General features: G+C 44.6%; 2 non-coding genes across 2 annotated transcripts; one reads left to right on the plus strand and one right to left on the minus strand.

Moving 5' to 3' along the window:
• Nucleotides 1-13,290: 13,290 nt before the first annotated feature.
• On the plus strand, nt 13,291-13,428 carry LOC114806752. The gene has a single exon (XR_003754814.1). It is a non-coding gene; the product is annotated as a small nucleolar RNA SNORA7 (small nucleolar RNA).
• Nucleotides 13,429-42,235: 28,807 nt separating this feature from the next.
• LOC114806709 lies at nt 42,236-42,373 on the minus strand. The gene has a single exon (XR_003754771.1). It is a non-coding gene; the product is annotated as a small nucleolar RNA SNORA7 (small nucleolar RNA).
• Nucleotides 42,374-72,089: the final 29,716 nt, after the last annotated feature.

Consider the following 72,089-nt stretch of genomic DNA (forward strand, 5'->3'; position numbering starts at 1 on the left):
TGATCTCCTTCTTGCCAAATTCAATGGCCTACCTGACGCCAATCTGGTTTCCATCCCCTTCACTACATAAAAATTGCACTCTCTAAGGTTTTCACTGACATCCTTCTTGCCAAATGCAATGATCTCTATTCCATCTTAATCCTCCTTGACGTTTCAGCTGCCATCAACACTGTGGACCACTCCCTTCTTCTGGAAACATTACCTAACCTTGGCTTCATTGACACAGTCTTCTCCTGATTCTCCTCATCTCTCTGGTCACTCCTCAGTGTCCTCCTCTGCCTCCCACGCTCTAACTGTGGGAGTTCCTCAAGACTCAATTCTCAGTTCCCTTCTTCTCTCCATCCATCTACACCCACTCCCTTGAAGAAGTCAATTGCTTCCATGGCTTCAACTACCATCTCTACAACGCTGATTCCCAAATCCCCCCTTCCAGAACCAACCTCTCTCCTTCTCTGCAGTCTCACATTTCCTCCTGCCTTCGGGATATCTCTACTTGGATGTCCTGCCGACACCTCAAACTTAAGCATGTCCAAAACAGAACTCCTCATCTTACTATCCAAACCTTCTCCTCCCAGAGACTTTCCCATAGCTATAGGCAACACCTTTGTCTGTTGTCTCTAAAGCCCGTCACCTTGGCATTATCCTCCAGGCATCTCTCCCATTCAACTCATATGTTCAGTCTGCCACCAAATCCTGGTGGTTCTACCTTCACTAGATCCTTTACGCAGAATGGACAGAGCACAGGCCTGGGACCCAGAAGGACCTGGGTTATAATCCCAGCTCTGACACTTGTCTGCTGTGTGACCTTGAGCAAGTCACTTTGCTTCTCTGGGCCTCAGTTACCTCATTTGTAAAATGTGGATTAAGAGTGTAAGCCCCATGTGGGACAGTTGATGTCTCTTTCCTCCATCTAGACTGAGGTCCTTATGGGCAGGGAACACTTTCAATAGTATTTATTGAGCGCTTACTATGTGCAGAGCACTGTACTAAGCACTTGGAATGTACAAATCGGCAACAGATAGAGACAGTCCCTGCCCTTTGATGGGCTTACAGTCTAATCGGGGGAGACAGGCAGACAAGAACAATGGCAATAAATAGAGTGAAGGGGAAGAACATCTCATAAAAACAATTGTAAATAAATAGAATCAGGGTGATGTACATCTCATTAAACAAAATAAATAGGGTGATGAAGATATATACAGTTGAGTGGACAAGTACAGTGCTGAGGGGGTGGGATGGGAGAGGGGGAGGAGGAGAGGGAAAGGGGGGAGAAGAGGGTTTAGCTGTGGAGAGGTGAAGGGGGGGTAGAGGGAGCAGAGGGAAAAAAGGGGGGAGCTCAGTCTGGGAAGGCCTCTTGGAGGAGGTGAACTTTAAGTAGGGATTTGAAGAGGGGAAGAGAATTAGATTGTCGGAGGTGAAGAGGGAGGGCATTCCAGGACCGCGGGAGGACATGGCCCAGGGGTCGATGGCAGGATAGGCTAGACCGAGGGATGGTGAGGAGGTGGGCGGCAGAGGAGTGGAGGGTGCGGGGTGGGCAGTAGAAAGAGAGAAGGGAGGAAAGGTAGGAAGGGGCAAGGTGATGGAGAGCCTTGAAGCCTAGAGTGAGGAGTTTTTGTTTTGAGCGGAGGTTGATAGGCAACTTCTGGAGGTGTTTAAGAAGGGGAGTGACATGCCCAGAACGTTTCTGCAGGAAGATGAGCTGGACAGCGGAGTGAAGAATAGACTGGAGTGGGGCGAGAGAGGAGGAAGGGAGATCAGAGAGAAGGCTGACACAATAGTCTAGCCGGGATATTACGAGAGCCTGTAGCAGTAAGATAGCCGTTTGGGTGGAGAGGAAAGGGCGGATCTTGGCGATCTTGTAAAGGTGAGACTGGCAGGTCTTGGTAATGGATCGGATGTGTGGGATGAACGAGAGAGACGAGTCAAAGATGACACCGAGGTTGCGGGCCTGAGAGACGGGAAGGATGGTCGTACCATCCACGGTGATAGGGAAGTCTGGGAGAGGAGCGGGCTTGGGAGGGAAGATGAGGGACTGTTCTATGACTATGGAATGCTGTCAAAAGTCCCTAGCTTTAAGGGAAACAATGAAAATATCAATCACAATGACTTTCCACTCAAGAAGCTCCATCTCGCTACATCTGCTTATGTATTTTTAATGCTCTCTCTCTCTCTCAATTTAGGTGAAGTCTAACACTTTCAACAATCAAGGGGTGCTTCTCCTCCTCCATGGTAAGCTTGCTACCTGCCTTTGTGGAAATTTCACTGTCCAGAGGATGGGCAGGGGAAGAGATAAAATAGGAAATTCAAATCTGTCCAATTATCTACCTGATCACAACTGCTAAGGCTGAAAGAGGTTGGTGGATTTCCTCGGTTAACATGAATAATCTAGCATTGCCTATAATGGCTTTCAGACAAAAAGAAAACATTAGACTAGCTCTTTGAGGCAAAAAACAGCTGTTAGTGGTTTACTCTCTAAAGATTTGAAGCTATTGGATTGCTTTTTTGATCTTTCTGTTCTTCTCTTCTTTCACCCTGTATTTTTGTTTCCCTGCTCTTCTCTGCCCTCCACAACCCCAAGACCACCTCTCTTTTCACTCTCTTTTTGTTGACTATATCCTAAGTCTATAAGTAGAAGCAGCATATCCATATCTATTTGAAGAAGCAGCCTAGACCAGTAGCAAGAGCACAGAACTGGAGGTCAGGAGACCTGGGTTCTAATCCTGACTCTGCCGTTTGCCTACTGTGGGACTTAGGGCAAGTCACTTCCCTTCTCTCTACCTCAGTTTCCTTATCTGTAAAATGGTGATGAAATACCTGGTCTCCCTCCCCTTTTTTATACTGTGAGTCCCACATGGGACTGTGTCTGACCTATCTGATATTAGAGGAGCAGCGTGGCTCAGTGGAAAGAGCCCGGGCTTTGGAGTCAGAGGTCATGAGTTCGAATCCCAGCTCTGCCACTTGTCAGCTGTGTGACTGTGGGCAAGTCACTTAACTTCTCTGTGCCTCAGTTACCTCATCTGTAAAATGGGGATTAAGAGTGTGAGCCCCACGTGGGACATCCTGATTCCCCTGTGTCTATCCCAGCGCTTAGAACAGTGCTCGGCACATAGTAAGCACTTAACAAATACCAACATTATTAGTATTATTATTATTACCCTAGCAATTAGTAGTACAATGCTTGGTACATAGTAAGTGCCTAACAAGTACCATAATTATCAGTATTATTATCCAGAAGCATTTAATGGCATCTACCTGGGAAAGGCTCAAGAAGGATTTGGAGATCAGAGAGTGAGTTGGTGAAGAGAGCAAGTAGGGAATTGTTGGTTATCAGGGGAGGTGCCGGAACTAGTCAGTCAGTCAGCCCAAAAGAATCAGGATGGAGGACCAGGAAGAAGATGTGAAACACTTGAGAACTTCCTTAAAACAGATGACTGAAATCATTGTTTGGGTTCTTCCTCTTTACCTTCTACCTCTTTTGATAGGAAAAGTTCATTGTCTCTACTTCAGAAGCAAAGTTCTTACTCGTAAGATTTAAGTCCTAATTTATAGGACTGAGAACTATGAGAACTCTGTCATCAGACTGCATCTATTTCATTAGGTTGTGATCATTTTCCAGACAGATGGAGAAATAGTTATAGCTGCAGTATTAGGTGACTGTAATTCCTGACAGCCTAGTGTTCTGAATAAACTCCAAGAGGTACCCCGTCCATGGCTGCTTGGAATTTGACTGAGGGGATGATTCCATCCATTCATTTCAAATTATATATTGGGGGCAACTGATTCAAGAATATACCAATTTCAAATCTGTAGCTGCATTTTGCCCCCAAATCCATCACAGACTTTCCATTTGTCACATTTGTGACTATGTTCTTTTCCTAAAGACTGCACAAACACAACAGATTTTATCTTGTATTTTTTTTCTAGTTCTCAGTTCATGCTACTAAAATTCATTCTGTTCTCATTTCATTCATGTGGTCATATGCAAATTTTTCACCTTGGTGGATAGAGGTCGATCTGGGTCCCTAGCAGGGTCTGCAAATAGTTTGGGGAAATATGCTGGATTATGGTAGGCCTGGGAACTCCCGGTCTGGCAGTCTAAAAAATGATTTAGCAGTAATACAGTCCAGTTTCCAAGGAGAAATATATTGCTTTCTTATCATGAAACATGCTTCTGAAGGGCTGTCATGTGCAAACTACCCAGTGAGAGAATCCTTTTCCTTTTCCTCCATCTCTCATATTTGGAAAGGAACTTAACTTTATAATAATAATAATGATAATTAGGGTATTTGTTAAGCACTTACTATGTGCCAAACACTGTTCTAAGCACTGGGGTAGATACAAGATAATCAGGTTGTCCCATGTGGGGCTCACAGTCTTAATCCCTATTTTACAGAGGAGGTAACTGAGGCACAGAGAAGTTAAGTGACTTGCCCAAGGTCACACAGCCAGACAAGTGGCAGAGCTGGGATTAGAACCCACATCCTCTGACTCCCAAGCCCGGGCTCTTTCCACTAAGCCATGCTCCTCCACTTCATGCAGTGCCACTGGAGAATCCACTTGTTGCTTACTATGGAAGGAGCTAGAGGGTGTCAGGCAGCTGACATTGATGGTACATGTTTTTCTAAAACAAAACAAAGGACTTGTTTTGGAAAGAGAGGAAAGTTCCACCTGCAGAAATGGTCCGGACCTTTCAGCGGAGAGGCAAGGGGTGTGGTAGGAAGGGAGAGTCAAATGTGGGGTTTGTTTGTTTTAACCTTGCTAATTCTCATCTGTTTGGAACTGAGTGTGTGTGTGTGTGTGTGTGTGTGGGAGGAGGGGGATGAGGAAATCAATGTTTTTCAAATAGAGAGAAAACAATATTGAAAGCAAAGATTATTTATGGCCTGCTTCACCGAGGGCATGTGAACAGTGAAGAGGCAATTGGAATTTAGCATTTTGATGGGGAGGATTCCTTGCTGCCTGGTGGACTTGGATGAGCATGGAGATAGTTTACTCTGGGAACTCTGACTGCATTGCTCTCAATCAGCTTGCCCCCTGCTAAATGATCTACTTTTAGCTGGGGATCTCGAGGATGAAAATTTCACAAATGGTGATTTAAAGATGAAAGAACCACTATAAACCCACAATTTCCTTGCTTTTTTGGGACTGTTAATATTACATTATTTTACACTAATTCTGACTCAGCCTGCTGCTACCTCCGGCAGCTGATGAAAGCTTCTGAGCTGCTGAAATTAGAAAGTGGTTACCAGAAGCCTTGCTTTCTGATTGTGTCAAAAGCGTTGATGACTCAACGTGGCCAGCAGAGAGGTCCTGTCGTGTTCCTTCTATTCCTCGGAACCCGGCAGATGAACTGGGGGGAGTCGGCTACCCCCGGCACCCAGGCCCAAGGTGTGACCCAACATAGAATTCATCATTCTCTGGGGAATCCCATACGTTGCCTCACTGAGCTCCACCCCACCTCGCCTCTTGCTGTTCCTGACCAGAGAGCCCACTGTAGAATTAGGATGTCGGTGCTTGTTGAAAAAAAATTATTTGACAAGATCCTAACTGCCAACACCTTTCAGTGGAATTTTGACCTTCTTGGAGCACATGGCATGAAATCTGAAGTTAATATGTAAGGGAAACGTGGAGGTTGGAAGAGGGCTAATGTTCCATTCTAGCTGAATTTTCCCTTCTCAAGACTCTGTTTTCTTCCACAGCTCTTGATGAGCAAGGCAGTCAGCTCCAAAAAAGGAGAAATCAGATCTATATGTGTGTTTTTTTTAAGAGTATTCAAATAACTCTACAGTTCTGCAACTGTCAAATTCCAGAGAAGAGGAGTGAAATATGACTGCCTATTTCTAACGAAAACCCTTAAACCTTTAGGATCAGGTGCTGAGCGCCCCAGATAAACCCAGAAAGGGGATTTTTTTTTTTTTTAGCACAGGTGACATTAGCTGAAAAGCATTCTTTTTTTTTCTTTCCCTATGTGAAGTTCAGAAGCCAAGCTAACATAGCCAAAATGAAGTCGAGTTGAACAACATTTGGTGACTTGGACCCCAAAATGGATGCCTGGGGTTTGAGTGATACAAATCTGTTGTCGACACTTCCCAGATTTCTGGGGTAAATTCCTTTGCTTGGCTTTGGTTAAACAGCTCTGGCTGAGGGCAACTCTCTTTGCTGCTTTTGGCTCTCCTTCAGCTTCAGCCCACTCTCTTCTCCCACCCCCATCCCACCAAAGGGCTGACTTAGAGCCTGCAGGCTTGCCTAGTCAGCCATTTTACAATTCCTCTTTCTCTCCCCTTGCAGTCTGAGGGAGGTCCTACTGCCCCAGATGAGCCCAGTGAGTTGCCAAAGAAGACAACAAATATAAAGAGTCCTTCTTGATCTACCATCTGTCTATCTGACAGACAATTACTCTCCCTTTCTTCAAAGACTTCTTCAAAGGCACATCTCCTCCAAGAGAATTTCTCTGACTAAACCTTCCTTTCCTCTTCTCCTACTCCCTTTATTCAAGCCCCCTCCCAGCCCCAGAGCACTTATGTATAGGTCCTGTAATTTATTTATATATAAAGTCTGTCTCCCCCCACCCCAACACACACAGACTGTAAGCTCCTTCTGGGAAGGGAATGTGTCTGTTTATTGTTGTATTGTATTCTCCCAAGTGCTTAGTACAGCACACAGTAGGTGCTCAATAAATACGATCAACTGACTGACTGTGCTCTTTTCCTCTTTCATGCTCTTCTTCTCCTTTGTTTCTGCTTCTGACACCACCCTCTTGTCCACTACATCTCACCAGAACCACTGACCTGGAATCTGGGGAGGCAGAGGATAAACTGCTTCAGGACATACAAACTGCACTCCCACCACCAAGGGGGAATGTACATCAGCATCATTAGCAGCTGGTGGAAACTTACAACCTAGTTGTAGCTAGTCCAGACAAGATGAACAAAGATGGCAAGGCATGGTCAAACTAACTTATACCATTCCACAGTGTCATAACAAATTGCATTTTTAAACAAAGAAATGGCCTAGAGCATGGACTCTCTTCCTCTTTCTACACCCCTCCCACCTGTCAGTGGTAGCACTCTGTTCCTGGCCAGCTCCTGAAAACATGATTCCACTCCCCTCGGAGGCTGTTACTAGATCCATTGAATTTTTGCATTATTGTTGTTAGCGGTTCATTCAATAGTATTTATTGAGTGCTTACTATGTGCAGAGCACTGTACTAAGCGCTTGGAATGTACAAATCGGCAACAGATAGAGACAGTCCCTGCCCTTCGACGGGCTTACAGTCTAATCGACGGACTTACAGTCTAGTCACCCTATATCTTTGCTTTCCTCTATTTATATGGAAGCCCCCTGGGGGACAGGGATCTGGCTGATATGATTATCCTAAACTCTCCCCAGCACTTAAGCCAGTGCTTAGCATAGGACAACCCCTTAGTAAATGCCAATGCTAGATTCTCCCAGATTTTAAAGAGCATGTCCAATCAGGTACATGGGGCTGTGGAGGGGGGAGGGGGATGGCAAAGGACATACTGGTGATTTGGCGTTAGTCCTCCCACCATCCCATTAACTGGAGAGGGAAACTGCAGTCAGAGAGGTGAAGCGATTGGCACATAGTTACCCATTAATACTGAACCTAAAACCTGGTTCTCTTGGCTCCTAGACCATATTACCTCCCTTGGCAGCATAATTTCCCCTTGCAAACTTGAAGGGCCGAATTCACCCAACTTTCAAAATATAGAAGATTTGAGCTGAATCAACAAATGGTATTTACTGAACGCTTACTGTGCTCAGAGCACTGGATTAAGCTCTTGGGAGAGTACAATATAACAAAACTGGTAGACACACTCCCTGCTCACAAGAAGCTTAGAGTCTAGAGGAGGGGACAGACATTAATTCATTCAATAGTATTTATTGAGTGCTTACTATGTGCAGAGCACTGTACTAAGCACTTAGAATATACAATTCAGCAACAGATAGAGACAAATCCCTGCCCAGTGACAGGCTCACAGTCTAAACGGGGAAGACAGACAGCAGAGCAAAACAGAACAAAACAAAAACAAGACAACATTATCAAGATAAATAGAATCAAGCGGATGTACACCTCATTAACAGAATAAATGGGGTAATAAATAATATATACAAATGAGCACAGTGGTGAGGGGAGGGGAAGGGGGAAGGGGGAGGAGCAGAGGGTGTGTGTGGGGTTAACACTGTAACATTAATACAAATTATGGGTACGTACATAAGTGTTGTGGGGCTCACGGTGGGTGAATATCTAGTGCTTAAAGGTACGGAGCCAAGAGCATAAGTGACACAGAAGGGAGGGGCCATAGGGGAAATGACGACTTGGTCAGGGAAAGCCTCTTGGAGGAGATGTGGTTTTAATTCATTCATTCAGTAATTCAATCATATTTATTGAGGCCTTACTGAGTGCACAGCACTGTACTAAGCTCGTGGGAAAGTACAATACAACAATAAACAGTGACACTCCCTGCCCACATTGAGTTACAGTCTAGCTGGGGGAGACAGACATCAAAACAAATAAATAAAGTTACCGATATGTACATATGTGCTATGGGGCTGGGATGGGGGAAGAGCAAAGGGAGCAAGTCAGGGCAACGAAGAAGGGAGTGGGAGATGAGGAAAAGTGGGGCTTAGTCTGGGAAAGCTTCTTGGAGGAGATGCGTCTTCAATAAGGCTTTGAAGGAGGGGAGAGTAAGTCTCTGTCAGATTTGAGGAGGGAGAGAGTTCCAGGCTGAATGCATGACTTTGGCAAAAGGTTGGCAGTAAGACAGGCACGATTGAGGCACAGTGAGAAGGTAAGCACTAGAGGAGTGAAGTGTGCAGACTGAGTTGTAGAAGGAGAGAAGTGAGTTGAGGTAGGAGGAGGCAAGGTAAAGGAGTGCTTAAAAGCCAATGGTGAGGAGTTTTTGTTTGAAATGGAGGTGGATGGGCAAACACTGGAGTTTTTTTGAGGACGAGAATGACATGTCCTGAACGTTTTTGGAGAAAAATGATCCGAGCAGCTGAGTGAAGTGTGGACTGCAGTGGAGAGAGACAGGAGGCTGGAAGGTCAGCAAGGAGGCTAATGCAGTAATCCAGGTGGGACAGGATGAGTGATAGCAGTTAACGTGGTAGCAGTTTGGATGGAGAGGAAAGGGTAGATTTTAGCAATGTTGTGAAGGGTGGACTGACAGGATTTATTGACAGATTGAATATGTGGGTTGAATGATGCAGAAGAGTCAAGGATGACGCCAAGGTTACAGGCTTGTGAGAAGGGAAGAATGGTGATGCTATCTACATCGATGGGAAAGTCAGGGGGAGGACAGGGTTTGGGTGGGAAGATAAGGAGTGCTGTTTTGGACATGTGAAGTTTGAGGTGACAGAAGGACATCCAAGTAGAGATGTCTCCAAGGCAGGAGGAAATGTGAGACAAGAGAGGGAAAGAGATCAGGGCTGGAGATATAGATTTGGGCATCATCCGCATAGAGGTGGTACTTGAAGCCATGAGAGTGAGTGAGTTCTCCAAGGGAGTGGGTGTAGATGGAGAATAGAAGAGGACCCAGAACTGAGCCTTGAGGGATTCCCACAGTTAGGGGGTAGGAGGCAGAGGAGAAGCTGGAGAAGGAGACTGAGAGATGAGGAGAACTAGGTTTTAAAGGTGGGGGGGCATGATTGTCTGTCAGATATGAAGGGGTGAGGGAAATCCAGGCCAGAGAGAGGATGTGGGCAAAGGGTCAGCGGTGCACTAGATGAGATTGAGATTGAGGTACAGAGATTGAGGTTGGCATTGGAGGAACGAAACCTGTGGGCTAGACTGTAGTAGAAAATCAGTGAGGAAAGGTAGGATGGAGCTAGCTGATTGAGTTCTTTGAAGCCGAGGTTAAGGAGTTTCTGTTTAATGTGGAGGTGGGTGGGCAACCACTAGAGGTTCATCCTACTAGTAGTTTCAGGAAATTAGCACTGCATAGTTAGCTAGTTCTCACTCCCCTGAAAGTAGAGAAGACTGGCAAGGGGTCTGGAATTGCAGGGGCTATTCCATGGGGATTCCACTGCTTCTCATTGAGGCTACTGGGGCTCAGAGATGCTCAGAGAGGGAAGATAACTGAGGGACAATGACACTCTCCCCAAGCACTTAGGCAAATTCCTTTTGCATGATTCAATTAGTGACCAAAATTGCCTGGTGCAAAACAAACACTCACTTCAAAAAGAAAATCTGTGCCCACTTATCTCTTAATGGCCAAACATTTTCAGTTTAACCAAAGAGAGATCAGCAAACAGTTCTTTTTGTTGTAATCTTTCTGGATTGTTGAAATTAGCTGGGTGATTGTTATGCCCTGCATGACTCCCTGGCTGGCCCAGGAATCTGCCTGGTGGATAGCTGCTCTCTGGGGGAGGGGACATGTGAAACAATGGATTGTAAATTCCTTGAGGACAGGGATCATATCTACTGACTTTATTATGGGAAGCAGCGAAGCTCAGTGGAAAGAGCACGGGCTTGGGAGTCAGAGGTCATGGGTTCGAGTCCCAACTCTGCCACTTGTCAGCTGTGACTGTGGGCAAGTCACTTAACTTCTCTGTGGCTCAGTTACCTCATCTGTAAAATGGGGATTAAGACTGTGAGCCTCATGTAGGACTACCTGATTACCCTGTACCTCCCCCAGCACTTAGAAAAGTGCTCTGCACATAGTAAACGCTTAACAAATACCAACATTATTATTATTATACTCTCCCAAATGCTTAGTAGGATCTATCAATCAATCAATGGAATTGATGGAGCACTTCCTGTGTGCAGAGAACTGTACTAGGCACTTGGGAGATTACAGTACAATGGAGTTGGAAGACACAATCCCTGCCCTCAAGTAGTTTACAATCCAGTTCAGTGCTCTGCACACAGTAAGCGCTTTCTAGACTGTGAGCCGGCTGTTGGGTAGGGAGTCTCTATTTTTTGCCGAATTGTACTTTCCAAGCGCTTAGTACAGTGCTCTGCACACACTAAGTGCTCAATAAATATGATTGAATGAATGAATACCATTGTTTGATGAGTTAACCTGTACTCCCAAGCACGGGCTTGGGAGTCAGAAGGTCATGGGTTCTAATCCTGACTTGGCCACATGTCGGCTGTGTGAACTTGGGCAAGTCCTTTTACTTCTCTGGGCCTCAGTTACCTCATCTGTAAAATGGGGATTAAGAGTGTGAGCCCCAGGTGGGACAGGGACCTGATTAACTTGAATCTACCCCAGCATTTTGAACAGTGCTTGGCACATGGTAAGCACTTAACAAGTACCATTATTATTATTATCATTACTTCCTTTGCCGTTGAGAAAGGCATCATGGTAATCATTGCCTTCCTTCCCACCCCTGAGGGCCCCTGCTCCCAGCATGCTCTGTGTGCATTGCACTGGGGATAAAAGTTGCTCCAGGGGGCCCTCGGACTCCATCCCTACTGAGAAAAGCACTGTAGTAACCACCACCTTCCCTCCCGCCACTGAGAGTCCCCACTCCTTGCCCACTCCATGAGGCCTGGGCCGAGGATAAAACCTGCTCCTGTGCACTCTTGGCCATTTCCATCCTCACCAAGATTTTGAGCCTATTTTGTGTTTGTGTTGTGTTTTTATGTTTCATCATTCCTGGTGCGTCTGACTCCAATCCGTTCACTCCACTTAAACTCTTAGTATGTGAGCCCCCTAAGGGACGGGGACCATGTCTAATTCCCACCTGGATATTTTCTCCCAGTGCCTAATAAATATTACTATTACTATTACTTCCTTTCTCTGGTCCCCAAACCCTAATCTTCTCCTCTCCCTCTTCTTCTGTCCCCATCCCACCATTATAGAGGCACATTTATCCCAGTGAGAAGGGTGCTACTGCAAATAGCCTCTTACATTCCTTCCATCCTAGGTAGATACTGGCATGCTTGCTGTGGGGAAACAAGGAAACTGATAGCTGCTGGGACTCACAGCATCACCTCTCTCCCAGGCTCAAAAGCACCCTCCTCCCTGCCTGCCCCATACCCCTCAAGGCTGCTCTGGTTGCCTTGCAATATCTATCTGCATATTTGTCCTAATAATTATGGTATTTATTAAGTAATTATTATGTATCAAAGCACTATGCTAGATTCAAAATAATCAGATGAGGCACAGAGGATTCACTAAGAGGTGGGGAGAGCAGATCTGTGATCCCCACTTTACAGATGAGTAATCAAAGGCTCAGAGCTTAAGTGACTTGCTTAAAGTCACATAGCAGGTCAGTCATAGAGGTGGGATTCAAACCTGGGTCTCCTGATTCCCAGTCCCATGCTTTTTCCACTAGGCAACACTGCCTTAGTTTTTGGAGGGGACATTATTGATAGCAGAATTCACACACATGCATTGGGGAGATGCCACAGAGTTTCAAAGATGCTACCATCCTCATCAGATTTTTTTTAAAAAAAGGTGATTGGTTGCTAAAGAATATCATCGACTGAATGCTCCCAGAGTCACACTGTGGCTTCAGACCACAGCACAGCACAGCAGTAATGATCTTTGCTGCATGTCAGATACAGGAAGAGCGCAGGACCTCTACACAGTTTTTATAGACCTCACCGAAGCATTTGACGCCATCCACAGATCTGTGATCTGGAAATGACTAAGTGAATTTGGCTGCCCTGAAAAGTTCAAGATCCTGAGGCATGGCTGGCCAGATCAAAGCCCAGGGTGCCTGGTCTGAGCCATTCCGCACTGCCAAAGGACTAAAGTAGGGAGGAGTATGGGCCCTATCCTTTCCATTTGTTCTGTGCAACCGTGTTGGAAGATGGAACAAGAGACTTGGGCACAAATGTTAGAAAACGTTATCGCTCTTCTGGGAAATTCTTCCATCTCAACAGACTTAGAGCAGACTCAGAAGGACCTGGGCTCCAATCCTTGTCAGTTGTGTGACCTTGGGTAGGTCACTTCACTTCTCTAGCCTCAATTATCTCATTTGTAAGCCCCGTGGTGGGACAGAGACTGTGTCCAACCTGATTAGCTTATATCCCCCTTACTAATTAGTACAGTGCCTGGCACCTAATAAGTGCTTAAGAAATATAATGATAATAAAAAAGAGCATCATCCAAAGTCCTGGATCTAGCTTTCTTTATATATCTCTAGAGAGACGATATAGACATATACCCCTTGGTCTTCCATTCTCCTTCTACATCCTGCCTGGTGGAACTCTGTTGCTGTAGACAACACTTCACTGCTGGTAAATTTCCTACATTTCAAGACCGGATAATTGGTAATCTTGTGCCTATCATTTGATGATGAGTATGGGGCACAGGTCCCCCTCTCAGGATCGCACCTGGAGAGTTTCCAGTACTCTACCAGTCTTGGCTACATGAGGGAGAGTCAAACAGAGACATACCCATTCCAATCCTAGCTTGGCCAGTGGCTAGTGAGTGGAAGGCAATCTGCTACAAGTCAAAACTCACCTGTGCAGGGCAGCAGAGGCATGGGAGAAAAAGGAAGGAGGAGACACAAGTTTACCGTGCGGAAGAAGGCAGTGGAAAACCACTTCCATCTTTTTACCAAGAAAACTCTATGGATATACTACCAGAATGATTGCAGATGGAAGTGGGGCATTCTGGGAGAGATGTGTCCACGGAGTCGCTATGGTTTGGAAATGACTCAACAGCATAAGACCAGACAAGATGGGACATAGGTAGCACTGGTCAAACAGCTCTAGAAGCTGGATGTGTTTTCTGTAGTAGATCCAAGTCACTCAGTCTTACAGGAGATTGGACACCACAGCAGCCTTCAAATTGGTATGGAGTTTGACACCTCAATGGCATTGCAGTTTGAAGAAAGCCCAGCTGTTTTTTGCTTTTTAAAAAAATTATTGGAGTACTTTTTTAAGATAATACAGTCTTTGGAATATGGCATAAACTCCTGCAGGTTGAGCTTATCCTAGGGAAAAAGAAATAATTTCTCAGCTATGATTCTCTAATAATTAATCTGAAGTGGATACCTGAGCCATTAGCAAATCCATGTTAGTGTACACTATTCTCCCTACAGTGTTTCCCTATATGCCACACTGAAATCTGAACAATGCACTTTCCATTCAGTGCTTTCATGTCTCCAGTACTCATATGTGATATATCAGGGCTTCATTGGGTATGTTACCAAATTAACTAGTTTCTTCAGTCAACTGGGTGCCATCTTGCCAGGTGGCAAAATGGGGATTCACCCTGTCTCACTATTTGCTGAGTCAGTAGTGATTTGGAAATGTCTTCATTTAGAATCCTTTCTGGAGAACATCAGAGTACATAGCTCAGTTGCATAGAGATTTCTAAAAGGAGGGCAGGGTGAGCGACTTAAATGTGGAGCATTGGGTTTGCGGAAGAGGATAATAGACCTGAACTTCCCCCATTTTACCCACTGTTTCCCCTTCAGAAACACAAGTCCCCACCCCCTCAAGATCCAAATGGGAGCAGAAGTCACCTCTTTTACATGATGACATTATTGGGAAAGCTCAGGCCTATTATCCCCTTTCACAAACCCCATGTAGCATGTATAACTCTCTTGCCCTGCCCTTCTTAATTGTAATTTTCCCAGCCGCTGGTGCATAGCTCTGCAGAGTGGGTGCTTAGTAAATACTTTTAATGCTAACAAAGATGAATAGACAGTCTGAGTGGAATGTGGTTGGCGTGCCTTTTCTCTGAACAGCTGTTTGCCTTTGGCTTCGGGTATATATCAAGTGGTACAGACACTGTAAAGAATGAGCTGTGTAATTGGAGCAATGAGCTTATCTTGGTAAAATACAATGTTCTCCTAGGTCAGGGGTCAATAAATACAACCTGGGGAATCACATTTAACCCTCCAATTGATTCAATCAGACTCACCACTGTGTCCAGCAAAAATAAGCATGTAAATAAAGTCATCATTATACATTTATATACTCATAACACATTTATTAGCATGTTTGTATGTGTTGCAAATTTGTGCAACATGGGAAAGACATGAAGCATTTGTACTATAAGCAGCATAACAATTTTACTGATCATTAGAGGCATTTGTAAGGATTCATCAGATAATGAAGGACATATCTGTAGCATTCTGAACTCCTCAGGAAAAAAAAAGCAGAAACAAAAACAAACTCAGTGGGAGTTCAGCAACATTTTCAGCAGAATGTCAATCACCAAACAAAACAGGATTGAGGTTGGGTCAAATGAACTGCATTAGGTTTGGTTCTCTGGGTTAGGTTGTGAATCTAATTTTGTTCAGTCTTACTGACACGGACCCCAATTCTTCCAGGGTCTTAAATTTACTCATGGGTACTAAGTAAGGCAGTTGGGGAGGAGTATTAACTCTTATAGATCATTAGAGAACCAATTAGTGTATTACTATAGTGTGAGCATATGCATAATCAATTAATCAAAAGTTTTTATTGAGCATTTACCCTGCAGAACACAGTAATGGGCTCGGGCTTGGGAGAATACAATAGAATAATGGAATTAGTGGACAAAATTCCTGCCTTCAAGGAGTTTACACTGTAGTTGGGGAGTAAGACACTAAAATAAATTACAAATAGGTAGAAACAATAGAGTTTAAGGTAAATATAAATGCTACCGGGAGGAGGCATCCCACCTCACCTTGCCTCCCTATCCTCTCTTCCCACTCTTGATGATCAGGTTACAACTCTCAACTCCACCCTCTCTACTCATCTCAACTCACTCGCCCCCCTTTCCCTCCGCCCCGCTCACTCCACTAACCCGCAGCCCTGGATCTCTGCCTCTGTCCACCTCCTTCGCTCTTATGCTCAAGCTGCTGAGTGCTGCTGGCGAAGGTCCAAGCACCAAGCCAACCTTATTCACTTGAAATTTATCCTTTTCTGCCTTAACTCTGCCCTCTTTTCTGCCAGGCAAAATTACTTTTCTTCCCTCATTGACGTCCATGCCCGTCACCCCCACCAATTGTTCCGGACTTTTAACTCTCTCCTCAGGCCCCCTGTTCCTCCCCCTCCCCAATCCCTCACCCCCAGTGATCTGGCCACCTACTTCATCATGAAAATTAACACAATCAGGTCTGAGCTCCCCAAAGTCACCCCTCCCCCTTCTTCTTCCCCCCGACTCCCAACCATCTCCCCTATTTTCCCATCCTTCCCTGCAGTATCCTCAGAGGAGATCTCCTCCCTCTTCGCAAGTGCCACCCCCTCCACCTGTGCTTCAGACCCTATTTCCATTCACCTTATAAAAACTATTGCCCCCTCCCTCCTCCCTTCCTTAACTTCTATCTTTAACCGCTCACTCTCCAATGGCTTCTTCCCCTCTGGCTTCGAACATGCCCTTGTCTCCCCCATCCTAAAAAAACCCTCTCTCAACCCCACTTCCCCTTCCAGTTATCATCCTATCTCCCTCCTACCCTTCCTTTCCAAACTCCTAGAATGAGTCGTCTACACTCACTGCCTTGAATTCTTCAACTCCAACTCTCTCTTGGACCCCTCCAATCTGGCTTCTGTTCCCTCCACTCTACCGAGACTGCTCTCTCAAAGGTCACCCATGACCTCCTTCTTGCCAAATCCAATGGTTCCTGCTCTATCCTAATCCTCCTCGACCTCTCAGATGCCTTTGACACTGTCGACCATCCCCTTCTCATCTTATCTCACCTTGGCTTCACGGACTCCGTCCTCCCCTGGTTCTCCTCTTATCTTTCTGGCCGCTCATTCTCGGTTTCCTTCGCGGGCTCCTCCTCCCCCTCCCATCCACTAACTGTAGGGGTTCCTCAAGGGTCAGTTCTTGGCCCTTTTCTGTTCTCCTTCTATACTCACTCCCGTGGTGAACTCATTAGCTCCCATGGCTTCAACTATCATCTCTATGCAGATGACACCCAAATCTACATCTCCTCCCCTGTTCTCTCCTCCTCCCTTCAGACTCGTATCTCCTCCTGCCTCCAGGACATCTCCACCTGGATGTCTGCCCACCACCTAAAACTCAACATGTCCAAAACTGAGCTCCTTATCTTTCCTCCCAAACCCTGTCCTCTCCCTGACTTCCCTGTCACTGTGGACGGCATGACCATCCTTCCTGTCTCACAAGCCCGCAACCTTGATGTCATCCTTGACTCAGCTCTCTCATTCACCCCCCACATCCAATCCGTCACCAATGCCTGCCAATCTCACCTTTACAGTATCGCCAAGATCCACCCTTTCCTCTCCATCCAAATGGCTATCTTACTGGTACAAGCTCTCATAATATCCTGGCTGGATTATTGTGTCAGCCTTCTCTCTGATCTCCCTTCCTCCTGTCTCTCCTCGCTCCAGTCTATTCTTCATTCCGCTGCCTGGATCATCTTCCTGCAGAAACTTTCTGGGCATGTGACTCCCCTTCTTAAAATCCTCCAGTGGTTGCCTATCAATCTCCGCACAAAACTAAAGCTTCTCACTCTGGGCTTCAAGGATCTCCATCACCTTGCCCCCTCCTACCTCACCTCCCTTCTCTCTTTCTACTGCCCACCCTGCATGCTCTGCTCCTCTGCCACTCACCTCCTCACCGTCCCCCGTTCTCTCCTATCTCTCCGTTGATCCCTGGCCTATGTCCTCCCGCTGTCCTGGAATGCCCTCCCTCCTCACCTCTGCCAAACTAACTCTCTTCCCCTCTTCAAAGCCCTACTGAGAGCTCACCTCCTCCAAGAGGCCTTCCCAGGCTGAGCTTCCCCTTTTCCCTCTGCTCCCTCTTTTCCCTCTCTGCCCCCCCTTCACCTCCCCTCAGCTAAGCCCCCTTTTCCCCCTTTCCCTCTGCTCCTCCCCCTCTCCCTTCCCCTCCCCTCAGCACTGTGCTCATTTGTATATATTTTTATTACCCTATTTATTTTGTTAATGAGGTGTACACCCCCTTGATTCTATTTATTGCTATTAAGTTATCTTGTTTTTGTCCATCTGTCTCCCCCGATTAGACTGTAAGCCCATCAATGGGCAGGGATTGTCTCTTTCTGTTGCCGAATTGTACATTCCAAGCACTTAGTACAGTGCTCTGCGCATAGTAAGCGCTCAATAAATACTATTGAATGAATCCAATCTGTTACCAACACCTGCCGGTCTCACCTTTACAATATCACCAAGATCCACCCTTTCCTCTCCAACCAAACGGCTACCTTACTGCTACAGGCTCTCATAATATCCCGACCGGATTATTGTGTCAGCCTTCTCTCTGATCTCCCTTCCTCCTGTCTCTCCCCACTCCAGTCTATTCTTCATTTCACTGCCTGGATCATCTTCCTACAGAAATGCTCTGGGCATGTCACTCGCCTCCTTAAAAACCTCCAGTGGTTGCCCATCAAACTCCGCACAAAACAAAAACTCCTCACTCTTGGCTTCAAAGCTCTCCTTCACCTTGCCCCCTCCTACCTCACCTCCCTTCTCTCCTTCTACTGCCCCCCGTACACTCCACTCCTCTGCTGCTCACCTCCTCACTGTCCCCCGTTCACGCCTATCCCGCCGTCGACCTCTGGCCCATGTCCTACCACTGTCCTGGAATGCCCTCCCTCCTCACGTCTGCCAAACTAACTCTCTTCCCCTCTTTGAAGTCCTACTGAGAGCTCAACTCCTTCAAGAAGCCTTCCTAGACTGAGTTACCTCTTTTTCCCTCTCTTCCCCCTCCACCCTCTGCTCCTCTCCCTTCCCCCTTCACCTCCCCTCAGCTGAGCCCCCTTTCCCTCTGCTCCCCCTCCCCACCCCATCTCCTGCTCCCCCCCCTTCCCCTCCCCTCAGCACTGTGCTCATTTGTATAAATTATTTATTACCCTATTTATTTTGTTAATGAGGTGTACATCCCCTTGATTCTATTTATCATGATAATGTTGTCTTGTTTTTGTTTCATTCTGTTTTGCTCTGCCATCTGTCTCTCCCTATTAGACTGTGAGCCCATCTTTGGGCAGGGATTGTCTCTATCTGTTGCCGAATTGTACATTCCAAGAGCTTAGTACAATGCTCTGCATATAGTAAGCGCTCAATAAATAGTATCGAATGAATGAATGGATGAGGGGGATAGAGGAGTGAGTTCCCAAGTGCTTAGGTGTTGTGGAAGTGTTGAAATGACAAGGGTGGGGTGGCGGGGATAGGGTGGGGAGCTGAGTGATTGATCAGGGAAGGCCACCTGGAGGAAATGTGAGTTTTAGAAGGGCAGAGCTGTGGTTTGTCAGATATGAAGAGGAAGGGAGAAGGCAAGGCATGAGCAAGAAGCTGGTAGCAAGAGAGATGAGAAAGAGGCAGAGTGAGTAACTTGGCTTGAGAGGTGCAGAGTGCATAAACTAGGGTGTTGTGGGAGAGGAACAGACATAAATAGGGAGAGAGAGCTGATCAAATGCCTTGAAGTCAATGGCCAAGAATTTCTGTTTGATGTGGAGACAGATGGGCAACCACTGGAGATTTTTGAGGAGTGGGAAGATGTGTGCAAAATGATGGTTTTGAAAAATGATCCAGAAAGCAGAGCGAAGTATGGGCTGGAGAGGGGAGTGGCAAGAGGTAGGGATGTCAGCAAGAAGACTGAGGCAGTAGTCAAGTTGGGATATGTCAAGTTCTTGCACCAGCATGATGGACTTAAAGCATTAATAGTCCTCCCAAAGTCTATTTATTGCACTAACAAGGAATAACCTTGGGCGTTGGAAGATTTGGGCTCCCTTAGAGTTTAATTTCCCTTCTCAGGATCACACCTGGAGAGTTTCCAGTGCTTTACCAGTCTCGACTATGGGAGGGAGAGCCAAGCAGAGGCATACTCAATCCATTCCTAGCTTGGGCAGTGGCTAGTGAGCGCAAGGCAATCTGCTACAGGTCAAAACTCAACCGTGCTGGACAGCAGTGACATGGGAGAGAGTCGAGGGCAGAGACTCAAGTTTACTGTGCGAAAGGAGGCACAGTAAGAAAGGAGAAAGTAAACCACTTTGGTATTTTTACTAAGAGAACTCTATGGATACACTACCAGAACGACTGCAGATGGAGGTGGGGCATTCTGGGAGAGATGTGTCCATGGTGTCGCTATGGGTCGGAGACGACGCTACGGCATAAGTCAAGAGTTTAATTACTTCAAGATAATCCCAGCTAGGTGAACAACAATTTTAACTGGTTATTCCCATAGCCAAAGCATACTTAACTTTGTACTCTACTATGAGGAGTGGATGAGAACTTCACGGGAATCCAGTCAGCATGTAAATAACCATTCTGTCACTTGCCATGGGAAAGAAGCATTTTGTGCCAAGTGGCTAGGAATGAATACCGATTTCATTTGGTTTTTACAGCATCTGTACCTTCTGGGGAAAGGGTAGACTGGTAAAACTGTTTTATGGGCTGATAAAGTTCTGCAAGATTAATCTGTCATTTTATTGTCATGTAAAGCCACGGCCACATTCTCTTCAGTGTGATAGAATTATGGCTGGCACATTCTTCATGGTTAGGAGATGAAGTCCATGTCCTGGTCTCCTGGGTGGAGCCTCACAGTGACTATTCTTCAGCTGAGGCGTGGGAAGGAAGGGATGGAAAATACCTGCTCTGCACACACAGGGAGGAGAGAGAGAGAATCCAAAGCTTTTTTATTTGCTATCAATGATCCACAGGATGCCGTTGTGGTTCATTCATTCAGTGGTATTTACTGAGGGTTTACTATCTGGAAAGCACTGTACTAAGCACTGGGGAAGAATACAATAAAAAACAAACAAGACTCAGTTCCTGGCTCTCTGTGGCTTCCAAGTCTAAAAAGGAGACCGGGCGGTTGACATCAGAATTGAATACATAGAGATGCAAGTAAATAAAGATACAAAGCCACTGCCAGTGCCTTCCCAGCATTCTAAAATTTCTGGAGACAATGCTGCCACTTCAGTCATGCAAGGCAGGTTGGGAACAGAGCTGTAGGATGAGGTAGGAGTGGGAACAGCACGGGTCCCAGGCAATGTAGCATAGGAATTTGGTGGCATGGGAGAACTGAAGTCATGCAATGCTGTTACTAGAAAGCTCTGGACTCTCAGATTTCTTGCAGGCTGGACTGTCCAGGCAATATATGGGGAACTCTCGGTGGACTGGTCCTAAAGTAGGCCAGTGTGAGCTGGTGTGGGCTGGTGTGGGTTGGGCTGGGCCCAGAGACTCAGGGAAGTTTCTTTCCTTCCACCAGCGCTGCTCTAACTGGCTCTGAGCCACAGGGCCATTCTGCCTCCAGACTCTGAGAATCTTGTCTCAGAGCTAGAGTGAGGTGGCAAAAGCAAGAGAACTTTCACGCTTCATTCCACCCCCCCCCCCCAGGCACCTTCCCAGGATTTCCTGGTAAGTATTCCAGAGCCAGTCCAGCCCCGAGCTCCTAAATACACTCGCTGACAATCTGCAAAAGATTTGACCCCCAGGGTATTATAGGGGCTCAGATGCAGGTCAAAGAGGTCAGAGACTTCCACTTACATGCATAAAACTATTATCCCAGTTTCCAAAGGGCCAGACAGTCTCATTTGGGAGGGGCTGGTTTCCCCCAACACCTGAGGTCTAAGAAGCCCAATGCACCTCCATGAATCAGCCACTTTATTTTCCTTCTCATGGCAGAATCAGGTCTATCAAAGATTTATTGGTAAACAACCACACCATCCCTCCCCAGGCCTGTAATAATAATAATGTTGGTATTTGTTAAGCGCTTACTATGTGCAGAGCACTGTTCTAAGCACTGGGGTAGACACAGGGGAATCAGGTTGTCCCACGTGGGGCTCACAGTCTTAATCCCCATTTTACAGATGAGGTAACTGAGGTGCAGAGAAGTTAAATGACTTGCCCACAGTCACACAGCTGACAAGTGGCCGAGCTGGGATTCGAACCCATGACCTCTGACTCCAAAGCCCGTGCTCTTTCCACTGAGCCACGACCAACTTCTCCACAGGCGCTTGTCCCTTCTTCCTCTTCTCCCTGTTCCCACCTAGCTCAAAAAAGGATCTTTAAAAAAGGAACTGAATCTAAGATCTTGGGAGATTCCACCTGTTTACAACCCCATATCCTATGGTTTTTCTTCCCAGGAGTAGGCCCTAGTATAAGTGAAGCTTCTATTTGGCTTTTTGGGTGGGGCTGTTCCCTGCAGAGGGGGGAAGCAATCAATGTGCCTATAGTTCAGAGAACTTTAAACCAGCATTGCTCTATGATAAGATTGGAAAGTTCCTCTTAACAGGGTGTATTGGTTTTGTTGGTGGTCTGATTTCTCCTTTAGATGGCTTTGGCAAGCAGGAAGTTAAAACACATGAATACATGTTGGAAAAAAAAACAAAAAAAAGCATGATTCTCATGGAAAAACACTGTGGTTGTTCCTTCTTCAGTTTAAACTATTTAAAGGGTTCTTTCTGCAAGAAAAAAAGGTCAATTTTTCAGTGTAGGATATTTGAGCTTTCAATGTTGATAGTTTCAACACTGAAAGATCTAGGTGAGGAGAGAGACTCACAGGCCTATGGGATCTGCTATCATTCATTCAATCATATTTATTGAGCGCTTACTATGTGCAGAGCACTGTAGTAGGCACTTAAAAAGTACAATTTGGCAACAGAACAATCCCTACCCAACAATGGACTCACAGTCTAGAAGGGGGAGACAGACAACCAAACAAAACAAGTAGACAGGCATCATCAAAATAGATAAATAGAATCATAGATATATACACATCATTAATAAAATAGAATAATAGATATGTACAAATGTACACAAGTGCTGTGGGGAAGGGAAGGGGGTAGAACAGAGGGAGGGAGTAGGGGCAATGGGGAGGGGAGGAGGAGCAGTGGGAAAGGGAGGGCTCAGCCTGGGAAGGCCTCCTCCAGGACTTCCTGGTAACCTCCTCCAGGATGCGAGCCCTCAGTAAGGCTTTGAAGAAGGGAAGAGAGTTAGTTTGGTGGATGTGAGGAGGGAGGGCATTCCAGATCAGTGGTAGGACGTGGGCCAGGGGTTGATGGTGGGACAGGTGAGAACGAGGCACCGTGAGGAGGTTAGCGGCAGAGTAGCGGAGTGTGCGGGGTGGGCTGTAGACGGAGAGAAGGGAGGTGAGGTAGGAGGGGGAAAGGTGTTGGAGAGGTCTGAAGCCAGAATCAATGATTTAGTGTTGTGCAGTATTGCTATAAAACAACTTCTGCTGCTGCCATCCATCCTAGGAAGAGAGGTTCATGGAGAGGTTTACTCTTCTCAGCTTGAGGATTTCAAATTTGGTGGCCCAATCGTCTCTGTTCCAACCAGAAAGGGAGTCAAACAGCAGCAGCTTGAGTCCTTCTCAACTTTTAGAACATTGGGCAGGCCTCCACCATGGCTGCAACTGTCACTTCTGTAATTGCTGGATCGAGTTGTACGGAGCTGAGACCCTATTCCCCAGCCCAGCCTTACTCTTAGATCCAGTAACCCTTGGGAGCCAGGGTCTCTGTCTCTATCTCATCCTTGTATTATTTTCCCAGAACTTTGTACAGTGTTTTACATACAGTAGACACTCAATGCTACTAGACCTAGGTGTAAGATGACAGAGAGGGAGACCAATTTCTTTGCCAGACTTTTATACCTCTTGCTGTGTCCGGTCTGTAGCCAGAGATTTGGTTCAGTGATGGTTTGTACTTATATCTTTTCCTTCTTTTGTCTGTCCCAACCACTCTCTCCTTCCACTCTTCCACTCTCATTTCTATGGGTGTAATGCCTCTGATATCCCAGCCTCACCTCTGAATCAGCATAAGAGCACTGGAGGGTGGTGAGAGAGGGGAGGTTTCTGGGTGGCTCTGCAGTCATTGCAGTGATAGAGAGAGGGCATCAGGAATGTGGTGGATAAGGGAATTGTTAAAAGGGTGTCTTTATGTAGAATAAAGAAAGCAAAAGTGAATAGCACAGGAAACAGATGACTCCATGTTCAGTTAAACTGTATTCATTACTAATAAGATGGAAGTTTCAGTCTCCAAGCAACACAGTGAATATAGAAAGAACAAAAAGAAGCATGTTGGAGTTTTAATTATAACCCTGGTGTCAACACCTTCTTTGCAAGGAAAGGCCTTATCCACTCCCACAGGAGATCCTTTGAACATTCACTGGAGCCCCCCAGAACAATAATAATGATAATAATGATTGTGGCCTTCATTAAGCACTTAATCTGTGCCAAGCACTCTAATAAGCATTGAGTTAGAAACAAGATAATCAGGTTAGGCACAGTACTGTTTCCCACATGAGGCTGACAGACTAAGTAAGAGGGAGAACAGGTATTGAATCCATATTTTTCAGATGAGGAAGATGAGGCCCAGGGTCAACACAACAGGCAAGTGAAGCAGCATGGCCTAGTGGATAGAGCATGGGCCTGGGTATCAGAAAGATTTAGGTCCTAATCTCAGCTCTGACATTTATTTGCTGTGTGACCTTGAGGCAAGTCACTTAACTTCTCTGTGCCTCAGTTACCACATCTGTAAAATGGGGATTGAGACTGTGAGCACAATGTGGGCCAGGGACTGTGTCCAACCTGATTAGCTTGTATCTACCCCAGTGCTTAGTACAGTGCCTGGCACATAGAAGGTGCTTAACAAATCCCATTAAAAAAACAAAAAAAACTATCAGATCTGTAATTAGAACCCATGGCCTCTAACGTCCAGGCTCATGCTCTTTCCACTATGCCATGTGAGCATTTTTTTGTGGGGGGGTGGAGGGGGACAGGCAGATGTGAAGATAATTCCACACCACATTCTTCGCTGAATTCCCACCACCACCTCCAGATTACTGGGAGGCTCTTTCAGATGAGAAAACACTAGAATATAATAGTGAAGGAGGTTGTGGGGTCTCTTTAAGGAAAAAAAAGACACCATTTATCTAATGATTTAGTCACTGACATGCCTGAAGGCGGGTATCCGCTCAATTAGTTAATGATATTTATTGAGAACGTACTGTGTGCAGAGCACTGTACTGAGCATTTGGGAGAGTACAATACAATAGAGTTGGTAGACATGATTCCTGTCCACCAGGAGCATGCAGTCTCAAGATCTCCTCCAGCTCTAGGATTCCACAATTCCTTGATTCACACAGGAGAAAAATCACTTCCCCTCCCCAAAAACCTCCTATTACTCTCACTACTTCTCAAATGAAACTACTGTATTTCCCCTATTTGTAATTTTTTTTAATGCCCGTCTCCCCCTGTAGACTGGGCAGGGAACACGTCTACCAGCTCTGTTGTAATTTAAACTGTCAGGTGTGAGGTCCCTAAAATCTCCCCTGCTCCTCCCCAGTCGCTCCCCATTTCTGCCCCTTCTTCAACTCTCCCATCTTTCCCAGCAGTATCTCAAGAGGCAACCTTCTGACTTCTCTCAAAATCCAACCCCTCCACCTGTGCATACGACCTCATCTCTTCCCACCTTCTCAAAACGTTTGCCCCCTCCCTTCTTTCCACCCTAACCGCCATCTTCAATTGTTCACTCTCCAATGGCTTCTTCCCCTCTGCTTTCTAACATGCCCATGTCTGCCCGATCCTAATAAAACCCTCCCTTGACCACACGTCTCATTATTGCCTCGTCTCCCTTCTACCATTCTTCTCCAAACTCCTTGAGCCATTTGTCTACACCCGCTATCTCAAGTTCCTCTCCTCCATTTATCTCCTTGACTCCCTCCAAACTGGTTTCTGTCCCCTTCACTCCACAGGAACTACCCTCTCAAAGGTCACAGATGCTCTCCTTCTTGCCAAATCCAACAGCCTCTACACTATCCAAATCATCCTTGATCTCCCATCTGCCTTCAAAACTGTTGACCACCCCCTTCTCCTGGAAACATTATCCAGCTTCAGCTTCACCAACACTGTTCTTTCCTGATTCTCCTCCTGTTTCTCTGGCCACTCAGTCTTAGTCTATTTTGTGAGCTCCTCCTCTTCGTCCCACCCCCTAACTGTGGGTATATCTCAAAGTCCAGTTCTGGGTCCACTTCTCTATCTATACCCACTCCCTTGGAGAACTCATTCACTCACATGGCTTCAACTACCACCTCTATGTGGTTGACACCCAAATCTACATCTCCAGCCCCAATCTCTCTCCCTCTCTGCAGCCGTGCACTTTCTCCTGCCTTCAAGACATCTCTACTTGGATGTTCTGCTGTCACCTCATATTTAACATGTCTAAAATAGAACTCCTTATCTTCCTGCCCAAAGCCTGTCCCTAATATCCCATCACTGTAGATGGCACCCCCATCCTTCCTGTCTCACAAGCCTGTAATCTTGGCATTATCCTTGACTCCTCTCTCTCATTCAGCTCACTAAATCTTCTTAGTTCAACCTTCACAATTTTGCTAAATTCTGCCCTTCCCTCTCCATCCAAACTGTTACCACATTAATCCAATCACTTATCCTGTCCCATATTGATTACCATATCAGACTCCTTACTGACCTCCCTGCCTCCTGTCTTTCTCCACTTTAGTCTCTACTTCAATCTGCTGCTCAGATCATTTTTCTACACAATCATTCAAGTCATATTTCCCCACTCCTCAAGAACCTCCAATGTTTGCCCATCCACCTCTGCATCAAACAGAAACTCCTCACCATTGGCTTTAAAGCACTCAATCACCATGCCCCCTCACCTCACTGCTCTCCTATTACAACCTAGCCCCCACACTTTGCTTCACTAATGCCAGTCTACTCACTGTACCTCATTCTCATCTATCTCACTGCTGACCTCTTGCCCATGTCCTGCCTCTGGCCTGAAACACCCTCCTTCTTCCTATCCAACAGACAATTACTCTCCCCACCTTCAAAGCTATATTGAAGGCATATATTTTCTGACTAATCTCTCTCTTCTTTTTCTCCCACTCTTTTCTGCATCATCCTGATTTGCTTTCTTTATTCATCCATCCTCCCAGCCCCACAGTGCTTGTGTACATATCTGTAATTTATTTATTTAGATTAATGTCTGTCTCCCCCTCTAGGCTGTAAGCTCACTGTGGGCATTGGATGTGCCTGTTATATTGCTATATTGTACTCTCCCATGTGAATAGTACAGTGTTGTGCACACAGTAAGTGCTCAATAAATATGATCGACTGATTAAGTGACTATCGACTCCTCCACAAGATCGTAAGATCCTTAAGGGCAGAGATAGTGTCTTTTATTTCTTTATGTTCCCTAACCACCTATTACAATTTTCTGTACACCATAGGACTTGAGTAAATAGTGTGGTTACTGATACTATTATTCCTCCTAGCATTCTATCCATAGGAATAGTTCTCCTACTCATGATTCTAACTCTTGAACCCTAGGCCATGTACTCCCAAAATGGGTAACAGCCTAGGAGAGGGAAGAAATGAAGCAGAAATTGCAAACAGACTCATACTGTGATTCTCCTTTAGGCTGGCCAGCTCCTGTATCAGCCTCCTCGCTTGTCTCCCTACCTCCAGCCTCATTCCATCGATTGTCTTGTCTTATGCTGTCGAGTCTTCTCTGACCCATAGAGACGCCATGGACATATCTACCCCAGAACGCCCCACCTCCATCTGCAATCGTTCTGGTAGTGTATCCATAGAGTTTTCTTGGTAAAAATACCATTGCTTCCTTCCAAGCAGTAAATTTGAGTCTCCGCCCTTTACTCTCCCCCTTGCCACTGCTGCCCAGCACAGGTTAGTTTTGACTTGTAGCGGATGGCCTTCCACTCACTAGCCACTACCCAAGCTAGGAATGGAATGCATATGCCTCTACTTGACTCCCTCTCCCATAACTGAGACTGGTAGAATACTGGAAGCTCTCCAGGTGTGACCCTGAGAGGGTCATTCCTTCCATACTAAATAAAAACTGTGGTACTAAGCACTGAGCTAGTTACAAGATAATCAGGTTGGACCCAATCCCTGTTCCACATGGAGCTCATGATGATGATGATGATTATAGAATAGGTGTTGAAGTCCCATTTTACAGATGAGAAAACAGCCACAGAGAAGTCAAATCACTTGTCCAAGGTCACACATTAGGCAAGCGGTGGAGCCAGGTTAGAATGCAGGTCTTCCCAGGCATGTGTTTTTTCCACTAGACCTTGCTACTACCCAGATCATCTTCCTGAAACTTTGCTCGGCACACGTCTCTCCACTCCTGGCAAACCTCCAACAGCAACTCATCTCCCTCCATAACAAACAAAGATTCCTGACCATTGGCTTTGAAACTTTCCACCAGCTCTCTACACCTAACACATCAGCTCTATTCCCCTTATATTCTCCAGCTTGCATTCTTTATTCTTCTCAAGCTCACCTTCTAACTGTCCCTCATTCTTGATCCTGCCTCCTCCAACCCTTTGCTCACATTGTTGCCCATCTAGGAATTCTTTCCCCCTTCAAATTTTCCAGATTTCTGTTCTGTTCTTAGAGAAGCAGCGTGGGTCAGTGGAAAGAGCCCGGGCTTGGGAGTCAGAGGTCATGGGTTCTAATTCTGGCTCCACCACTTGTCAGCTGTGTGACTTTGGGCAAGTCACTTCACTTCTCTGAGCCTCAGTTACCTCATCTGTAAAATGGCAATTAAGACTGTGAGCCCCACATGGGACAACCTGATCACCTTGTATCCCCGCCAGCACTTAGAACAGTGCTTCGCACATAGTAAGCGCTTAACAGATACTAAAATTTATTTTTTTTTTAAATCCACCCTTACTTTTCAAAACCTTCCCCAAATCCCGCCTCCTCTAACCAGCTTTCCCCAATTAATTCCCAACACTCCAAGTCAATTTAACCCAACAACCCCCGACAGCATCTATGTATTTATTTCTACCCATCCTCAGCACTTCTGCATGTACTGACTTGTATATTCAATCATTTTTTCTCATTTCACTACATTTTTATGTCTGGCTCCTCTGCTAACGTGTAAGATACTTTTAGGCAAGGAATGTGTCTTGTGATTCTGTTGTCCTTTCCCAAGCACTTAGTACAGTCCACTGGAGTCAGTGGGTGCTCAGTAAATATCAATATTACTACAATTGCTGCCACCACTATTACTATTAGTATTACTGCTACTGCTGTGACATCTACTATCAATCAATCAGTCATATTTTTTGGGCACTTACCATGTGCAGTACTCAGTATTTGGAAGAGTTGATAAGACACATTCCCTGCTCATAGGAAGCTTACAGTCGAGAGGGGCAGATGGATATTTAAATAAATTACAAATATCCACATAAGTGTTGTGGGGCTGAGGGTGGGGTCAGTAATGGCTACCAATCCAAGTGCAAAGGTGACAGGAGGGAGACGAAGTAGGGGAAATGAGGCCTTAGTCAGGGAAGACCTCTTGGAGGAGTTGTGTCTTATTAGGCTTTGAAGGGGGGTAGACGGATGGTCTGTCGGATATGCAGGGGGAGACCAGAGGCAGAAGGTGAGTGAGGGGTCGACAGTGAGATAGGATTGAGGTACAGCGAGTAGATTGGCCTTGGAAGAGCAAAGTGTGTGGGCTGGGCTATAGTACAAGGTCAGTAAGGTGAGGAAGGAGGGGGACTTGGTGATTGAATGCTTTAAAGCCAATGGAGAGGAGTTTCTCTTTGATGCAGAGGTGGATAGGCAACCACTGGGGATTCTTGAGAAGTAGGGAAACATGGACTTGAACGTTTGTTTAGAAAAATGAACCAGGCAGCAAGGTGAAGTAGGGAGTGGAGTGGGGAGATACAGGAGGCAGGGAGGCTCTCCTTTGATTCTCAAGGAGACAAAACTGAGTACCCCTTGAGTTAGCATAGCAGGTCTTGAACTCCCTCTCCTGGCTGATATGGCACTGAAGCACAGCTTCATGACACTTTCTATACCTGAGAGTATGGGAAGAAGGCAGAGGGAGCCACCTTAAGAAAAATGATTAGAAGAAATGACGTACTGGGTCAGACCTATGGTCTGTTGAGCCCAGAATTCCATCTCAGGTAGTTGTAGCAGGTTGCTTAGATGAGCAATATCGGTAATCCACCAGTCCTCAGAAACAGTGACTGTTTTTGATAATACGTAACACATCACTGCCTGGAATTCTGTAAAATTCTCCCTGTATTCATTTAGAACCCCCAAGTGGATAACATCCACTCCTAGACCTGCTAATTTTTAAGGTGCTTGAGGGCAGAAATTATGTCTTCTATATCTTTTGTACTCTCCTAAATGCTTAATCCTGTGTTCTCCACACATTATAGCACTGCATTCTACTGTGTGCCCTGCTCAATAAATGTGATTGTTTGATTGTTGTTTTTAGTGATTTGCTTATGCCTAGTTTATTGATTTGGTCTAAAACACCCTGTATGGTCATATAATTTGTTAGTTTTTCTGAACCATCTGCTACAAAAAAAAATTAGGATATGGAAAAATTAGGATATAGAAACCTCTCTAAAGAAGTTAATTGAGCCGTTCGGCTATATCCTTTTCATCCCTGGGTGCACCTTTTACCAGATGATCATCAAATGGCCCTATTGATCCCTAGCCAGCTTCCTGCTTTGGATATATTTGAAGACTCATTTGTTATTAGTGTTGGCATCCCTTGCAAGGTGCTTTTCAAACCTCTTTTTGGGCCAACTAATTTCCCATTTGCACCTGACCTGCCACTGTTAATGGATATTACTTGTTCTCTTCACTCAGGTGTGCTTTCCATTTATTTCAAGGATGATATCCCCCCACCGCTCTCCATCGTCATGATCTCTTTGATCTTACCAGAAAGATGCATTACTGGTAGCCTCTGGGTTGGAAACAGGGAATGGAACCCTGAAAGTACCAGTTATCACTGATTCTTGAGTACCCCATCTCAAAAGTACAGCGGGGCCCATCCGCATTCACCATGCAGTCTACGGATACAAAGAATTCGGTTAAAAATACAAATAGGCCCACAGCCATGTCACGACTGACATTTTCTGAAGATTCAACCACATGTGGCCTTGTGCCCCAAATATTATGAAGGTTCTCTGTCTGCATCTGCCCAGAAAATGGATTGTTTTCACATGGTGCTGATTGCTGCTCTGGATAAAACCTGAATCACACACAGGGCTCTCTCATAACAGTGTGGCAGTGGGTTGGCTGAGAGATGTTCTCCACTGTCCTTGGGAAATTCAACCAGTAGAGTGAAAAGGCAGTAACTCCCCTTGTGTATCAGTAATGTTACCTTAGAATTTACAGAGTGAGGCCAGGGTGCAAGGCTGGGGGGCTACTCCAGAGGGGTTGGTGAATCCCATCTCCATATTCCTGCCTAGGTTGTGGAAGTCTCATTGCTTGGTTCAGAAACCAAGTAATGGAATAGGGGACCATCTAGAAATTGTTTTCATCCTGTTCTGAATTAAACTTCTGAACTCTTACCACTCTAACCTTCAATCCTCACTTGTCTTGTGCCTCCAAAGCAGCCTCAGGGCATCCTGAGTAGCATCTTCAGCTATCAATCAATTATACTTCAAGCAATCAATTGTATTTATTGAGCATTTTCTGTGTACAGAGTGCTTGGAAAAGTACAATATAACAGAGTTGGTAGATATGGCCTAGCACATAGTAAGTGCTTAACAAATACCATTATTATTATTATTATTAATATTATTATTATCATGGTTCTGGTGCTGGAAAAAGGCTCTAGGGCCTGAGGATCTCAGCCTCTTTGGGCCAGAGAAACCACAGGAACTTTGGCTAAGATGACAGACAATCCAACCAACAAATAAATAAACAAATAATTGCTGCCAAACTGTATTTGGACCAGTAAGTTTGAATGCTGGGCCAGATCGGAAAAACAATCCAAAAATACTGGGTTGGAAACAGTGAGGAGGTGGTACTGGATAAGGACTATGGTTGTTGGTTCTGGGAGGAGACCCCACAGAACTTGGAGGATTAGAGTTGTGATCAGACAGGAGCTGGCTACTCTGTCAATGTAGCAAGACGACGGAGGCCCTGGAGCGGCACAGATCACTCCTACCAGGCTCTGAAATAAATCAGACTGGGCCAAAATGAAACCTGACATAGGTAAGTATGGACAAGGCTGGGGAATGGAGAGGGCAGGAGGGATAACCATTGCTGGAAACTGATGGACTTTTTTTTCAATTTCTCAGCAAAGCTGACACTGAGTTTTTCAGGATAACAAGGAATGCGACCTAAGGGGAAAACAATTTTGCCCAAAGACCGACTTCTGGGCTTCGTGTGTTTTTTTACTTAAATGTCAGAGTGTGTTTTTCAAACTACAGAGTGCTGTCTGCTCTCTTAGGTTCCAATGTCTCTCCTGAGCCACAAGAAACATCCCAGCCTGGCCCCAGCTTAGCCCATGGAGTCCCAGCATTTGCAAATGAGTGGGTTTGGCATTCAGCTTGCTGCCCTCTTTGTTCTTCCCTGCCAATCTGGGTTGGGGCCTGCTGACCTTGACTGCAGCATCTCTTTCCAGGCCAGCAGAACAGGATGGCTCCACAGTGCCCCAGAAAACTTGGATCCTCTTCAGGAGCAAATCTCAAGCCAGCTCTGGACTCAGTTTTCTATCCACGAGTTTGGAAAACTCAAGAGATTTCCCTGGTGACATATTACATTGCATGCAGCTAGTGTGAGATGAAATATAAACAGCCATAAATCTGGGTTTAAGAAAAAAATGCAATACTGTAAAGCTCTGACCATTTTAATACATTTGTCAGATATACTGGGGCTTTTTTGATAGAGAAGCAAATGAGCAATCCTGTTCCATTCTGGACAGTGAGCTTTGTCCATCCCCCTGTCTTTAAGTAGAACTATCCAAATTGATGTGGGTCATTTTCCTAACCAGTTCCAGGGAGGTAGATTCTATTGCTTCCTCGGGAACCCATTTCAAGGTCTTATAAGTATTACGCCCTCTAGACTGTATGCTCGTTGTGAGCAGGGAACATGTCCACCAACTTTGTTTTATTGTTATATTGTCCTCTTCCAAGTACTTGGCATCCAGTAAATGTTCAATAAAGGTGATTGATTGATTGATTAATGGAAAGTTCTTTGTTTCATCTAGCCTAGCTCTTTCAAGCTGCAGTTTGAGCCCACTTCCTTTTTTTCTATAGAATGGAGTATGGCTTATCACCATCTTCTTCAGCAATAAGAGACCGTTATTAAGTTGACCCCTAAGAAAGAAAGAAATGAAGATGAAAGAAAGAGAAGAAAAGGGAAAAGAAGAAGGAGGGAAGAGGAGAAGGATGGTAAAGCTCAGATGGTAGAGTGCTCACTTGTCATGTGAGAGTTAGAGGGATTGATGTCTTCAATCCCCACTTCTGCTCCAGCCTCTATCCTCTATCGTGAGCCTGGAACATTCCTTTCCTGTGGGTAGAGAGCAGTTAGTGGGGTTCCAGGGTGGAGGGCCCAGGCTACTCGATTATAGTTTGTGGACAGGCAATTGTGGCTGTAGGATGAGGTAGGAAAAAGCCCAGAATGGGCTCACAATGGATCCTGGACTAACAGTCCTAGAGACTGTGTCCCAGGTTCTGACTCTAAAAAACAAACTCTTTTCACCTTTTATTTTGGTTTCTGCCTCCCCTACTAGATTGCAAGTGTGAGGGTAGGGATTATGTCTACTAACTTTATTGTATTTTCCCAAACAATTAGTACAGTTCTCTGCATACAGTAGGCCCTCAGTATTGTCTATTGCTTCAATTGAAAAAAAGATCTCATTTATTGAACACTTGCTGTGCATAGAGCACTGTACTAAATGCTTGGGGGAGTACAACAGAACAGAGTTGGTAACATGTTCCTTGCCCACAAGGAACTTACAGTCTAGATGGGAAGACAGACATTCAAATCAATTATAGTTATGGACATAAATGCTGTGGGAATGAGGGTTGAGTGAATAAAGGATACAATCCAAGTGCAAGGGTGATGCAGAAGGGAGAGGGAATAGGGGAATTGAGAGCTTAGTCAGGAAAGGCCTCTTGGAGAAGATACGATTGTAATAAAGCTCTGAATGTGGGGGATAATGATGATCTGTTGGTTATGAAGAGAGAGGAAGTTCCAGCCAAGAGGCAGGATATGTGCGAGAGGTTGGCGGCGAGATGGATGAGATCAAGGTACAGTGAGTAGGTTGGCCTTGGAAAAGCAAAGTGAACATGCTGGGTTGTAGTAGAAAATTAGTGAGATAAGATAGGAGGGGGCAAGAAGACTGAGTGTTTTAAAACCAATAGTATGGAGTTTCTGTTTGATGTGGAGGTGGATGGGAAACCACTGGAGATTCTTGAGGAGTGAAGAAACATGGACTGAATGGTTTTATAAAAGAATGATCTGGGCAAAAGAGTGAAGTGTGGACTGGAAAGGGGAAATACAGGAAGCAGGGAAGTCAGTGAGAAAGTTGATGCAGTAGTCAAGGCAGAATAGAATAAGTGCTTGGATCAGCATAATAGCAGTTTGGATGCAGAGGAGGGAGTGGATTTTAGCAATGTTGTGAAGGTGGAACCAACAGGATTTGGTGATAGACTGAATATGTGCGTTGACTGACGGAGATAGGTAGAGGACATTACGAAGGTTATGAGCTTGTGAGATAGGGAGGATGGTGGTATTTAGAGAAGCGGCATGGAGTAGTGGATAGAGCATGGGCCTGGGAGTCAGAAGGTCATGGGTTCTAAACCCAGCTCTGCTACGTGTCTGCTGTGTGACCTTGGGCAAGTCACTTCACTTCTCTGTGCCTCAGTTCCCTCATCTGTAAAATGGGGATTGAGACTGTGAGCCCCATGGGGAGAGGGACTATGTCCAACTGGATTTGCTTGAATCCACCCCAGTGATTAGTACAGTGCTTGGCACATAGTAAGCACTTAATACCACAATTATTATCATTATTATTATTATTATTGCAGTGCTTTGCACACAGTAAGCACTCAATAAATATGACAATGAATGAGTGAATGGTGTTGTCTACTGTCTACAATGATGGGAAAGTCAAGGGAAGGACAGAATTTGGATGGGAAGATGAGGAGTTCCGTTCTGGACATGTTAAGTTTGAGGTGTTGGTGGGTCAACTAATGCTTGACTGATAGAAGGAGAGAAAGGAAGCTCCTTGTGGGCAGAGAACAAGTCTATCAACTCTGTTATATAATTCTCTCCCAAGTGCTTAGTACAATGCTTTCAGCACAGTAAGCACTCAGTAAATATTATTTATTGACTCTTTTGAAGTTTGTCTATCTGAGCACCTGGACAGCAAGCCCGTCAAACGGCAGGGACTGTCTCTATCTGTTGCCGACTTGTTCATCCCAAGCGCTTAGTACAGTGCTCTGCACATAGTAAGCGCTCAATAAATACTATTGAATGAATGAATGAATGACAGCACAAAATGTGTCCAGCTCAACATTAGGCACATAAGGATCTTTAATAAATGTGGTCTGAAATCAGTTCTCCAGTTCCTTAACCTTTCCCTTGGTGACCCCTGAATCTAGTTGCTGCCACTGGACTTGCTAGGTGAACTTGGGTAAATCCTTGGTTCATTCCCCGAACATGAAGGAGAAGTAGCTAAGGGTAGAATGTGCCACTGAAGATCCAGAACAACCAATTTCTCCCTTCTCCCTCATCAGAATAAGTAGTGATGGCATGGGACATTTGTACCACTTCAATTTTTGTCCCTTTCTTAGGAAAACTGCCACTTCAGGGAGCATCTGCCTGCCTTTTCTTCACCAAATACTCAGGCTACACCTGGAAAGATGCCTGCTTTGACTGATGGGGTTGTTGTTTTAGAATTGTATGGTTTTCCATGTTTGTAGACACGAAGCGAAATCCTCCTGTTAAGGAAGTGTGATTGGACCTTCCTTGGAAATGATAGAAGGAACCAGTTCCAGAAATTTCTGCTCGTAGTTGCCTTCCAAGAGCTTTATGGAACTAGAATATCTCCATCATTGTTCTCTTTTTCATTGTTGCAAGTTACTAAATATCTGAATTACAAACTCTCTACATCTATCTGCCATGCAATCTGATTACAGGCCTAACTGCCAGGTTCTAGTGGGCAATGCCAGTTATGTAAACAGCAGTTAAGGAAATGCTTGGAGGGGCATTCTATAGCAGCTACTGTTGAAAGGAGTTCAATTGAAATCCAGTAAGTGTCAGTAATACCTGTCATATCAATCCCATCATATACCTGTGGTATATTCCACAAGTTAAAGAACTGCATGGCTGCCAAGTTTTGCATAGAAAGGAGCAGTTGACTCTTCCAGATATTTTTTATTATCCCAGGAGTTAAGAGCAAAAACCAGGTACCACCAATCATCAGCAAGAACACCCAAGATATCTTTTCTTGCTTGCCCTCCTCTTCTTTCACTCCTCCCTCCTCTTCTTTCTCTTCCTCAATCGTCTTATCTCCTCTTCTTCCTTCTCCTCTTTCATCACCATCCTCATCCTAATCAGTAGCAGCTTCTAGCAGCTTCAATCTTTCCTTCTAGCAACTTGCACTCTACAACTGAGAGTATCACAGATGATAAAAACTTGGAGGACCATTCAAACAGAACTGTCTGTCAAACAGATAGGTGAGAAGTCCCACCTAAAAAGAATAAACTCTATTCTTGGCATTAGTGGCATTAGTGTTCATTGTCCTTAGAAATAAGGTGAGGTAGAAAAATCACCAATTCTCTTTCATTCCATCAGGGAAGACCTTGTGGAAGAGGGGGGGTCTTTAGGCAGCATAGTAAAGGAGGGGAGATGAAACAGAAGGGAGCCAGGCAGAGGGGCTAAAAGGCTAGCACAGGGAGAAGAAAGGTGCAAACAGAAGGGCATGGAGGCAGCAAGAGATTCTGTGAAGCCAGGGTGGTCTGGGGAAGAGGGTGAGGAAGCCAATTTTTACCTACTAGAAAATACACCTAGGGACGAAAAGCAGGAATTCAGAGAAGAGAAGAAAGCACTCTCAGGTTCTCTGGACCACCTTGTCAATGTCCAGATGAACCTTACTGTGAGAAGGGAAGAAAGAAACGGGAGGGAAAAAGAAAGCCTTTTAGAATTGGGCTGATGAGAGACAATTCAGGATTCAGGAAGCATGCCAGAAGCTCTGATAGCATTTCATCTTTGAAGTTGCAGATAAAGACATTTGAGATTTGAAAAAGTTCATCTTGCCAACCACGGGAGTGGGCAGGCTCACATCAGTAAGGAAACCAGGGTCATAACCAGAAGGACAAAGGAGACAGGGGAATCTTATTTTTGAGAAGTGCTTCTACAGAGTTTGAAGCACGGCAAGCATTTACAGATGCTGGGGAGAAACCGAGAGCCAGGAATTTGCTACAATCCACGCTAGTCTAGTCTGTGGTTTCAAAAATATTTTACCGAAAACAAACACTCTTTCCTGATTAAGGAATTCATTGAAAAATGTCTGACCACAACTTGATTCTAATGTTTGAATGTAACAACACCCACTTCACAATGATTGCCTCTTGTGGGGAGAGCAGTGAATTTGGAGCTGGGAAAATGGTTGCATCCTCCAGTCCACTCCTGTTTTGCTTTATGACATTGGGCAAGTCACTGCATCTCCCAGTGCAGCCTTTCCACCTCTTTAAAGTGGAGTTGCTGCTTTCTTAGGGATGATGAGATTAGGTCTGAACAGGGATTTGAGCAACTCTGAAATAATGACTTTAGAAGTAGAGTAAAATCCTCTAAAGATGTTTTTCCAGGCACTGGGTATGAAATGCTTAGCAGTGAGAACATCTTAATAAGGAAATGGAAAACTAGGGACACAGACAGGATGCTCGAATGCATCAAGGAGGACATTATAAATGGGTAAGCTCTATGAAGTACGGTGTATTCCCAGTTCTTAGGAGTGACTTACTTACTCAGGCTATAGGTTTTCCAGGCATATTATGGCAAAGTCTTCCCTTCTCCTTCCTCAAAGCAACACACTGAATCTAGGAGAATGCTCTGCACCTTTAAGGCACTCAATGAAAACTTGGTGACTGTTGAAACAAGGGTGGTGGGTCTGCCTCCCCCTTCCCCTTTACAAAAGGTGTTACATTTTATTTCATAATAATAATAATGGTCTTGTTAAGCGCTTACTATGTGCCAAGCACTTGGGATCTGTGCCTTATCCTTAAAGACATATAAAGCCCAGCTTAATTATGCATTTTCCTATTTTGAAAGTGGAAACTGAACCACCTCAGAGAGAGGCGGGGAGACAGATCAGAGAAACAGTGGCTAGAAGAAGGGAAAGTGGGGGATCAGTGGAGAGAGCAGGGGCCATCTGGGTAAATGTGGGCTAGCAGAAAGCAGCTTTTCTCATCTCTACAAGCTTTGTGAGTGCTCAAGGGGAAGAGGACACCATCAAAAACTCCCAATTTGTACGTGCCCAGCTAGAGGGAGAACTCAATGGTAGGCAGCTCTCAGATCTTTCCCTGATTCCTTTGAAAGCAGCATTAGGGATGACTTGAAGACTTCCACCCCCCCTAGATTGACATCTTGTTGTCGGCAGGGAATGTATCTACCACCTTTGTTATATCGTCCTCTCCCAAGTGCATAGTACAGTGCTCTGCATGCAGTAAGCGCTCAATCAATACCATTGATTGATTGTTTGATGGGATGAAGAAAGTTATAACAGAATCTGTGTACTTCGTATAATCTGGGGATCATCATCAGGTCTTTCCCAGATCACCCCAATAATCACATTAGCTGTATTTTTACCATTTCCTAGGAATATCCAGTCTCCAAGGGTTGAGTAAGGCATCTTCACAATTGCTTATTTGAAATAAGGTCCAGTAGTATGGGCTTTTATAGTACCTTGGCATCTCTCCAGTTTTCTTTAATGCCTTTATAATAATAATGATGATGGCATTTGTTACGTGCTTACTATGTGCTAAGCACTGTTCTAAGCACTGGGGTAGATACAAGGTAATCAGGTTGTCCCACGTGGGGCTTAATCCCCATTTTACAAATGAGGTAACTGAGGCACAGAGAAGTTAAGTGACTTGCTCAAAGTCACTCAGCTGATAAGTGGCAGGGCCGGGATTAGAATCCACGACCTCTGACTCCCAAGCCCGTGCTCTTTCCACTAAGGCACGCTACTTCTCTATGTTAGGTTCATCTTCGTAAGCATCTTCACCTAATCCACCTTCTAAGATCAGCTAACTACCATGTGTCATGAAAACTGTGCCACTTTTTCAGTATACAAAGCTGTTCTTTGTTTTTGAAGATGACACTACTAACGGTGAGATACTGCCCATGCCTGAGGGTGCAGCTGAAAAGACCCATGAGCAACCGATAGTTTCTTTTACACTTTGAACACACAAAACTAATTCCTTGCTGCTCAGATGTCTTTGCCCCACATCTGTCTCTGTCTCTGACAGAGGGGCTGTCTCTGATTTTGAATCTATCACTTGGTGACTTCATCTTCAACAAGTCTTTGATCAAGGAGAGTAACTACTTTCTCCTTTTCTGCCCACTGGAAAGCAAATATTTGGGTACCTGCTAACATCCTATCCATTCTCCTCACGTGCCTGGCCGTTTATTCTCAGTCTCCTTCATGGGCTCCTCCTCTGCCTTCGCCCTAAGTTTTAGTTATTAGTTCTTAGACCCCCTAAGAGGTACCTCAAGGTTTAGTTCTTGGTCCCCTTCTAATCTCCATCTACATCCACTCCCTTGGAGAGCTCATTTGCTCCCATGGCTTCAACTACTTTTCTATGCAGATAACACCCAATTCTACATCTCCAGCCCTGATCTCTCTCCCTCTCTCCAGTCTCACATCTCCTCTTGCCTTCAAGACATCTCTACTTGGATGTCCTCTCTTCACCTCAAACTTCACATGTCCAAAACAGAGTTCCTTATCTTCCCACCCAAACCCTGATGTTTTCCCCCCAGGTTCTTTTGTGCTTCCCTGTATTCCTGGTATTTTTTGATTGCTTGCACAAGCTCCAAAGAGCCATTGGTGTTTCAGTCATCTGGTTTTATTTATAAATGCAAATTCTTAGTCCGTCCTCAAAACCCCAACAGTTGACATTTGCAGGGACTAGGGATGATAAAATAGAAAATTTGGAAATTCTCAATAACATGGAGGCCTCTCCCCGCAAAGATTTTGTGACCACCAACACTTAGTTACCCCAACCCCACAAAGAAATGAGTCTACTTCCCCAACTTCCAGAGATACCTTCGAGGACCATTAGTAAGAAGAATTTCAAGAAGAATTAATACTTATAATTATAAATACAATCACTAATTTTTATTAATATCTGCCTCCCCCTCTAGGCTGTAAGATCACTTTGGACAGGGAATGTGTGTGCCAACTATGTTGTTTTGTACTCTCCCAGGTGCTTAGTACAGTGCTCTGTACTCTGCATGGCCTAGTGGATAGAGCATGGGCCTGGGAGTCAGAAGGACCTGGGGTATAATCTCAGCTCCACCACTTGTCTGCTGTGTGATCTTAAACAAGTCACTTAACTTCTCTGTGCCTCAATTACCTCATCTGTAAAATGAGGATTAAGACTGGAAGCCCCATACATGGGGCAGGGACTGCACCCAACCTGATTAGCCTTTATCTATCCCAGTGCTTAGAACAGTGCCTGGCACATAGTAAGTGCTTAACAAATACCATAAAAAGAGCACTCAATGAATATCATTGATGATGAACCAAAGATTAAGTTCCAACCACTTACTACTTACCCTCTATCCATAGGTCATAAGAACATAAACAATACTATCACTGGATCACAACAACAGTCCATTCGGTCCAGGATTCTGTGTCATAGAGTAGCAGAAGTTGACTGAATAATAATGATAATAATAATAATTATGGTATCTGTTGAGCACTGTATACAGGCGCTAGGCATTGTACTAAGCACTGGGTTGGATACAAGCAAATCAGGTTGGACAGAGTCCCTGTACCACGTGGGACTCACAGTCTCAATCCCCATTTTACAGATGAGGTAACTGAGGCCCAGAGAAATGAAGTGACTTGCCCAAGGTCTACAGCAGACTACTGGTGGAGCTGGGATTAGAACCCATGACCTTCTGACTCCCAGGCCTGTACTTTATCCACTATGCCATGCCTCTTCTTTATTGAGTGCTTACTGTATACAGAACACCGTACCAAGAGCTTGGGAGAGCACAGTACAACAGACACATTCCCTGCCCACAAAAAGCTTACAGTCTCTTAACCTGGGGATGCGTTCCAGTTTTCCTTCATTCATTCAACTGTATTTATTGAGCACTTACTGTATGCAGAATACTGCACTAAGCACTTGGAAGAGTATGATACAACAGACACATTCCCTGCCCACAAAGAGCTTACAGTCTACCTGGGAAATCTTTCCAGGAACCTGTCAGCTCCGCGCCCAGACCTCTGGACAATGGGTGGGATACCCTCCCCCAGCCCCACAGAGGCAGATGTGCCCCCACCCCCCCAGCTCCCAGCCTGGTCCTGTAGGGGGTGCCTGCATGATGGTTGCCCTCTTTTGGAGTCAGGGAGGTACCATTTAACATCCTTAACATTTCCACTTCACATTCTTAACTTTCCTTCTAGTAAGCCATTATGACCACTTATCCATGAATTTATCCAAACCCTTCTTGATGCTAGAAATACTTTTGGCCTGCACAGCTTCCTGTGGTAGCAAATTTCATAGTTTTATCCCCTGCTGTGTGAAGAAGGGTTTCTTCTTGTTTGTTTGGAATCTACTATCCTTAAGCGTCGAAGGGTGTCCCCTCTTCCTGCTGTTGCGGGTATATCATGGGCCACAATTCCAAGTGTGCCCTATTCACACCATCTCAACTTGTCTGTTCCAAACTGAAGAATCCTAATTATTTAATGTTGGTATTTGTTAAGCGCTTACTATGTGCCGAGCACTGTTCTAAGCCCTGGGGTAGACATAGGGGAATCAGGTTGTCCCACCTGGGGCTCACAGTCTTAATCCCCATTTTACAGATGAGGGAACTGAGGCACAGAGAAGTTAAGTGACTTGCCCACAGTCACACAGCCGACAAGTGGCAGAGCTGGGATTCGAACTCGTGAGCCCTGACTCCATGTTATTCTCATAAGGAAGTTTCTCTATTCCCCCCACAATTGTCTTGGTTGCAGACTCTGTATTTTCTCTGGCTCTTCTGTAGACTTTTAAAAACATGACAACCAGAACTGCCCACAATATTCCAGGTGCAGGTACCTCGTGTTTTCTATCACAACTGTTTTTTCTTTCCCTGCCCTGATGATCCCCACCCTTAAGATGGGCTTTTAGGCTGTTTTTAGGCTTTTTGTCATGCCTTAATGCTGTAGAGTCATTTCCGACCCATAGCGACTCCATGGCCGTATCTATCCCAGAATGCCCCACCTCCATCTGTAATCATTCTGGTAGTCTATCCATAGAGTTTTCTTGGTAAAAGTGCAGAAGTGGTTTGTCATTGCCTCCTTCCATGCAGTAATCTGAGTATCTGCCCTCAAATGTTTCCCATGCCACTGCTGCCCAGTACAGGTGAGTTTTGACTTGTAGGAGATTGCCTTCCACTTGCTAGCCACTGTCCCAGCTAGGAATGGAGTGGATATGACTCTGCTTGACTCTCTCTCCTGTACTCGAGACTGGTAGAGTACTGGACACTCTCCAGATGCAAACCTGAGAGGGATTAGGCTTTTTAGACTAATGATTTAAAAGAACAGTCAATGACAGCTCTGAGATCTCTTTCCAGAGTCTAGACTGTTAGTTCTGAGTTCATCAGCAAGGAATGTAATGGAGATTATTTCTTTCTAGGTACCTTACTCTTGCTTACCCACAGTAAGAATTGAAGCGCATCTGCCATTTTATAGCTCACTCGCTCAGTTGGTTGGGTTTGTTTTTTTTGGTATTTGTTAAGGGCCTACTATATGGCAGGCTCTGTACTAAGCACTGGGCTAGATACATAAGGCTCACTGTTCAAGGTGGAGGGAGAACAGGTATCTTAATTCCATTTTTTACAGATAAGGAAACTGAAAGCACACAGAAGTTAAGTGATTTGCCAGAAGTTGCACAACAGACAAGTGGTAGAGCCAGGATTGGAACCCAGATTTCCTGACTCCTAAACCTAAGGTTTTTTAAAAAAAACTCTGGGGGAGCCCATTATTTACATACTGCCATCTCCCCAAATGCTTATTTCTATCTGCTTCTAATATTTTAGCAACTTTTTCTCATCTATGACATTCCATTCCATTCAATCCTGTGATTATTTAATTTTTTTACAAAGTCTTTGGTCTGGGTATGCAAACTTGTCACATGCATTTTGAAATATAATGAAATTATATCCATTGGTCCCTCCTCATGTTTATCCCTCATGACACACTCTTTCTGATTAGTGGGACATTTCAGCTTCCTAAAGACAGAAACTGCCCTCTCAAAGGTCACCTATGATCTCCTACTCTCCAAATCCATTGGCCTCTACCCCATCCTAATCCTCCCTGGCCTTTCATCTGCCTCTGACATTGTTGACCACCCCCTTCTCCTGGAAATATTATCCAACCTTGGCTTCACTGACTCTGTCCTCTCCTGGTTCTCCCCTTATCTTTCATTCTCAGTCTCCTTTGCAGGCTCCTCCTCTGCCTCCCACACTCTAACTGTGGGGGTTCCTCAAGGTTCAGTTCTGGGTCCCCTTCTATTCTCCATCTACACCCATTCCCTTGGAGAACTAATCAACTCCCACGGCTTCAACTACTACCTCTATGTGGATGATATCCAAATCTTCATCTCCAGCCCTGATCTCTCTTCCTCTCTGCAGTCTTGCATTTTCTCCTGCCTTCAAGACATCTCTACTTGGATGTCCCCCCCATCATCTTCAGCTTAACATATCTAAAACAGAACTCCTTTTCTTTGCACCCAAACCCTGTCCTCCCTTTCACTTTCCCATCACTGTAGATGGCACCACCATCCTTCCTGTCTCGCCCGTAATCTTGGCATTATCCTTGAGTCCTCTCTCTCATTCAACCCACATATTCAATCCGTCACCAAATCCTGTCAGTCTCACTTTCACAACATCGCTAAAATCCACCCTTTCCTCTCCATCCAAACTGCTACCACGTTAATACAGTCACTCATCCTATCCCTGCTGGATTACTGCATCAGCCTTCTTGCTGACCTTTTAGCCTTCTGTCTCTCCCAACTCCAGTCCATACTTCACTCTGCTGCCCGGAACAGTTTTCTACAAAAATGTTCAGGACATGTCACCCCATTCCTCAAAAAATTCCAGTGGTTGTCCATCCACCTCCTCATCAAGCAAAATCTCACTATTGGCTTTTAGGAGAGGAAATGTGGCTTAGTGGATAGAGCACAGTCCTGAGAGTCAGAAGGTCACAGGTTCTAAACCCAGCTCTGCCACATGTCTGCTGTGTGACCTTAGGAAAATCATCACATCCCTTGGCCTTGTTACCTCATCTGTAAAAAGGGGATTAAGAATGTGAATCCTATGTAGGACAGTGACTGTGTCCTATCCCAGTCTTAGAATGGTGTTTTGCACAGAGTGAGCGCTTAACGTGTACCATAATTATTAAAGCACTCAATCACCTTGCCCCCTCCTACCTCATCTCACTACTTTCCTACTACAACCCAGCCCACACACCTTGCTTCTCTATGGCTAATCTTCTTGCTGTGCCTCAATCTCACCTATCTTGCCCCCAACCCCTCGCTTTTATGTCCTGCCTCTGGTCTGGATACCCTCCCTCCTCAAATCCAACAAAAAATTACTTCCGCCCCACCCCCTTCAAAGCCTTACTGAAGCCACATCTTCTCCAAGAGGCCTTCCCTGACTAATTCCCTCCTTTCCTCTTCTCATCCTTACTTGGTCACTTTGTTCTTCCCTCCTCCCAGCCCCACAGTACTTATGTACATATCTGTCATTTATTTATTTATATTAATGTCTGTCTCCCCCCTGCCCCAGACTGTAAGCTTGTAAGCAGGGAATGTGTCTGTTTATTGTTATATTGTACTCTCCCAAGTGCTTAGTCCAGTGCGCTGCACACAGTAAGTGCTCAATAAATGATTGGATTGAAAGATTGGCTAGTCTTTTCCCTGCATGGAATTCCCTAACAGCCCCAGTACAGCATACCATGTCTCTCCCCACTTTCAAAGCCCTCCTAAAAGCCCTCCAAGAGCTATTCCCTGATTCACCCCAAACCTCTCAAGTAGTGCTGCTCCATCGGCCTCCTGTGTATACCTGCCACTTAGCTGGGTTTTTTTTTAATCTTACTTTTATTTTTATCAACTGCTTCTATGCTCTTATATTATTACCTATTGTACTTTTAGCAATTTATGTTCATTCTTCTGGCCCATTATAGTGTGAGCTCCTTAAGGGCAGGGAAAGTATCTTTTATTCTGTTGTATGTACTCAAGCAGTCAGTAAAGTAAACATTAGGTACTCAATAAATCCTGCTAGGATGATGACGATGTCTTTGCCTCAACAAGATCTGCTTTTTTAAAAGCTTACTGATCCAAAATGCACTAATTTTTCAAGCATAGAAATGAGACTCACATCTGACACCCTTCTTATAGATAGTAGTTGTATTGGTGAGCCACTAGTCCCCTGGCTGTTTTTAGCTTATTCTTGCTAGGAGTTGTCCAAATTTTCCTTTAGAATTCCCATATAGATGTTCTCCAGCAGCAAGTATATCAATCTGGTTTACAACATCCTGTGTGGTCACTGCAATCTGATTCTGTTCCTCCGACCTTTCTGCTACAAAAAAAACCCCCAATTAGATGAAGGAATCACCTTACCATCTTCCTCAGTAAAGACAGAACTGAAGAATTAATTACATTTCTCAGCTATCCCCTTTTCACCTGGAATGCACCCTTTACCCCTGGCCCCATTCATTCATTCAGTAGTATTTATTGAGCGCTTACTGTGTGCAGAGCACTGTCCTAAGCACTTGGAATGTACAATTCAGCAAGAGATAGAGACAATCCCTACCCAACACTGGGCTCACAGTCTAGAAGGGGGAGACAGACAACAAAACAAAACAAGTAGACAGGCATCAATACCATCAAAATAAATAGAACCATAGATAAATGCACATCATTAATAAAATAGAGCAATAAATATGTACAAACATATACAAGTGCTGTGGGGAGGGGAAGAGGGTAGAGCAGAAGGAAGGAGTAGGGGCAATAGGGAGGGGAGGAGGAGCAGAGGAAAAGGGAGGGCTCAGTCTGGGAAGGCCTCCTGGAGGAGGTGAACTCTCAGTAAGACTTTGAAGAGGGGAAGAGAATTAGTTTGGCAGATGTGAGGAGGGAAGGCATTCCAGGTCAGAGTTAGGACGTGGCCAGGGTCGACTGCGGGACAGGCGGGAACGAGGCACAGTGATGAGGTTAGTGGCAGAGGAGCGAAGTGTGCGGGCTGGGCTGTAGGAGGAGAGAAGGGAGGTGAGGTAGGAGCAGTCAAGGTGATGGAGAGCTTTGAAGCCAATAGTGAGGAGTTTTTGCTTCATGCAAAGGTGGATAGGCAACCACTGGAGATTTTTGAGGAGGGGAGTGACATGTCCAGAGTGTTTCTGCAGAAAGAGAATCCAGGCAGCAGAGTGAAGTATAGATTGAAGTGGGGAGAGAAGACGATGGGAGATCAGAAAGGAGGCTGATGCATTAGTCCAGTCGGGATATTATGGGAGATAATAGCCCCCTAACCCACGCGATCATCTAATAGGCCCACCAATTTTCTAGCCAGCATCTGGATTTTGTCATATTTGAAGAATCTTTTGTTATTGGTTTTGTATCCCTTTTGACCAGCCTGATTTCCAGCTAGTACCTGACCAGCTGCTCTTTGTGGACTTTAGTTGCTCTCCATTGTTTTTTTTTGTTGCTAAATGCTTACTATGTACCAGGCACTGTTCTAAGTGCTGGGGTAGATACAAGCTAATCAGGCTGAACAAAGTCTCTGACCCACAAGGGGCTCACAGTCTTAGTCCCCATTTACAGATGAGGTAACTGAGGCACAGAGAAGTTAAGCAACTTGCCCACAGAAGGCAAGTGGCAGACCTGGGATTTGAACCCAGGTCCTCTCACTCTCGGGCTTGTGTTTTATCCGCTCTGCTATCTGCTTCTCACTCTCAGAATATCTCTCCTCACTCAGGTAAGCTTTCCTTTTCTGAAAAGACAAATTTTTTCCTTTGCTGACCTTGTACCCTGCTAGTTAGGCATGCAGTGTTTCTGTTTGCCTGCGTGGTTTTTTGTTGTTGTTATTCTGTGGCACACATTTGGGTCTCTCTCTCTCTGCCACCTCCTCATTCACCCCTTCCCTCTGTGGAACTACTCCAAAGGAAGGGGAGAGGGTTTCTCCTCATTTGTTCATAACTTACCCAGCCTGCCTGGGAAAATCTCAGTGCATAACTTTGTACTGAAGGCTTTTCCTGGGAATGAATCTTCCTCCTTCCTTCCATTCCTCCCCCAACCCCGTTCCTTTTTTTTTTGTTGTTTTAATTTCTATGGAATTTATGAAGCCCTTACTATATGCCAGGCACTATACTAAGAGCAGGGGTAGATACAAGTTAATCAATCCCTGTCCCACAAGGGGTTCACAGTCTTTATCCCCATTTACAGATGAGGTAACTGAGGCACAGAGAAGTGAAGTGACTTGCCTAAGGTCAAAACAAACGAGTGGCAGAGTCAGGATTAGAACATAGGTCCTTCTGCCTTCCAGGTCCGCTAAGCCACGCTGCTTCTCTGTCAATTTCCTCCTGAGTCATAAAACTGCAGGGGAAACCTCTTTGGAGAAACAGAAAAAGAAGGTCTGCCTCATGTGAACCACTGCCATAGTGTTTACCAACTCAAACAGCCCCATGATGTGAGTGAGGTAGCACTAATCTAGAACAGGAAACTGAAGCTCCAAGAAAATGTGAAGTGTCCCACAATGAAGCAGTGAATCAATGGCGGATTGAGATCTCTGGAGTCCTGCTTCCATGTTCTATAGGGTGCTCTGCTTCCACTACCAGCCAAATCTATTTATAGTGGGCAGGTATGTTACCAGCCAAATCTATTTATAGTGGGCAGGTATGCAGAGACTGGGGTGGGGGTTAGGGAGAATGATTTATCCCGAGTCCTCAAGGAAAATTTCAGAGGATGATATGGTCGGGTTGATTGGTGGTGGTGGTGATTTTGCGGGGTGGGGGAGGTTGCTGTTAGCAGCAGGAAGGAGAGAAAAATAAACATTTGTCCCTAGGTTTCAAGAACATGACCCAAAGAATTTTTCCTATTGCAGGCTTGTGATTGGCAGCATATTAATAACTGTGGTATTTACTAAGTGCTTACCAAGAGCCAAGCAGTGTACAAATGCTAGGGTAAATATAAGATAATCAGGTAGAACACAGTCCCTGTTCTACATGGGACTCAGGGGAACAAGAATAGGTTCCTCATTTTACAGATGAAGAAACAGAGGCATGAGGAAGTTAAATGACTTGTTCAAGGTTACACGGCGGGTAAATGGCAGAGCCATGATTAAAACTCAGGACCTCTGACTCCTTGATCCATTCTCTTTCCAATAGGCCACACTGCTTCCAATCCCCTAAAATGGTAAATGTTTTTCCTTTATTCTTGCTAACCTACTCAGCTCTAGGAGCTCCAAATCCTACATATATGCTGATTTCTTGGGGTCCCTTCCAACTCTGATCTTCTAGGGTGGCTCCAGAGTGGTTACCCATAACCTAATGGTCTGTAACAAGCCTGAAAGTAGAGAAGCAGCACGGCCTAGTAGAGAGAGCATGAGTCTGGGAATCAGAAGGAACTGGGTTCTAATTCTGCCTCTCCTAATTGCTTGCTGTTTGAACTTGAGAAAATCTCTTAACTTCTCTGGGCTTCAGTTTCCTCAACTTTAAAATGGGGACTCCTGTTCTCCCTCCTACTTAGACTGTGAGCCCCAGATGGGACAGGACTGTGTCAGACTTACTTAACTTGTACTTAGCCCAGCTCTTAGAACAGTGTTTGACACATAATGAGAACTTAACAAATACCATACAAAAGAGCAATTCTAGGAGAACATTTTTGAGCCAGTTGCATGGGTAGTTGAGATTGACTAAAAGGCCAAGAGATAAGTTGCAGCTGCATCATCAGCCAGTGGAAAACTTTATTAAGTTCCAAGTAGACTTTGAATTTCAAAGATGTGAATGATGTGCGATAGGGCCCTTGAAATTCAGACCACAAATGCCCACTTGGGGAGCATTAAGCAGCTTTCTCCAGGTTCTAGCTGGCAATCATTTCTACTTTTACCACATTTTTCCTCTGATGGACCCTAGGGCCACTGTAATTGCTAACCAAAGACTGCTTCCAGCTCTTATTGTAAGCAAGGGTTACAGTCAAGGGTAGACAAAAACCGTAAGGGCCTACCCCAGAATACAGTGGGGTTATGTTCCTTGAAAGTGTGATTTTATCATGAATGACTGAATCTGAGTCTGGTTTCCCATAGAAGTAACTGTTATAAATTGGAATCTGTTCTAGAACTTCTTGTAAAAGTACTATGAAATTGCAAAATACTGCACTGCTAAATGTCACTAAACTATCATTTAATTTTTACCAAATGAATTCAAACCAGAACAGGAGAATATTAAATAAATGAGGAGCTAGAATGTGAATAATATTAATAATAATAATAATAATGATTTTTTTAAGCACTTACTGCATTCCAGGCACTGTACTAAGCACTGGGGTGGATACAAATTAATCGGGTTGGACACAGTCCCTGTCCCACTTGGGGGTCACGATCTCATTCCCCATTTTACAGATGAGGTAACCAAGGCACAGAGAATAATAATAATGATAATTATGGTATTTGTTGAGTGCTTACTACATGACAAGCACTGTTCTAAATGCTGGGGTAGATACAAGGTAATCAAGTTGTCCCACATGGGGCTCACAGTTTTAATCCCCATTTTCCAGATGAGGTAACTGAGGCACAGAGAAGTTAAATGACTTGCCCAAGGTCACATAGCAGACACATGGCAGAGTAGGGATTAGAACCCACAACCTCTGACTCCCAAGCCCGTGCTCTTTCCACTAAGCCACGCTGCTTCTCAAGTGACTTACCCAAGGTCATGCAGTAGACAAGTGGCAGAGCAGGCAGTAGAACCCATGACCTTCTGACTCTGAAGCCCATGCTCTACCCCCTGCGCCATGCTGCTGTTTTGAATATGAGTCTTTTTAGAAGGCCGTAGAGGTTGGAACTTATTCTTTCTGTAGTATTATGTTTTCAACTTTATGGAAGAATTTGTTCAATTTAGGTGGAAAAACAGCCTTATTTTCTTCTTAAAGCACCTTTAGATCGGCTAACTCTGCAAACTTTTTAACTCATCTCTCCATTAAGATTATCTTCAAGCAAGACAAGTTCATCTGCTTCCTCAAGAATCATTGCAAGATGTTTTAATCCCAAGCTTTAGCTGGTGTTAGAGAAATTATAACTTCTTCATTTGTTTCAACATTTTGCACTGACACACTGGATTGTCAAAATTCAGTGAGGTCCTCGTTGAACAAAAATTCTTTTGAATAAGATATAATAATAATGTTGGTATTTGTTAAGCGCTTACTATGTGCAGAGCATTGTTCTAAGCGCTGGGGTAGATACAGGGTAATCGGGTTGTCCCACGTGAGGCTTACAGTTAATCCCCATTTTACAGATGAGGTAACTGAGGCACAGAGAAGTTAAGTGACTTGCCCAAACTCACACAGCTGACAAGTGGCAGAGCGGGGATTTGAACTCATGATCTCTGACTCCCAAGCCCAGGCTCTTTCCGCTGAGCCACGTTGCTTCTCTTATTGACACTAGCATCATTCATTATTAAATTGAGTGGACTCCCCAATTCAACAACATCTTTTATCTCTTCTTCACCTTGAAAATCTGACACAAACTTTCTCCAAGAACCAGTCATTGTTGATTGCTTAGCCTAAACCCATGTGGGAAGGAAGAGGAAAGGTGTTTACTTACCTGCATTGCTCATTCAGAACTTTGGAGCATTTCATATGTATGTGAGGAGTAAGATATCAAACTTGGTGTATGCCTGTATTTGATAATAATTCTTATTGTATTTTTGAAGTGCTTACTATGCATCAAGCACTGTTCTAAACTCTGGAATATATACAGGTTAATCAGATCAGGCATTGTTCCTGTCTCACATGGAGCTCACAGGCTAAGTAGGAGGGAGAAAAGGTACTTAATTCCCATTGTATAGATGACTAAACTGAGGACCAGAGAAGATAAGTGACTTGCCCAAAGTCACAGAGCAGGTAATTGGGAGAGCCAGTATTAGACTTTAGGTCCTCTTACTCCCAAACCTGGGTTATCTCCACTAATTTTAAAATTAACTTTAAAATTCACTTTTACTTCCAAACCTTCATCCTTCCCAAAAGCAAAAATTTAAGAGAGAGAATGAAAATGATGGGTAGAGAATTGGCTTGAAAGAGATTCAGAGAGAAAAAGAGAGCAGAGACTTAGCCAAAAAAAAAAAGTCTTTCCCATCTAACATAAGAGGCAAGGTAGGATGCTTCTCTGGACTCCCCTCTAGACTGTAAGCTCCCATCTCACAAGCCCATAACCTTGGCATTATCCTTGACTTCTCTCTCTCATTCAACCCACATATTCGGTCCGTCACCAAATCTTGTCAGTCCCACCTTCACAACATCACTAAAATCTCCCCTTTCCTCTCCATCCAAACTGCTACTGTGTTAATACAATCACTCATCCTATTCCGCCTATTCTGCATCAACCTCCTTGCTAACCTCCCAACCTCCTGCCTCTCCCCATTCCAGTCCATACTTCACTCTGCTGCCCACATCATCTTTCTACAGAAACTTTCAGGATATGTCACCTCCCTCCTCAAAAATCTCCACCAATCTACCACCGTATCAAACAAAAATTCCTCACCAATGGCTTTAAAGTAGTCCATTACCTTGCCCCCTCCTACTTCACCTCACTTCTCTCCTTCTACAACCCAGCCCACATACTTCACTCTTCGGATGCTAACCTTCTCACTGTGCCTCGATCTCCCCTGTCTTGCTGCCGTCTCCTGGCCCATGTCCTGTCTCTGGCCTGGAATGCCCTCCCTCCTCAAATCTGCCAGATAATTACTGTCCCCACCTTAAAAGCCTTACTGATGGCACATCTCCTCCAAAAGGCCTTCCCAGATTAAGCCCCACTTTTTCTCATCTCCTACTCCCTTCTGCATTGCCATGACAAGCTCCCTTTGCTTTTCCCCCCTCTCCCAGCCCCAGAACACTTATATATATATATACATATATATATATATATACCTGTAATTTTATTTACTTGTATTGAAGTTTGTTTATACTGATGTCTGTCTCCCCCACTCTAGACTGTGAGCTCATTATGGTCAGAGACTGTCACCGCTTATTGCTGTATTGTATTATCCCAAGTGCTTAGTACAGTACTCTGCCTACAGTAAGTGCTTAATAAACACTACTGAAAGAATGAATGAATGAAAGTTAGGGGCAGGGAATGTGTCTGCTAATTCTGTTGTATTTTACTTTCCCAAGTGCTTAGCACAGTGCTCTGCACAGAGTAAGTGCTCAATAAATATAATTGATTGATTCTTTTAACAAGATCAAATTACTCATCTGGCAAGGTGACAGTAATGTCATGGTGGTGAGGGAGAGCCCTTTGGCCAATTTCTGTTTTGTTTTTTTCCCCCTCCCCCTCTTCCTGTTCTTGTTATTGTTTATTGGTTGATGTCGAATCATTGATAACTAGGCTTCAAGTACTTTGCTTCAGTTAATTGAGCACTCAATTGGGAAATGAACAATTATCAGGCTTGATTATTTTTTCCAGTCATTCATTCACACATGGAAAATGAACACTATTGGTAGCATATCCCAACCTTAGACACAATGTTCCAGTATGATCTGAACCCTATTTCTCCAGGGTTTGAATACCATAGTTCAATCCAGGTTTGCCAAACCCCGGCTTCTGAGCTGCGCTATTCATTCATTCATTCATTCATTCATTCATTCATTCATTCATTCATTCATTCAATCATATTTATTGAGTGCTTACTGTGTGCAGACCACTGTACTAAGTGATTGGGAGAGTACAATACAACAATAAACAGACACATTCCCTGCCCACAATGAACTTGTCCTTTTGTGGGTCACCCGGCTGAGTCCCATCTCCAGGTAGACACTATAGCTCTGTGAGATAATTTCCTGAAGCCAAGGAAGCTGGTATTTTTTTAGTGGTACGCCAGTCCTCTGTCTATGAGATTTCATGGTCAGAATGACTATGGCAGAGGCTGAGGCAGTAGCCATATCATTATGGTTTGAAATCATGATGATCTGAGCTAGGCTAGCTCTGGGCATAGATAAGGAGGAAAGGCCTAGTTGCTCACTTCTCAGGACCCCTCAAGGGAAAGCTGTTTTGCATAAGATATCAATTATTCACCTAGTGACATCTGGAGATTAGGTCATCAACTCCGTTGAAAAGTGGGAAAGAATCTCCAGAGAATGACAAGCAGCAAGCACTTTAGGTGTCTGGAGGGAATGGACATGTGAGGCTATTTGCCAGAAAGGTTCATCAGGGTGAGCTACCAGTCAAGGATCTGTGGATCGTGTGCTCATAGAGGAGCTGCTAAGAAAACTATGGCAGTGCTACCCAGCTAATTTAAATTAGGGACAATTTCCAGATCAAGAAGTTATTCCCAAATCTGAGTTTTTGATCCCTGAGTACTTGATTCCTTTGCCCTACCACTTCTACCAAAGGGAGTTAGGTCTGAGAAAAGCTCAGAGATCCAAACAGCATGGTGGGGTGAAAAGAGCACAGGCAAGGGAGTCAGAGGGTCATGGGTTCTAATCCTGACTCCGTTACTTGTCTGCTGTATGGGGCAAGTCACTTCTCTGTGCCTCAGTTACCTCATTTGTAAAATGGGGATTGAGACTGTGAGCCCCACGTGGGACAGGGACTGTGTCCAACCTGATTTGCTTGTATCCACCCCAGCGCTTAGTACAGTGCCTGGTATGCAATAAGCACTTAACAAATACCATAATTATTATATTATTATTATTATCAAAGGTCATGCTAGGAGGAGGTGGTCTTGCATGTTCTGCAGGTTTAAAGTTTAGGAAAACTTCAGAGACTTACAAAGCGAAGGAGCTACAGATGAGCTTTGCAAATTATCTTGGAGGCACCATAAAAGCCTTATAGCTACCTATTTATTCCCCATTTGTAGATGTCTGACTTAATTTGCTTTTAATGATTTAAATCCCATCCATTTTTTCCCATTAGCTGCTATAGAAATAAAATATGCCATTGATTCGTCCGAGACTAATGTACTTCATGAGTTTAGAATGAATGCAATTCATGTAATGGATTTCTATTTTCCAGCTAACTAGCTAGTTATCTGTAATGATGACACATAATAAACATGTCCATTGATGCAGGTTGGTCTGAGCAAGAGACACTTTCTTTAAAATTAATACTACCCTTTTCTGCTGCAATGTAGACTTGTACCAGGGTCGATCTAGGTTTGCTACAAGAGCGTGAGATCTGCAAAAGCTCAGTGAAGAATTCACTGATTCAAACTATCATAATTGCAAGCGCAAGGCTGTTAATAACGTAGAAAATGCCTTTGTAATTCATTTTCACCCTAAATACCCACCTGGATAATCAATTTTTCTTTATAGAATTTAGGTTCTAAGGACAGTGCTCTGCACATGGTTAGTGCTCAATAAATATCATTGATTGATTGCTTGACAGGCATTCAAAAAATTAGTCTCTTTAAAATAGTTTTCTCACCTGCACTATGGAATAGTGGAGTGTATTGCTAAGGCATGCTTTGACCAGAAACTTAAAAGTGGATATAATGAGGAAATCAAATTGTGGGTTTAAGGGGAAGTTTGCTATAGTGGGTATGAACTTTGCTGCATGCCCAATCATTATCATCAATGGCATTTATTGAGTACCTACTGAGAGCCAGGTACCATACTAAGAACTTGGAAGAAGCGAGAGAGACGGTCACTGTTGATGCTGTCAACTACCCCCTTCTCCTGGAAACATTATCCAACCTCAACTTCACTGTCACTGTCCTCTCCTAGTTCTCCTCTTATCTCTCTGACCACTCATTCTGACAGATCTCTTTTGCAGGCTCCTCCTCTGCCTCCCATCCTCTAACTGTGGGAGTTCCTCAAGGCTCAGTTCTGGGTCCTTCTATTCTCCATCTACACCCACTCCCTTGGAAGACTCATTTGCTCCCATGGCTTCAACTAACCACCTCTATGTGGATGATTCCCAAATCTACATCTCCAGCCCTGATCTCTTTCCTTCTCTGCAGTCTTTTCCAGCTGCCTTTAGGACATGTCTTTTTATATGTCTCACTGATGCCTCAAATTTAACATGTCCAAAACAGAACTCCTCATATTCCCACCCAAAGCCTGTCCTCCCCCTGATTTTCCCATCCTTCCTATTTCACAAGCCCTTAATCTTGGCATTATCCCTGACTCTTCTCTCTCACTCACCCCAAATAATCAATCACTAAATCCTTTTAGTTCAACTTTCACAATTTTGCTAAAATTCACCCTTTCCTCTCCATCCAGAGTGCCACCACTTGATTCTAAGCACTTATCCTATCCCACCTTGATTACTGTATCAGATTCCTTGTTGGCCTCCCTGCCTTCTGTCTCTCCCCACTTGAGTCCCTACTTCATTCTGCCGCTCAGATCAATTTTCTACAAAGATGTCCAGTCCATATATAGGGGTTGCCCATTCAACCATGCAACCAGTAGTGGTTGCCCATTCTTGTTCTGTCTTATGCTGTTGCATCCTCTCCAACCCATAGCGACCATGGATACATCTCTCCCAGATCACCCCACCTCCACCTGCAATCATTCTGATAGTGTATCCACAGAATTTTCTTGGTAGAAATATGGAAGTGGTTTACCACTCTCTCCTTCCACGCAGTAAACTTGAGTCTCCACCCTCGACTCTTTCCCATGTTACTGCTGCCCAGCACAGTGAGTTTTGACTTGTAACAGGTTGCCTCCCTCTCATTAGCCACTGTCCAAGCTAGTAATGCAATGGATATTCCTCTGCTTGACTCTCCTTCCCGTAGTCAAAACTGGTAGAGTACTGGAAACTCTCCAGGTACAACCCTGAGAGGGGAGTTGCTCATTCACCTCTGCATTCAACAGAAACTCCTTTACCATAGGCTTTAAAGGACTCAGTCATCGCACCACCTTGTAACTCACCTCGTCGCTATTCTAATTACAACCCAGACCTCACATTTCACTCCTCTAATGCCAACCTACTCACTGTACCTCAATCTCATCTATCTTGCCACCGACTTCTCACCTCCATCCTGCCACTAGCCTGAAATTCCCTCCTTTTTCATATATGATAGACAATTACTCTCTCCACCTTGAAAACTTATTGAAGGTATATCAACTTCAAAAGGCCTTCTCCAAGTCCTCATTTCCTCTTTTCCCACTCCCTTCTACATCACCCTGATTTGCTCCCTTTAGTCACCCCTCCCTCAGCCCCACAGCACTTATGCTTAATCCTTAATCCTTAATTTATTTATTTTTATTAATGTCTGTCTCCCCCTCTTTACTGTGAGCTCATTGTAAGCAGGGAATGTGTCTATCCACTCTGGAATGGTAGACACATTGGTAGAGAAGCAGCATGGCCTAGTGGATAGAGCATGGGCCTGGAAGTGAGAAGGACATGGATTTTAATCCATGCTCCGCAACTTGTCTTCTGGGTGACCTTGGGCAAGTCACTTACCTTCTCTCTGCCTCAGTTTCCTCATCTGCAAAATGGGGATTAAGACTGTTAGCCCCATGTAAGACATGGACTGTGTCCAACCTGATTAGCTTATATCTACCCCTGCACTTATTACAGTGCCTGGCAAATAGTAAGCGCTTAACAAGTAACATAAAAGCAACAAAAAATACTCTTTATATTCCACTCTCCCAAGCACTTGGTACAGGTTATAAGCTTTTCTCTCTAGATTGTAAGTTCCTGTGAGCTGGGATCATATTTACAAATTCTATTGTATTGTACTTTCCCAAGCTCTATGCTCAATAAATACCATTGATTGACTGATTGATTGATAAGTGTTGGGAGCAACATTAGTATCCCTTTGCTGGATTCATTGATCTTATAAAATATTTGACAACATCAGTAGAACTGGATTCTAATAACTTATAAGCAATTGTTGCCCTTTGTATTGAGAGGTTCAGTCAATCAATCAATCAGTGGTACTCACTGAGTGCTTACTGTGTGCAGAGCACTGTACTAAGCACTTGGGAGAGTACAATACAATAGAGTCGGTAGACATGATCCCTACCCACAAGGAGCTTCAAGTCTAGAGGGAGCTTAGAGACTCCAAACCCCAAAATGTAGTGAGAGGTTTTCACCCCAGGATGGTCTGGCTAGTCATGTTTGATCCATTCCCCAGTACTGATGGAGTAAAGCAGTGTGTGTAACATTTATTTATGAATAAAAATTTATGAAGGGTGTAGAGAGGGTAAATACAGGAATGGAACATAGCAAATCTCACAATCAGAGGACAAGGGGACACCCATCAAAGCTTAGAGGTGGTAGGTCCAAAAAGAAACCATACACAGTAAGCAAATGAAATTCAGAAAGTTGTTATAAGCAGAAAACATCAGTAGGGTCAAGATGAATTTTGATAGGATGAACAGTCCTTAATATATTACTAGAGTGAAAGTTAGGCATGTAGATGGGGATTAGGATGGATGTCAATAATAATAATAATAATTATAATGATGGTATTTGTCATGCATTTACTATGTGTCAAGCACTGTTCTAAGCACCAGGGTAGATACAAAGTAATCAGGTTGCCCTAAGTGGGGCTCACAGACTTAATCCCCATTTTACAGATGAGACAACTGAGGCACAGAGAAGTTAAGTAACTTGACCAAAGTCACAAAGCTGATAAGTGGTGGAGCCGGGATTAGAACCCATGACCTCTGACTCCCAAGCCTGTGTTCTTTCCAATAAGCCACGTTCTTCCCCATGCCACACTGATGGTAACCATTCAACAGGTCCTCTAAACATCTTGTGAGAGATCGAATACTGGGCTGGATTGACCATAGATCTGACTCATTTATGGCATTGCTTAGGTTCTGATGTTCTTATTTATTCATTCAGTCAATAGTATTTTTAAGTGCTTACTATGTGCAGAGCACTGTATTAAGTGCTTGGAATGTACAATTTGGTAACAGAGACAATCCCTGCCCATTGACGGGCTTACAGTCTAATCAGGGGAGACAGACAGACAAAAACAATAGCAATAAATAGAATCAAGGGGATGTACACCTCATTAACAAAATAAATAGGGTAATAAAAATATATACAAATGAGCAAATGAGCACAGTGCTGAGGGGAGGGGAAGGGAGAGGGGGAGGTGCAGAGGGAAAGGGGGGAAAAGGGGCTGAACTGAGGGGAGGTGAAGGGGGGGCAGAGAGGCAGCAGAGGGAGCAGAGGGAAAAGGGGAAGCTCAGTGTGGGAAGACCTCTTGGAGGAGGTGAGCTCTCAGTAGGGCTTTGAAGAGGGGAAGAGAGTTAGTTTGGCAGAGGTGAGGAGGGAGGGCATTCCAGGACAGCGGGAGGACGTGGGCCAGGGGTCGACAACGGGATAGGCAAGAATGGGGGACGGTGAGGAGGTGAGCGGCAGAGGAGCGGAGTGTGCGGGGTGGGCAGTAGAAAGAGAGAAGGGAGGAGAGGTAGGAGAGGGCAAGGTGATGGAGAGCCTTGAAGCCTAGAGTGAGAAGTTTTTGTTTCGTGCAGAGGTAGATAGGCAACCACTGGAGGTTTTTAAGGAGGGGAGTGACATGCCCAGAGGGTTTCTGCAGGAAGATGATCCAGGCAGCAGGATGAAGAATAGACTGGAGTGGGGAGGGACAGGAGGAAGGGAGAGCTTCACACAACCATCCTTAAGGTCACACAATGAACCTGGAAGTTGTTTTTCAGATTAACCCCCAAGTCTCTTGGGAAACTTTTCCAAATGAATAGGCAGTGGACATGAAAAAAATCCTTGAGATGGTCACCAAGAAGTTGGTTATATGCTTAATCTTTGTGAATCATTTTGCAGAGTCAACCAAGTATTGTATACTGTCAATCCATTAGAATGTAATCTCCTCATGGTTAGGGATTGTGTCTTTTTTCCTCTATTGCATTCTCCCACGCACTTAGTACAGTGCTCTGCACATAGCAGATGCTCAGTAAATAGGTATGAAGATCAAGAACCAGCTATCCCAGAAAAACCCTACTTTCAATGACAGATCAAATCTGTTGCCTGGGAAAATCATTGGGAAAATAATGGTCTACCTGACAAGGAAGAAAAATGAAACAATAGGACGTAGAGATCCTTTAGGAAATTTACAGAAAGAGTTTTGTCAATGCAGCATCATAATCCAGAACAAACAAGGAAATGTATTTTCCCAACAGCTGTGAGGCCTAGGCTTATTTTATATCTCTGAGTCATCTCCCTTATCTCCTTCTACAGCCCACCCTGTACACTCTACTCTTCTGCCGCTAACCTCCTCACTGTGCCTCGTTCCTGCCTGTCCCACTGTCGACCCCTGACCCACGTCCTACCATTGACCTGGAATGCCCTCCCTCTTCACATCTGCCAAACTCTCTTCCCCTCTTCAAAGTCCTACTGAGAGCCCACCTCCTACAGGAGGCCTTCCCAGACTGAGCCCTCCCTTTCTCTCTGTCCCTCTTCCCCTCCCTATTGCCCCTACTCCCTCCCTCTGCTCTACCCCCTTCCCCTCCCCACAGCACTTGTGTATATTTGTATATATTATTTATTAATGATGTTATATATCTGTGGTTCTATTTATCTATTTTAATGGTAGTGATGCCTGTCTACTTGTTTTGTTTTGCTGTCTGTCTCTCAGTTTTAGACTGTGAGCCCATTGTTGGGCAGGGATTGTCTCTATCTGTTGCCAAATTGTACATTCCAAGTGCTTAGTACAGTGCTCTGCACACAGTAAGTGCTCAATAAATACTACTGAATAAATGAATGAATCTATGTTAACTAAAAGCTATACTGAACATTAGGAAGCAAGACATAATAATCAATCAGTGGTATTTATTGAGTACTTTTTGTGTGCTGTACTGAGCATTTGGGAAAGGGTTAGTCTACTAACTTTGAATTGGTTCATTGCACCAAAACTCTGCTATGTGGGGAATTCCTCCCCACTTGCAAGTAGAATTAATCATCTTAGTACTCATCTAAACATGCTGATTCTTCCATCCTTCCTCCTCCTTCCTTCCTTCCTTTCTTCCCTCCTCCCCTTCTTCCTCCCCTCCTTCCTTCCTGATTCTAGTCTTCTTGGAAGCACTTCTAATTCAGTAGACTAAACATCATCAAAAGTTCTTGAATTAGTTATATAGCAAAATACAGGAACAAATAAATGCTACTATGTGTGTTCCAGGAAGGCAAGAAGACATGGCAATGACTAGAAACTGCTTTTCCAAATTAGTAAAGAAATACAGTCTGATGATTAGGCCAAATTCTGATCCAGCATATTTTCCAATGAAGGAAGGATAAACAAATCCATCAACAAATCAATAGTGCTTTGGGGACACGTTCTGCGTGCTGAGTACTGTACTAAGTGCTTGAGAGAATAGAATTAGTAAACATGATCCTTGCCCTCAAGCATCTTACACTAGAGTGGGGAAGACAATCCCTAAAATAAACTACAGGTAGGAAAAAACAATGGAGCATAAATATATGTAAATACCTTTTGCCAAGGGGTTTGGAGGGTGGGGATGGGAGTGCATGTGTGAGTACCCAAGTGCTTGGGTGGCAAGGAAAGGCTGAAATGACAGATGGGGGATATAAAGTGGGAAGATTTTAAATTAATCAGAAATGATCTCAGAAGGCTTTGAAAATGAGGACATCTGTGGTCTGGTAAATATGAAAGGGGAGGGAGTTCCAGAAAGGGGTGTGTGTGGGGTGTGAGCAAGTGGTAGGCAGTGGAAGAGATGAAAATGAGGCACAATGAGTAGGTTAGCTTGAGAGGAACTAAAAGTACAATATTGGGTATAGTAGGAGAAGAAACTGGAAAAATAAGAGCAAGAGAGAAAAATAACTGGAAACTGGAAAATTAAGAGCAAGTGCTTTGAAAACTATGGTCAGGGGCTTTTGCTTGATGTGGAGAGTAATGGGCAATGAAGTTTCTGAGGAGTGGAGAGGTACAGAACCACGTTTCAGAAAATGATCCCGGCAGCAACGTAGGGACTGGAGAGGGGAAAGACTGGAGGCTGAGAGATCAGCGAGGAGGCTGATGCAGTAATCAGGCCATTTAGGCCAGCATGGCAACTATTAGGATGGAGAGGAAAGGGCAGATTCTGAAAATGCTGTGGAGAGTCTGGCAACAGACTCAATATGGGCATCGAAAGAGAGGGAGGAATCAAGGTCAATTTCAAGGTTCTGGGCTAGAGAGATGGGGAGGATGGTGTGATGTCAACTGTGAATGGGCAGGTTAGGTGGAGGATTTAAGACTGAAGATGAGAAGTTAAGCTTTGGACACATTCAGTTGGAGGTGACAACAGGACAACCACATAGAAATGCCCTGAAAGCAGGAGGAGATGCAACATTATAGAGAATGAGAGAGGTAAGGGGGTAGTGAGTTTGAGTTTGAGTGTGACAGTGTGGTACATTATAGGGAGTCAGCTGCAATAGAAGTGATATTTAAAACCATGAAAGCCTGCTGAACTCCCCAAGATTGTGAGTGTAGATTGACTTGAAGGATAGCCACAGTTAGGTAGTGGGAGGCAAAGGAAGAGCCAGAGAAAGAGAGTGAAAAGGAGCAGCTCGAAAGGTATGAAGAGAACCAGGAGAGAACTGTCAAAAAAACCAGAATTAGATAGTATTTCCAGGAAAAGGGAGTGTGCAGTTTTAAAGGCAGTGAGAGATTGGGGATAGAGTCCATTAGATTCTATGAGGAGATTTTTTGGTGACTTAGGAAAGAGCAGTCTTACCAGAAATCAGATTATAGAATATTAAAGAGGGTGTTCCCCTTGCCTTCCTCAGGCTCGGGGTCCAAGCCACTTTGTCGTCCCCACTGTCCAAGGTGGGCCCTGCAGCGCTAAGAGGCAGCTCCGACCTGCTGACGCCGCCCCTCTTCTCTCCCTCTGTCTCCCCTCACCTGTGGCACACACCAAGGGCCTGAGTTGTCTCTGCTTTGGGGCCCTTCCATAGAGTCCGGGTACCTCCTAGGCCACATGCAGCAACTGCCCCTCTGCCCCCTCCAAACCCCCTACCAGTCCTGGGGCCTGGCTCCACTGTCAGACTAGTTCCAGTGGCCCAGGACTGCCACCCCCCTCCCCCACACACCCCAATACCAAGGGGCCATGGTGTGTCCCCCAGCTCCTGCCCCAGAGTTCAGCCCACAGCGGCATTATGGAGCCACTGCTGCTGCAGGACATCTCTAAACCCCATCCTATCACAACTTAGGATTGATCCAAGTGCCCTGTGTTTCCCCAGTGCCTTGGTATTTTGGGGATCCCCCCCCCCCCACAGGCCACATGGCTCCAAGATGGTGGATTGAGCCACGAGGTGGAGATCAACAGACCATTTGAGGAGGAACTAAGAGCAATGAATGGGGACCGCTGGAGACCGAGGGATGCCAACCTCCTGCTCAACCTCCAACAAGATGCCACAGAACCCAACTGACAGCCTGGGTACTAATGAGGATTCGCTCCTGTGGGAGCATCTTTGGGAGGACCAAGGGGAGCTGACTGTGTCAGATCCGGGTGGGTTTATGCAAATGGATGGATGTGTTTAGACTTTTCCTTTGTAGGCAGCCCAGCTCAGTATGTGGACTTGTGGCCATGTTTCTGTGACCTCATAGGAGGAAGTGGGATTAAAGGTGCCTGAGTGGGAGTGAACTGTTGTCTCTGTGTTCTTTATGGTACACCTCTTGGAGTGGGAGAGGAGGGAGTTGGGGGAGAAGAAGTGTAAGCAGCAGGTGGATGTAATCTGAAGGAGTTGGACAAGAATGAGAGAAGGGTGATAGTTGGATAGGGCAGTGTGGTACCAATACCTCAAGAATAGGGGAGACATCGGCATATTTAAAGAGAGTGGAAGGAGCCATCAGAGAAGTTGAGCAGTTGAAAATGGCGGTCAGGGAGGGAGGAATAGGGGGCACAACAGTTTATAGAAGTTGAGAAGGGATTGAGTCAGAGGAGCAGATGGGGAGGGTCAATTTTGAAAGCAGATAGGAGTTCTCATGTGACTCAAATAAACTTATATCTATCATTGCTCCCATGGACTCAGTCTAAATATTAAATTTACTCCACTTTGTTTACTTCCAGAAAATATGGTATTCAGGACCAAAAAAGGGGCAAACTGGAAAAATTATGCAAGTTGCATTTCCTATGCTGAAATTCTTATTTTGGCCAAGTAATTATGGCAATTTCCCAGCACTCTATAATCTGGCTTTAGGCTTGGAAGAGCTTCTAGCCCCAGCTTGTAGGGAAGCTAACAAATTAATTAAATTACACTTTATGTTCTACCTTCTAGCTTGGCATAAGCTAAAGGCATTTCCTTTTGCTTTTAATTAAGTCATCAGAAAATTTTCTTTTCAAGATTCTGTCTGATTTTTATCCAAATCTACAAACAGATTCATTCAGAGATGTAGAAAATAAGGCTTGCTTCCCAGATGACTAAATTTGTTTACTGGATTCATTCCACTGGTTATTACTTTAATAGTTTTGGAGACAGGAGTCATCTGGCTAAAGGGAAGTGGGTGTGGTGAGGGCTATTTAAACTGCAGATCAAAAACATTACACATTTACAATGAATTGAAAAAGCTTGATAGTACTTAACCAAAATGTTGCACATTCCCAGTAAATTGAAAAATATTTTCCCTGAAAGTCAGTGTTTTAGAGCCACAGGAAATCCATATGGAGCCAGAATCTCCTGATTCTCCAGTCTGTGAAAAAGACACCTTTTGCTTTTAAAGTACTAGGGGACCATTAAGTTATTGCTGTAGGGTACTAAATGACCCTTCGGAGGCCTGAGTTAATGTAGCTCTCAGAAGCAGCTCACTGTTTTTTCTTACACGGAGTGGAAAGCACTCTACATATATGGCCATATTCCTCCTCAGTCCCATTCCACTACCCATCCTTATTGATTTGCATGTCTATTGCCCTAGCTAGTGGTTTCACACGTTTAACTCCCTCCTCAAACCCCCCATCCCACAACTCTCCCATCTTTTGTCCCTAATGACCTGGCCACATACCTTATTGAGAAAATTGAAACCATCAGGCATGATCTCACTAAAATCTCCCCTGCTCCTCTCCAGGCCCTCCCTCTTCCTGCCCCTTCTTTGACTCTCCCATCTTTCCTAGCAGTATTTCCTACTTCCTCTCAAAGTCCACCCCCTCCACCTGTGCCTCTGACCCCATTCCTTCACACTGTATCAAAACACTTGCCCCCTCCCTTCTTCCCCCTCTTACCACCGTCTTCATCTGTTTACACGGCAATGGCTCCTTCCTCAATGCTTTCCCTCCCTTGACCCCACAAGTCCCTCCAATTATTGCCCCATCTCCCTCCTACTATTCCTCTCCAACTTACTTCCCTGAGTAAGTTGTCTACTCTTGCTGATTCCACTTCCCCTTCTCTGATTCATTCTCTGACCCTTTAAAATCTGGCTTCCACCCCCTTCACTCCACAGAAAATACCCTCTCAAAAGTCACCGATGATCTCCTTCTTACAAAATCCAAAGGCCTCTATGTCATCCTAATCCTCCTCGACCTCTCAGCTGGCTTTGCCACTATCACCCCCTTCTGGAAACAATATCCAATCTTGGCTTTACTGACATTGTCCTCTCCTGGTTCTCCTCCTATCTCTCTGACCACTCATTCTCAGTCTCTTTTGCAGACTCCTCCTCTGCCTCCCACCCCCTAACAGTGGAAGTATGTTAAGGCTCAGTTCTGGGTTCCCTTCTATTCTCCATCTATGTCCACTCCCTTAGAGAACTCATTCACCCCCATGGCTTCAACTACCATCTCTATGCAGATGATTCCCAAATCTACATCTCCAGCCCTGATTTTTCTCCTCAGCAGTCTTTTCCTGCTGATTTCAGGATATCTCTACTTGTATGTCCCACAGACATCTCCAATTTAGCATGTCCAAAACAGAACTCATATTCTCACCCAAACCCCGCCCTCTCCTGACCTTCCCATCACTTTAGACAGCACCATCATCCTCCCTGTTTCACTGGCCCATAATCTTGATGATATCTTCAACTCATTTAACCCACATATTCCATCTGATCCCTAATCCTGTTAGTTGAACCTTTACAACTTTGCTAAAATCTGCCCTTTTCCTTTCCATCCAAATTGCTACCCCATTGATCAAGCATTTATCCTTTCCTACCTTGATTGCTGTGTCAGCCTCCTTGCTGACATCCCTGACTCCTGTATTTCCCCATTTCAGTCCATACTTTACTGCCTGGATCATTTTTCCACAAAACCATCCAGTCCCTTTTTCCCTACTCTTCAAGATCCTCCAGTGGTTCCCCATCCACCCCTGTCTGCATCAACTAGACACACCTTATAAGCACTCAATCCCTTTGCCCCCTTCTATTTTACTCACTGATTTCCTACTACAACCCAGCCCACATGCTTCGTTCCTCTAATGCCAACCTACTCACTGCAACTTGTTCTTGCCTATCTCGCCAACCACTCACCCATATCCTGCCTCTTGGCCTGGAACGCCCTCCCTCTTCATATCCAGCAGACGATCACTCTCCCTAACTTCGAAGCATTATTAAAAATACATCTTCTCCAAGGGACCTTCCCCAAATAAAACTTCTTTCTTGTTCTCCCACTCCCTTCTTCATTGTTCTTTCACTTGGATTTGCAGCCTTTATTCACCCCTCCCTCAGCCCCACAGCACTTATGTACATATCCATAATTATATATATTAATATCTGTCTCCCCCTCTAGACTGCAAGCTCCCTGTGGGCAGGGAACATGTTTACCTACTTGCTATATTGTACTCTCCCAAGAGTTTATTACAGGGTTCTGAACGCAGTAAGCGCTCAATAAATACAATTGATTGACTGACATTGATTCCTTGGAATGGAAGTCTCTTGAGTGTGGGAGCCTTGTCGGTATTCCAGGGTCAGTCTGAAAGTAGGGTATCCAGTTTTTTATCCCCCTCGTTAGCCAGTATCAGTCAGAGAAAGAAGTTCCTACTGAAACACTTTAGTTTCTCACATTGGTTCTCAAAGTCATACTGAATCCTCTGAGAAGAAAGCTCAGCAGCAATTGTGCTGAGGAATTGCCAAATCTGAAAGCCATACGAAGAAGAGAATGGTGCAGATTTAGAATTTTGCCATCTTCCTTCTTGGGATCTTTCACATGGCAAGGAACTGTCTCCAATCTCTGCTTTGTACTTTGTACTTTCAACAGCCAGTCTGAGTGACTATGGATGAAAATTCCATCAGTTACGGTTCAGTGTCACCAGGGGATGGGGATGGTGAATTTAGTTCTTTCAAGGGAAATCACTTACTAACTGCTGACCAATGCATTTATGTTATGTGTCAGGCCTACTGCTGTAACATATAAATAATTGAAGAATTAGAGAGGTGAAAAGAATTTCAGAGTCATCTTTCTCTCCACATTCTCTAGAAAGGGTGATTCCAACACCATCTCAGATGCTATTCAGTGAAGAGGAGATCAGATTTTCTTGGTAACTCATTTGATTATTTTGTAGCTTGCACTTTGTATTTCTTCTCTCCATCTAACATCTGCAACAGAGACTCAATGATATAACCTCTCTTTCTAAATTCAGGGGAAATGGGGCCCTGATAATTCAGGTGTCCTTTGGAAGAAACAGGAAGAAAAGGGTGGAAAAAGTGACTGATCTAGAAAGGAAATGCATTTTTAGGCTTCTTTGTCAGTTATTTGCTACCTGGAAAAGCAGCTCTGAAAATGGCTCTGTAACCAAGATAGAGTTTACAGATTTAGAAACAATGAGACCTAGTGGAAAGGGCATGGGCTTGAGAGTCAGAGGACTTAGTCTAATCCTGGCTCTCTCAACTGCCTGCTGTTTCATCTTGGGCAAGTCACTGCACTTCTCTGGACCTCAGTATCCCCATCTGTAAAATGGGAATTCAATCCTGTTCTCCCTCTTATTTGGACTGTGAACCCCACGTGGACAAGGACTGTGTCCAACCTGATTATCTTGCATCTAACCCCAGCACGTTACAGTGCTTAGCACATAGTAAGTGATTAGCAAATACTGTAATTATTATTTAAAATCAGGTAGTCCAGCTACAGACTAGTTCACAACAAAATGAAACTAGAAGCAAAACTGACCAAAGCAGTTTCAGTAGTTTCAGAAACAGCTCTTTCTCATTGCAGACAAAAGTCCACAGTAAAAAAAAATAGGAAGCAACACTGACCAGTGTAGTTTTGGTAGTTAGTTTCAGAAGCAGCTCTTTCTCAGTACGGACAAAAGCACATTCACAGGACTAGTACGTCCACTGGATCATAAAGCCTTCAATGGAGCACAGAGGTTAAGCTAGTCATTCATTCATTCATTCATTCAATAGTATTTATTGAGCACTTACTATGTGCAGAGCACTGTACTAAGCGCTTGGAATGTACAAATCGGTAACAGATAGAGACAGTCCCTGCCCTTTGATGGGCTTACAGTCTAATCGGGGGAGACAGACAGACAAGAGCAATAGCAATAAATAGGATCAAGGGGATGAACATCTCATTAAAACAATAGCAAATAAATAGAATCAAGGTGATGTACATCTCATTAACAAAATAAATAGGGTAATGAAAATATATACAGTTGAGCGGACGAGTACAGTGCTGAGGGGATGGGAAAGGAGAGGGGGAGGAGCAGAGGGAAAGGGGGGAAAAGAGGGCTTAGCTGAGGAGAGGTGAAGGGGGGGTAGAGGGAGCAGAGGGAAATGGGGAGCTCAGTCTGGGAAGGCCTTTTGGAGGAGGTGAGTTTTAAGTAGGGTTTTGAAGAGGGGAAGAGAATTAGTTTGGCGGAGGTGAGGAGGGAGGGCATTCCAGGACCGCGGGAGGACATGGCCCAGGGGTCGATGGCGGGATAGGCAAGAACGGGGGACGGTGAGGAGGGGGGCGGCAGAGGAGCGGAGCATGCGGGGTGGGCAGTGGAAAGAGATAAGGGAGGAGAGGTAGAAGGGGGCAAGGTGATGGAGAGCCTTGAAGCCTAGAGTGAGAAGTTTTTGTTTTGTGTGGAGGTTGATAGGCAACCACTGGAGGTTTTTAAGAAGGGGAGTGACATGTCCAGAGCATTTCTGCAGGAAGATGAGCCGGGCAGCGGAGTGAAGAATAGACTGGAGCGGGGTGAGAGAGGAGGAAGGGAGATCAGAGAGTAGGCTGACACAGTAATCTAGCCAGGATATTATGAGAGCCTGTAACAGTAAGATAGCCAATGCCCCCACCCTCCAGAAAGGACTACAGTTAAAATATCCCAGACATGTAGTTGCCTCTATTCAATAATTTTCCTCAGAAACTATTATGGTGTGCAGTGGCCCCCTACAAGCCACAGAGTTCTCCATTTACCTTATCCTTGAACTCTTCAGAGAAAAGATGCTCTATCCATCTGATAAATGACTACTTGCTTTAAATCTTTCTTGCTATAATGTAGGACCTTTGTCATAACTTCTCTTCCCCAAGTCAGTGGACATGATGACCAGCTGATCGTAATCCTTCTTTATAATCCTTCAACTAAAAGGGTTATGATAAATATCAAAATCTGCCTTGTTACCAGCTTAAATGATTTTTCCTGGGCCTGAAAGAAATGAAGGGCAACATCTAAAGCTCTGGGGTTTTCCAAGTCAAACAACCCTTGTTAGCCTCTCTTCCAGGGAAATTCTGTTATTTGTGAGCCCCAAAACTCAGACCTCCCTTCCACTTTCACTTGTTTTGCCCTAGAGGGAAATATGCCAGACTTAATTTTACCAGGGCATTTAGAAACATTGTTTTTGAACATCCAGAAATCTGAGATCTGGTATTCCAGTACTCCCTGTCTCCAGGGCTTAAAAGTGTAAGCTCCTCAAGGCTAGGGATCATGTCTACTAGATCTACTGTCCTCTCCAGAGATTTTGTACAGTTCTCTACACATGGTTGCCACTCAATAAACAGTCGGTTGAGTGATTGATTGATTAATAATAATAATAATAATGGTATTTTTTAAGAGCTTACTATGTGCCAGGAACTGTTCAGAACCCCCCAAAATGATCCCCAGTCCATACTATAGGTGCATCTTCAATGTTGGCATGAGAACAGTGGCAGCCATAAGAACGCAAGCAGTGCCTTTACTGGCTCAGACCAGTGGTCTACCCAGTCCAGCATAGAGTAGATTGTCTCTAACAATGCTACTACGTTGCTTAGAGGAACAAGACTGAAGCACAAGTGGCTCAGAGCCCCTGAAACCAGGACTCTGGGGTCTGCCACCATCATGCCCAACCAGCCTCCCCCATTGCAACAGGACATCACCATCCAGAAGCCTATCTTCAGAATCCTGAGGAAGCTGCCTTGGATTGTAGCCAAGGACTGTTTGCCTGGAGCAGTGGGAACTCTGAGGATCCCCATCTCCAGAAACTGTTCATTTACTTCTCTTCCCATTGTTATCTTGGTTTGTTTACTCTATTGCTTTTTGTTCTTTGCAATCCATTGTTACCATTATTTTTCTCTATTACTCCCACCTAGATTGTGATCCCCCAATGTGGGGCAGGAATTGTGTCTGATTTGTTATGTTTTTATCTACCCCAGAGCTTAGCACAGCTACCTGGAACCTAATAAACTCTTAATAAATACCATACTAAAATAAATAACCAGCTGGCCTCCTTGAATTGCATTCTAATGGCTAAGAATGTACCACCTAAACCCCATACATTTTCCTTCTCAATTCCCAACTCCAGTAGCCCATTATGGACCTCATATAATAATAATAATAATAATGTTGGTATTTATTAAGCGCTTACTATGTGCCGAGCACTGTTCTAAGCGCTGGGGTAGACACAGGGGAATCGGGTTGTCCCACGTGGGGCTCACAGTCTTAATCCCCATTTTACAGATGAGGGAACTGAGGCACAGAGAAGTTAAGTGACTTGCCCACAGTCACACAGCCGACAAGTGGCAGAGCTGGGATTCGAACTCATGAGCCCTGACTCCAAAGCCCATGCTCTTTGGATGATGGTGCTGTCTAAAGTGATGGGAAGGTCAGGAGAGGGCGGGGTTTGGGTGAGAATATGAGTTCTGTTTTGGACATGCTAAATTGGAGATGTCTGTGGGACATACAAGTAGAGATATCCTGAAATCAGCAGGAAAAGACTGCTGAGGAGAAAAATCAGGGCTGGAGATGTAGATTTGGGAATCATCTGCATAGAGATGGTAGTTGAAGCCATGGGGGTGAATGAGTTCTCTAAGGGAGTGGACATAGATGGAGAATAGAAGGGAACCCAGAACTGAGCCTTAACAAACTTTTTCACCCTGAAAAATTTCCCAGGCTTAAGAATTTCACGAGTTTACCACGTGCTGTTTGTGAAGTGTATTTTTTGCTTGACTTACACCTACTGCCCTGAAGCTTCAACTGGAGCCCCCTTATTCTGGAGTTGTGAACGTGGTAAACAACAATTCCATATTCATCCTGTCCAGACCTTCCTGATTTTGTAAAATTAAACTCTGATCCTTCTTCTATGCTTATTTTCTTTTTCTTGCTAAAGAGTCCTAACCTTGTCAGTCTATCCTTGAATAGACACTTTTCTCCACGCATCCTCCTGCTCTAGACAGTTGTGTCTCCCCAAATCCTCAGACCAGTCCATACACATTTCACCAAAAAAGGGCAAGGGATCTGAGCATCTCTTCAACCTTTTCCATGCCAATGAGTACTAGTTTCTTAACCACAAAGTTGGTATTGGTGCCAAAGTGTTGAAAAGGAAGTCAGTTACTCGGCTCTTCCCACCTTCAAAGCACTCCTAAAACCCCACCTTTTTCAGAAGACCTTCTCCAATTAATTTACAACATCCTGGTTGTCTCTATCTAATAACCATCCTCAGCACTTAAATATTTTAACTCTATCCTCAGCACCTATGTACATATGACTCTCCAATTATGTATTCAGCACTTTCATCCTGAAATGTTAGTAAAAATACTGCTATATACTTGTTCTTACACTTGCTGTCACTACTGGTAAATACTTTTTGTCATCCATTAGCGATGACCTACTTGAGGTCAGGAAACTTGTGCCTTGCTTTTGTTTTTCCCTCCGAAGTACTTATTGCAATGTTTTGCACTCAATAGGTCATCTATATATCATCAACTGATTGATTGATTTTGCATCAACATAATGTTCTGAATTTTTTGTACCTGAGCTTGAATAGAAATATTCGGGACCAATTAATGAGTTAATTATTTATGGTACTTGTTAAGCACTTACCATGGAACTAAGCACTGTATTAGTGCTGGGGAAGATACAGGACAATCAGGTAGGACATAGTCTCTGTTCCACTTAACCGAGGCCCAGAGCAGTTAAGGGCCAAGAAGGGCTATCCCGAAGGCAGGAGGAAATACGAGATTGCAGAGAGGGAAAAAGAGATCAGGTCTGGAGATATCGATTTGGGTGTCATCCACAGAGAGGTGGTAGATGAAGGCATGTGAGGGAATGAGTTCTCCAAGGGTGTGGGTGTAGATTGTGGTGCTAAGTGGTGGGTGCTGGGGGAGGGACAGCCCTGGAGGGGCTGCAGGTGAAGGGAGACAGGGCATGCTCGTACTGGCATACATCCCTCATCTCTGTACTTGGTCCTGGAGGGAAGAGCGGAGAGAGAGAAAACAGCAAACACATGTATGTATACACACACACACACACACACACACACACACACAGAGGTGTGGAAGCCAAGGAGAGGGTCTGACAGCAGATTAACTGCTCCCTGTCCTGTGTTCTGTATCCTCAGTTGGCTCTCGCAGGGGTAGGAATGAAGGGAGGGGTTCAGCAGCAGCAACCTACCCAGTACTGTGGAACAGGGGTACAGCTGCAGAAAGCCAAGATGGGCCTAGGAGCTGAGACAGATGTGCAGATCAGTGTCTTTTCTCAGATATGGGGAGCTCAGAGTGTCCTGTTTATGCTAAATTCTCAAGGAGAAAAGCAACTGAATTGAATTTTGGTAGGCAATCTGAAATAGGGGACTTTGAGATGAATTGGCTCAATCGAGCTTTTTTTGTTAGAAGGCCATTCTGAGGAAAGGATCTCCTAGCCAAATATTTCCTTCTCAGACATTGAGTATCCTGGCTTTTTGACAGTATGTCATGGAGATGAGGGATTCTGTGGTTTTAAAAACATTTATCTTCCCCTCTAGGCA

This window comes from Ornithorhynchus anatinus, chromosome X1, assembly GCF_004115215.2.
Source record: "Ornithorhynchus anatinus isolate Pmale09 chromosome X1, mOrnAna1.pri.v4, whole genome shotgun sequence".
Classification (NCBI taxonomy): domain Eukaryota; kingdom Metazoa; phylum Chordata; class Mammalia; order Monotremata; family Ornithorhynchidae; genus Ornithorhynchus; species Ornithorhynchus anatinus.